At 38.8% G+C, this 72,089-nt stretch overlaps 1 protein-coding gene across 2 annotated transcripts; it reads left to right on the top strand.

The window, feature by feature from the left end:
- Positions 1–34,439: 34,439 nt before the first annotated feature.
- On the top strand, positions 34,440–51,067 carry C2H20orf96 (chromosome 2 C20orf96 homolog). 2 transcript variants are annotated; one of them, XM_051979452.1, is made up of 11 exons: positions 34,440–34,640; positions 35,244–35,289; positions 36,042–36,117; positions 37,334–37,461; positions 38,252–38,410; positions 45,502–45,601; positions 48,420–48,577; positions 48,663–48,764; positions 49,224–49,310; positions 49,919–50,037; positions 50,815–51,067. In XM_051979452.1, exons 1-11 carry the CDS (start codon positions 34,624–34,626, stop codon positions 50,873–50,875), a joined length of 1,053 nt encoding a protein of 350 aa, XP_051835412.1. In that variant the 5' UTR covers positions 34,440–34,623; the 3' UTR covers positions 50,876–51,067. The 2 variants fall into 2 exon arrangements, with proteins under 2 accessions (XP_051835412.1, XP_051835413.1); XM_051979453.1 differs by lacking the exons at positions 34,440–34,640; positions 36,042–36,117 and having other exon boundaries at positions 34,685–35,289.
- Positions 51,068–72,089: the final 21,022 nt, after the last annotated feature.

Genomic DNA, 72,089 nt, shown 5'->3' with positions numbered 1-72,089 from the left:
TATTCCCACGACATCTTGCTACTTTCAGAATCTGGACCTCACCCATATTGCTGTGAATTTCAGTGCTTGATTTCTCATTTTTCCTTTCCTTTCTGCCTCCTGTCTTTCTGCACCATCCACTCACCTCAGGCTCTATGACACCCTTTCTTTACTTTATCCTCCTTGTGGATTTTTGGGATCCTACTAAGAAATGCAAGTAAAATGAGAATGTCTTAACCTGGCATTTGAACTCTTTCATCATCTGCTCTAGTTTCTCTTTCTAGCCTTATCTCATGCATTGTATATTCAATTAAAAAAAGAAAGGATCACTCACACAATCCTCATCCTTGCCCTGCCCTTTTCTATCTTTCTGCCTTTCCTTGTGCCCAGAATGTCTTACCCTTCCCTTAAATCCAACCCCCAAGCATTAAAACCTTTAAAACCTTCCCTTTTTTATCCATAGAATATTTCCTGACTATCCCTGCCCCACCCTTTCATGTTGGAAATGTTCTCCTTCCTCAAATCTTTCACAAGGAACCCTTATTTGCATTTAGCATAATGTAGTTTGTATCACAATTTATTGTGTAAGTTTTATCTATTTAATTTCCATTAGTAGCCTCAGTGAAAGAAGGGAGAAGGTGCCACCTTGTAAAGAGATATATAAACAGCTTATTCTTAACATATTTCCTTTGTTTTCTGAAGAATCAATCTTCAGGCATTTATGGGTTAGCTAATTGGCACTGGCCCAGGATGAGACCCTATAGGCCTTCAAGAATAGCTAACCATCCTCTGAGAGGCAATATGGTGGTATAATGGAAAGATACTTTCTCTTCTCTCACTGAGCCTGCTAATATAAATAGATGAGTCATATACAATTAGTTGTGATACAAACCACATCATGCTTAATAGTCCAAGAGATTTAAGCATATCTCTTATTTCTAACATGGATGGTTGGAGCAGGAAAGATCAGGGAAGGTTACATGGAGGAAAAAGAAACTGAACTAAATGGAAGGGAAAGATTTCAAAGGTTTGATGTAAGGGGTAAAGCTATTCTGGGTACAATTCTTGGCTAGACTGTGAATGAGTCAGGAAAGAAAGATCTGGGGTTCAAACCCTGCTTCTAATAACCACCAATTGATTGACCTTATATAAGTCATTTAAAATCTGTTTTCTCATCTTTAATATAGTATGCTTATTTTACAAGGTTCTAGAGAAGATCATATCTTAAATCAAGATATGTGTGTATGTGTTTGTGTGCATTATTCTTATTAATTAGAGTTAGTGTACATCTCTTTAGTGAAAAGCTTTCTTCATTAGTTTGGCTAATATTTTAAAAATACCTATTGATTTCTCTTGTGCTTTTTCCTTTTTGTTCTGATTTTTCTTTCCCAACATGACTCATAAAGAAATATATATCAAAAAATTAATGTACAATGAAAAGATTATATGATGATCAATTCTGATAGATGTGGCTCTTTTCAACAACAAGATAACTGAGTCCAGTTCCCAATGATCTTGTGAACAATAGAGCTATCTATACCCAAAGAGAGGCCTGTGGGAACTAAATGTGGATTACAACATAGCATTTTCACTCTTTTTGTTGTTGTTTGCTTGCATTTTGTTTTTTTCCCCTCATTTTTTTCTTCTAATATTTCCTGTGTAGCAAGATAATTGTATAAATATGTATACATATATTGGACTTAACATATATATTTAACATGTTTAACTTATATTGGATTACTTGCCATCTAGGGGAGAGGGGGAGGGAAAAGGGAGGGAGAAATTTGGAACACAAGGTTTTGCAAGAGTCAGTGTTGAAAATGTTGAAAAATTATAAAAAACTATAATAAAAAATACAGAAAATAATGTACATGTATAACCAGAAAAAGAAAATAATAAAAAAAACTAAAATGAAAAAAAAGAAATGCTAGTGTATTAATAAATTATCTCTGAAAGATTTTGGCTTGAAAATACCTATTGTATACAGACATTGAGCTGGGTGATGAAGGAGAAACAAAGTTCATCCCTTTCTTCCTTAAATTTACAATAGCCTTTAGCATCCATATGTCAAAGATCCTGGATCAAGATTTAGCTTCCATTCTTCCAGGGACTCTATTGGCTAGAAAGTAGGTAGTTCTGCTCCTTTAGAAAGTACCCTCAATTCCTTAAGTTAGATCTAGGTGGCTGGAGAGGATTCTCACAGCAAAACAATAAGAATGTGTCAAGAGCAACATCCTGGAGGAAATGGAAATGAAGATAGATTTCAGGCAAAATGAAGAGAAAATGGTAAGGAACACAAATTAAAGCAGAAAAAAACAAGGGATATGCAGGGAGAAGATAGTTCTTGCTCAAAAAAAAAAAAAAGAGAGAGAGAAAGGGTAGGTCTGTCTCAGAAGAAACCGATTTGTCTGAGGATCCCATGAAGAGTTAACGAGGAAGAAGAAAAACATTTGGAGAAATGAAGGAAAGGAAAACATCAAGAGATTGAGCAACGTGTAATTTTATGACAAAAGCAGTAGATTTAGAATTGGAGCAAATGGGTTCAAAAGCCAGCTTTGCTACTTATTTTTTGAACCAGGTCAATTCATTTCTCTAAGCATAAAATTTCTAAGACCCTTACAATTCTTAAATACTGTATTTAGGCACCGGAACTGTCCAATTCAATATAACAAATATCAGTTGGTATCTAGTAAATGCAAGGCTCTGTCCATGGTTCTGAGAAGTTGAGTCTTGGGTGTGAGTGTTAGATTTGACATTAATGGACAAGATATATTCAGTCTTTCTGAAGCTCAGTTTCTTCCTTGGTAAAACGAAGATAAAGATATTTTCTCTATCTACATTACAAGGTTGGTGGAAAAAGCAGAGGCATGGTGCAATGGAAAGAACACAGTATTTGAGTGAGTTGACCTTTATAGAGAAATGAGGTATACAAGTGGATAGTGTCAGTTCTGGAGTCAGAAAGACTCACCTTTCTGAACACAAAACTAACTTCAGACATTTACTAGTTATGTGATTCAGGGGAAGACACTTAATTCTGTTTTCCTCAGTTTCCTCATCTGTAAAATGAACTAGAGAAAGAAAATTGAAGCAAGGTATAAAATAGGGAGAGATGCATATGTGCCAAAGCTATTCATCACTATTATGGAGTATGAGATATACATGGAGGAGGCATTTCTAATAATAATATCGCTCTTATTTAATTTTGTTTTGTTTTTATGAGATTTTAGACTTACTGTTTAAAAAAATCATATTGAGGCAGCTAGTTGGTATAGTGGATAGAGCATCAGCTCTGATATCAGGAGGACCCAAGTTTAAAGCTGGTCTCAAACACTTAACACTTCCTAGCTGTGTGACCCTGGGCAAATCACTTAACCCCAACTGCCTCAGAAAATAAATTGTATTCCAAAATCTTACTCTCTCTGAAGCCCCTTTCTTGCACATCATGGAGGCAAGCAACATGATGCCTATAAAACATGTGAAGATATGCAAAATAATTTTATATTAGCCCATTTTGTAAAAAAAAAAAAAAGGCAAGAAAAATAAAAGTAAAAAAAAACCAATGTTTCTATTTAAAATACTCTTGTTTTCAGTAGACATTGTGCTGACTGTATCATCCATCATAATGTAACAGGTATCTCCTTGATGATTATTCAAAAGAGTATTCACAAGACATTAGACTAACAATCCATACAAGAAAAACTAAGTGGATAAAACAGTCCTGTTACCATATTATGACACATAAATGGATGATCAATTCATTGAGTTAGCAACCAGTAAAACTATTTTGGACATTTCCTGAAGATAAACAATGTAACTGGCAAAGAATTGATTGGAGGAAGTGAATGCCTAGGAAAATGTATAATGTTATCTCTTGATCTCAATATGTTCCCTGGTGCAAAGCTTCATCTTTCTCAGCCCAAATGTTCTCCTGGTGATGAGAGTTTTTTATGGCTGAAAATCTTGGAAACATCACAACAAAGGAGAAATCAGAACTGCTGGTTGTTTAAATGACAATGAAGAGACAAAGTAACAGTCACAAATAAGTTTCAGGATATCATTTATTTCCATGAGATGAGACACGAATGAGAGATAATAGATGGCAAGGTTGAGTGCTCTGCTACTATCTTCAAAATATAAAAAGACCTAGAGAAGAAGGAAATAAGCATTTATGTATGTGCCAGGCACTATGCTAGGAGCTTTTATGAATGTTATCTTATTTGATCCTCCCCCAAATCTTGTGAGGTAGGTATTGTTTCCCCCATTTTTTGGTTGAAGAAACTGAGGCACAGAGCTCAAATATCTTGTCCAAGATCACATAGCTCATAAGAGTTTGAGGTCACATTTGAACTCAAGTCTTCTTGACCCCAGGCCCAGCATTCTATCCACTATGCCACTATGCCACCTAGCTGCCTGTAGAGGAAGGCATCTCATATGATCAGCAGATCTTTGGAGGAACTATGGAAGGAGGCAGACCAGTATTGCATAGATCAGGAAAGAAAGAATAGATGTTTTTGCACAGTACTTATAGAAGGAGTACTTATAATGAGGAGATCTCAAGTTCATTAATAATGGGTTCAGAGATTCTGGGAACTTTTCTACCAATTTTGATTTTCAAAAGAAATGTACAGAAGTAGAAGCAAGGTCAGTTAACAGAATGAACACAAGAGTATGGCATACATCTTATAAAAACAGTGTCAGGTCCATTGGATCTCTGAATGAATTGAGATTACTGAGACAAACTAAGGAAAACAAAGAGTTTTTTTTTTTTTTAAAAAAAAACCTATATTGACAGAAAAATGAAAATCAAAGAAAGGATAGGACCTTGGTTTGAAGCGAAGGGCATATTGACAACTGACACTTGAGAAAAAGGAGAGATGCTCAATCCTTTTTTTGGTTCTGTTTTCTCTGAAAGTAGGATAATCTTTATACTGGATATGACCAAATAGCATTGACTAACAGAGAGTAGGAGATAATATGAGGACACATATCTGCCATTGGGAAATTCAAATCACTTGGCTCAGATCCTTGGGTCCTGAAAGAACTGGCAGTTCGGATGGCTGAGACTGTCTGAAGGATTATAGAAAATAGGAGAACTGCCATGAAATTAGAAAAGGGTAAATGTTCTGAATTTCAAGAAAAAAGAAAAAAAAAACAGTCTTTGAATTGTAGACCAGTGAAGTTGGCTTAGCTATCTGGGAAAATTTTACAGCAGATACTTAAAGAGATAATTGTCAAACATCTACAAAAGGAAATGGTGATTCCAAAGAGCAGGAATGGCTTCCCCCAAAACAAGTCATACCAGGTTTAATTAGTAGATTAAGGGAAAACTGTGTATAAATCACCTAGATTTAGGGAAAGTTTCTGGCAAAGTATCTCATATTATTCACATGGAGGAGATATAGATTGGATGACAATACAGATTCAGAGAAAAAAGATTCTGGTTCAGTGGAAGAATGATAATAGTTCAATGGCAGAAAGTTTCCAGTGGAATGTTCCAGTGATCTGCACTTGATCCTGTGCTGTTTAAGATTTTAATCAATAACTTGGAAGAAGCATAGAGGGATGGTTGCCACATTTGCAGATGAAAAGCATAGGGAAGACAGTGAAGGAATTCAAAAGGCTCTTAACAAATGGAGCATTGAGCTGAATCTAATAAGATTAAATTCAAAAGGAATAAATGTAAAATCTTGCAGTTGGGTAAAAAAAATAAATTTAAAATGAAGGAAGCATACAAGACATTGCAATTGTCCTGAAAAAATTGTCTGGATGTATTAGTGGGTCACTGTTTCAATATAATGAATTGTAGTGGAATATGATTAAAAATTAATTCAATTTGGGCTTGTGTTAAAAAGAGCAGAGTTTTCAGGAGTAGGGAGGATCAGACTTTATCTGGAGTTTTCTGTTCTGTTTAGGACACCACAATTTAAAGACATTGAGAAACTGGTGAGTGTCCAAGGAACCACAATCAGGATAGTGGGAGGTGTTAAGTCCATGAGGATCTATTGAAAGAGAGGAAAATATTTAGCTTGAAGAAGATAAGATAGCTATTTTCATGTGGTACAGGGATTAGATTTGCTCTGATTTAGCCCAACAGGTTGAACCAAGAATGATGGGTAGAAGTCCAAAAGAGGAAAATTTAGGCTTGAGAGTAGGAAAGCCTTCCTGTCAATTAAAGCAATCTACAAGTAAAATGCCCTGGAAAGAGAAGTGGTAGACTCAGATTACATGATGATCAACTATGATAGATTTAGCTCTTCTCAGCAATACCTTGATCCAAAACAATTCTAATAGACTTGGGATAACCATCTTCATCTAAAGAGAGCACAGCAGAAACTGAATGCAGATGGAAGCATACAGTTTTCACCTTCCCCCTCCTTTGTTTGCTTTTTTTCTTGTGTTTTTTTCCTTTTGTTCTGATTTTTCTTTGACAATATGACTGATAGGGAAATGTGATTAAAATGATTGTTCATATACTGTAACATATCAGATTGCTTGTTGTCTTGGCGAAGGGGGAGGTTAGGGAGGGAGAAAAGAAAATTTGGGACGCAAAATCAAGCAAAAATGAATGTTGAAAGCTATCTTTATGTGAAATTTGAAAAATATAATATTATTGAATGAAAAACAAAGAAAGAAAACAAAAACTGGGTAAAAAGCGATGGTTGGTTCCTTTTCCTTGAAGAGCAGCAAAAAGATCTTGGATTTGTTAAGGTAGGGATTCCTTTTGTATGTGGGTTTTACCAGATAATCTTTTCCAACTCTCAAATCCTATAATTCCATGAAGAATTTCAGTATCAAATGCCAACTATTATTTTTATTGTATATTGTAAAGCACTAATATTAGAGTGAGCTAGAATAACTATGACCTTTCTCTCTTCTGAGTGTCATTTAAGACCTTCGAAACTGTCCCTGTGTAATTATAGGCTAAATTCTTTCCAAAATCTGTTAGTAAAAGAAAAAGCACTGGCTTTGGAGGCAGAAGATCTGGGTTCAAATCTGAATCCTGCTACTTAGTATCCATATGATTTTGGGCAAGTGTCTGTCCCTATCAAGGCCTCAGTTTCCTCACCTGTAAAAACGAGGTTCTTGGACTTTATCTGTGGTTCCCAATCCCTAACAAAAGACAAAAGGAGGATCACACATTTACTGCAAGAGTCTAACAATCCAAACATATACCAGACACTGTCATTTTTATTTTCATTTAGCTTCAACAAAATTTGCACCATGACTCAGCATAATAGATGCACAAATATGGACATTAAAAAGGAGTTGCCCATATTTGAAAAGGCAAGAGGGGAGGGGTGGGAAGGTCTAGAGTTTAGCTCACTGTGTATAATAGGTACTTAATAAATGTTTATTAACTAACCAAGAACTCTCAGATTAGATGATCTCCAAGATCCTGTCCAAGTCTAAATCTAGATCTATTCCAATCCCTTCATTTTACAAGTGAAAAAAAAAAGGTTCTGACTTTGTCTTTAAAACAGGCATATTATCTCTCTGTACCTGCCCTAGAATAGTGGATTTCTTAACCTGGAGAATGAGGTGAATAAGGGGTTCTGTGAATGAGGAAGAAAAATCTTTATTTTTTAAGAACCTCGAACTGGAATTTAACATTTTATTCAATTATGATTTTAAAACTGCCTTTTTGTGAGAAAGGATTCATTGGTATTACCAGATTGCCAAAGAGACACAAAAATGGGTTGAGGCCCTGTCCTAGAGAAAGGGGAAAGTGAGTGATTTTTTTCAGTCAAAGTAGTCTACCGATTCCATATGTCCAGTTCTTTCCATGTTGCTATTGGAAGGAGCTTTGAAGATTAGCTAAACTATCCCGCCCTCATTTTATATTTGGGAAGACTAGGAGCGAAGAACCACCACGCCGACAATAAAAGAGATCTGAGACTGGAACCCCTGGTGAGAAAAGTGCTTATAGTCAGTCAGGCAGGAGCCTTTCTTCTTTCTGGGGATCAGTTTATTCTTCAGTATGAGTATGTATGAGTCGGAGGGAATGGTGGAAAGAACTGTTATGATCTTCCGCCATCCGTAGTTAGTCCCCAGCTCGGTCTGGACTTCCGCTTATTCATATGCAAAAGGAGAGGATTTGGATCTCGAAGGCAGCGTGCAGCTCTAAGGCCTGTGATCCCTGCTCCATGTGAAGGCTCCCCAGTTCCGTGGCCGGAATTGATGAGCAGATGAGCAAAGCTCTAGGGGCTGGCGGCAGGATTTGCTGGGAGGTGATGTAACCATCACGTAGCGTCCTCTTTGCCTTTGTTGGAAGGTGGTGCTCAAGGCCGGGCTCTCTGTAAGAGATTTGCAACACGGACCGGGTTGGGTCGATTCCGAACCGGAAGTCCTTGCCCTCCCTCGGCCGGGGGCACAAGATTTTCCCCGGGAATCGCCCCGTAAACCCCACACACTCAGAAACGGGAGCGGGAGCAGGAGCAGGAACCCCTGTTTGGATCTTGCACAGCTGAGCGGAATAGGAGGCGTGGGCGTGGCAAGGAGAAGGGCAGGGCTGGGTACCGCGAGCCGCCTGGAGCCGGGCATTAGCCTGGTTGCTAACCAGAGGCATGAATATGGCCCTCTTCTGAGCTCAGTACGCTGCAAGGGACCGGGGAGGGAGTTTTCCGAATAGGTGCGTTGTGGGGAGTGCGTAAGCATCGGTTTGGTTCCAGAAAGTCCATGGTGCGACTTGAGTTCCAAGCCTCCTCTCACGGACTCTGCCCTCCACTTTTGAGTTTACTTTAGATACTAAACTACTCCCACCTGCAGAAATCATAATATGAGGCCCAGGTGTTAATTTATTTTTACCTCGGCATTGCTAGGAGGAAATCAGAGCTGAATGTACCCAATGCACAGATAGGAAAAGATAGGTGTTTACTTGGTGGGGAGAAAAGGAAAGCCTGGAATTCACATTTATATTCACATATGAATGTGAAAAAACCACCTTGTTTTTCATGTGTGGCAGGAAGCTGGGAAACGAGAGCCAACCTGGGTCAGAGGGATGGGACTTAGCCCCTTCATTTTTGTTGCTTTTTCCACTCAGATTTATGAGGTCATAAGATGGTAAGATTTAGAAGACCTTTGAGATCACCTAGTCTAATTTACCACAGTACAATCCCCCTATTTTTACAAAGAAGGAAGCTGAGATTTGGAAAACTGTTATCCCCATAGTCACAAAGGGTTACTGAATAATTCTCAAGCTTTTAAACTGGAGTCATAGAATCCCAGATTTTCAGAATTGGAAAAGATGTCAGAGAGCTTTTCATGAAATCATACCTTAAAAAAAGTGCAATTGTGGTTAAGTGACTTGCTCAGGCCCACACAACTAGTAAATGTCTGGCATACTCACTGGCATAGCCTTCAAGAACACAGGATCACCTCCACATTTGATAAAAACTCAAATAGGGATAATGGAGCCAACGATAGATCTCTGGAGTGCTCTAATAGAAAATCCCCTCCTAAGTTGTCATCACGCCAATTATTACTCTTTGGGTCTGGTCATCTAAACCTACACAATTATACTATCATGTAGGCCATGTTTCTCTAGCTTGTTCATGAAAATAGTATAAGAGGCTTTGTCAAATACTGTGCTAAAAATTTACACCATTTTCTTTATCTACAAGTCTGATAACCCTATCAAAAACAAAATGAGATTTTTTGAGGGCATTAAATCTGTTTTTTTTTAAAAATTTCAAAATATTTTATGAGTTAGTTAAATTTTATTTTTTCTAGCATTAAGTATTTTTTCTCCTTCCCACTGGAAAAAAAAAGAAAACTTTTGTAACAAATAATCATAGCCAACTAAAGAAATTCCCACATTATCCATGTCCAAAAGTGTGTGACTCATTCAGCATTTTAGTTCATCATCTTTCATTTGGGAAGTAGGTAGCATTCTTCATCATTGGTCCTCTGATTTCATTATTCATGATTGTGCTGATCAGTTCTCAAGTCTTTCAAAACTGTGCATTTTTACCATGTTAATGTTAGAGTATAAATTGTTCTTCTGGTTATGCTCACTTCACTCTGTAGCATGTAGTATTGTGTACAACACAATAGTATTCCATTACATTCATATACCATAATTTGTTCAGCTATTCTCCAATTGATGGGATCTCCCTCTCCCCAATTTCTCTTTCCTTTCCACTACAAGAAAAAGCTGCTATATTTTTGTACATGTAGGACCTTTTTCTCTTTCTTTGATCTCCTTGGGGCATGAATCTAGAAATTATATTCTTGGGTTAAATTTTTAGAGCATAGTTCTGAATTACTTTCCGGAATGACTATACCAATTCACAGGTCTACCAATATAGCAGTATGCCTGTTGTCTTATGGAGACACTTTCTTTTTTCATAAGCTTTGTCAACATGATGGGTATGAGGTAGAGTATCATAGTTGCTTTAATTTGTTTCTGTAATTTAGTAGTTTTCAAAGTGTTGTCTGGGGACCCTTGGAGACGTAAGACTCTTTCAAGAGTTATAAAGTCAGGGTTAGCTAGGTGATACAGTGGATAGAGGACCAGCCCTGAAGTCAGGAGGACAGACCTGAGTTCAAATCTAGTCTCAGACACTAAACACGTCCTAGCTGTGTGACCCTGGGCAAGTCACTTAACCCCAAATGCCTCAACAAAAAGCCAAAAAAAAAAAAAAAAAGAGCTATAAGGACAAAACTGTTTTCATAATAATACTAAGACATTTTAATTTCTGATATGGTAAATATTAATAGGTATAATCTACATAGGCAAAAATTCTTTGAAAGTCCTTAAAAATGTTTGAGTGTAAAGGTTTGAGAACTACAGCTATTATTAGTGATTTGGAGGATTTTTTCATATGGTTATAGTTAATTTGGGTTTCTTCCCATGAAAACTTTTTATTTATATTATTTGATCATTTAACAGCATGGGAATAGCTCTATAAATTTGAATCTGTTCATGAGTTGTTCTTGATGAAACCATATTGCTGCTATGTGATCACTGGATCCTTCTTAACAAAGGGGAGCCTTTGTAATAGCTTTTAGAACTTTTCCATCAATCAAAGACAGGCTCATTGGTTTTTGATTTATAAATCCCACGCCTTCCTTTCTCTTTTTTCCCTCCTTCCCCTCTTCTTTTGTTCTTTCTTCCCTCATTGCAATTGGAATTAAGTGACCTACCTAGGGTACATAGCTAGGAAGTAGCTAAAGTCACATTTGAATTCAGATCCTAATAACTCCAGGGTCAGCTGCCTGACTCTTTCCTTTAAAAAAAAATCAATTAATTAATTAAAAGAAAATCTGGACTGTGCTTTTCTCGTTCTTTTCTCCTCATTCTCTAGGATCTTTTAGAGATCACTGAGTGGTGAAATTGCTGAGCCCAGTCAGCTAAGTCTAACTCTAGAGTTTACTCTCTGAGATTTAGTATGGAGTAACATAATTTTGTTGGAGTTAAAAAGTTATTTTCCCCTTCCAAAAAAAAGGCTCTATTAATAGCTACATTTTGATTTGGAAGACACAATAATGCTACAAGTCAACTTGGCTACAAGTTTGCAGTGTTGTGGAGTATAACACTGTGGTGACATTGGAACAAGTAATTGGAAAAGAAAGCATTGAAACTGGTCAAGCCAATTTTAAAAAGTTATGAAAACACTGATTTCACTCCATCCTGGCTTTGCTATGAGCTGTCTATGTGATCATAGTAAAGTGAGTCTCTCTAAGCCTAATGTTCCTCCCTCCTACTCCACTTGTTTAAGAGACAGACTTCAAGGCCAATTCAGATCTCACCCTCAAGATGTAATTCCTGCTTCCCCCAGGTCAAAATTCATAAGATCATGAGAAAAGCTCTAGAATCAGAAATAATGAGTTCAAGTACTAATTTTTTAAGCAGCTTAAGTTTCCTTGTTTGTAAAAACACAAAAATCATAGATTTGTAGAGTTGGAGGAGACTCAAGTGTGCATCTATTACGATGAATACTTAAAGGTGTCCCCAAGTTAGCATCCCTTCCTTCCTTCCAAGGAAGATGAACCTTCCTAAAGCAACCCATTCTACTTTTAGACAATTTAAATTATTGGGAAATTTCCAATTTCCGGTCAATTTCCGTTGCAACAGAAGCCCTGATTTGGATTCTGTGCAGCTAAACCAAATTCTTTCACATGACAGCCCTTTTATTACATGGGTATATTTATCACATCTCCTAGAATCTTCTTTTCACCTTAAAAACGCTTCGTTCCTTTAACTCATCCTATAATATGGTCTCACTGCCCTTCACCATTGTTTCTGTTGCTGGCAAATTGCTCACTTTTTCCTGTTAATGGAGGTGGTCACTCTCCTCATGATACTCCAGCTTAGCAATGTCTTTCCTAGGAGTCCTGTTTTCTAGCTAGAACAAAATATAGAGAAACTAGCTTCTCATTCCTGGAAGCTGTGCCCCTTCTTCTTAAAAAATTATTTTTATAAATTTTTATTCATTTTAAACTTAAATATAAAACAAGAAAAGAACAAAAAAAATTTCCATGTGCCAGAGCAGAACATCAGAGAATTGAGTATAATACAATAAATTTTCATTTCAAGAAAACCTATATAATAAATACCATATGTTGTTTTCAAAGCTATCCAGCTTTTCTTTGCTTCCTTCTAGGCATTCTTTTGTTCTCTGCTATGTTCTTTTTATTTTATTTTTTTCTCTATCTCCTCATTCCCTAAGAAGGCTGCAATTAAATATGTATACATGCATATATACATAGATATCTATCAACATATATATATATATATACATATATTCACACACATTCATACACATATATGCAAGACTGTACTATGCATATTTTAATTTGTCATCTCTTTCTCTGGAGGTGGATAACAGCTTCCTTCATAGGTCCAAGTCTTTCTATGTTTTTTCTAAATTAACTAACTCATCATTTCCTACCCCATAGCAGTATTCTAATACAATCACATCCTATCTGAGAGATTTTCTATGAAAGTTTCCCCCCCAATTTTCTGCAGCTCAAGATCACATTGACTTTATGAGATTCCACAACATACTCTTGACTTATGTCAAATTTACAGTCCCCTAAAATGCCTAGAACGTTTCCAAACTGCTGTCTAACTATGTCTCCCCTATTTGTATTGGCTTCTATGCCTTTGTCCTACTTGTTGAGAAAAAATTTTTTTTAACATAGCAGCGCCTAAACTATTCCATTGTAGACTTTCTGCCATGTTGACATTGGACTATTAGCAACTAGTCTGAATTTGGTTATCAATGATTTTGAATTCATCTAATTTTTAAAATCTCTAATCTGTATAGCTATAAAACAGTAGTATGAGATATTGTGTCTAAAGTTTTGCTGAAAGCTAAATAAATTATTATGGTATTGCTTTCATCTTAGTAACTTTCAAAAAAAAAGGAAATTGGGTTTCCTAACTTTTCCTGTTTCTATTGCCAGCACAATTGCTCACTTTCTCCTGTCAATCAGATTTGAAACTTTGAAATCATCTTTGTTCTCTTCCTTCACCCCTTACATCAAATCATTTAGCAAATTCTGTTGATTCTTTTTGATAATATATCACTTTCTTTTTAACGCTTATGGTTATCACTTTAGATCATATCCTCTTGCTGGGATATAGAAGACTATAGGAGTCTTCAAAAGGGTCTCCCTGCCTCTATTCTTGCTCTTCTCTAATCCAACATGCAAACATTGTCTGCAAACATTTTGCAAACATTTTTTTTTGGCCCATGTCAGACTGTGTCCTTTCTTTGCTCATAAACCTTTAAAATCAAAACTTATTCTCTAGTATTTAAAGCCCTTCCCTAATCCAAATTCTATTTTCCAGTCTTATTATTTCCTCCCAGCCTTCATATTACTTCATGCATTTTAAATTTCAACCAAATTAATTAGACTCCATTTCCTAAACCTTCCATGTCCTATCATGTTTTTTGTTTTATTTTCTTTTTAATATTTTTTATTTCTTTTCAAAATATCTTCTAGTTTCTCTCTCATCCACCTCTTCATATTACCCTATCCCCATTGAGAAAGTATGAAAAACAAAACCCCTCCTATAAACTCAATTTTATTCTAGAATCTCTGAATTAGAAGGAACTTCAGAACATTCTGAAACTGAAAAAATGATCTCAATGATGATAATAATAATTATTTGCACTTACACATAAACAAACATTTATTAACTGTTCTACTATGTATGAGCACTGGTACATCCCCGGTAGAATGGAAAGGCAAGAAATAGTGTCTATTCTCAAGTATCTTACAATCTTTACAGGGGAGACAACATGTTAACAGCTATACAATAAGATATACACAGGATAAATAGCAGCTAATCTCTGAGGGAAGCACAAGTATTAAGAAGGTTTGAGAGATCCCAGTTTGCAAAATATTTAGATGTATTATCTCATTTGATCCTCCTAACAACCTTGTTGGGCAGGTACTATAATCTTCATTTTAAAGTTGAACCTATGACAGGGAAGTTAAATGATTTGCCCAAAGTCACACAGCTATCCAGTACTCTATTTACTGTACCTCAGGGCCTCTGCAACTTTGCTGAAATGTGATTATCCAGTCTCTCTCCAATGATGGGGAGCTCACTACTTATCAAGTCAACTTCTTTGGCCTAGTTCTAATTGTTAGGAATGTTTTTGGTTTGTTTGTTTTTGTCTACACTGGACCTTTGAAGTAGTATGGACACTCCCCTTCCCCCCCCTTCTCCTTTTCCTTTTTCCACAGCCCATGTTTTTGACAGATAAATATCCCTCATATCTTCACCTAAATTTGTGGAAAGAGCACTTGTGCTAGATTTAATTCTTAGCTTTACCACTTGTAATATGCTGGAAAAATCACTGATGTTCTCAGCATCAGTCTCAGTGTAAAATTTGGGTAGATCAATATTTGCATCATTTATTTTGCAAGGTTAAAAACTTTAGATGGCTAGTGAAATGCGAGTGGTTATTATTAGGAAGCTATCTTGACCCATCAGGAAAGGGAGACTGTCAGGAAGGTGATGAGAAGGGCCTGTCGTTGCCAAGGCAATCAGCAGCCCAAGGCAGTGGACTGAAGAGCTACCCAGCTGTCTGAGGAGTAAGCTGGGGGTTGGTGTTGTTATGGCAGGCAACGAGGAAAACGTCCTGCTGGTTATAACTAGAGCTGGCAGATGCCAGTATGTTCTCCCTAGCTGATACAGCATTCTGTGGTGCGGGCATCCAGGGCCCTTCACAATCTGGCATCAATCCACCTCGCCAGCCTTATTTCATATAATTCCCTGCCATGCTTGCTGTGCTTCAGCCAAGCTGAACTACAACTCACCATTTCCCTCAAATGTGCCTTGTACTCCCCCACCTCTGTGTCTTAGCTCATATGGCTCACTATGCCTGTTCTCCCTCCTCTTCTTTTCCCTGTAAATTTCTAACTCTTTTTTTAAAAGCAAAACTCAAATACTACCTCCTACACGAAGCTTTCTTTCATCTCATTTTCCTGTTCAGACTTTAGATAGAACTTTGCTCATACTTACATCACTCATGCATTAATTATAGTATACAAAATTGCCCACTCTCTGATCATGAGAAAATTATTTTATTCTTCTTGCTTAGACTGTGAAATCCATGAAGACAGGGACTAGTCTAAATATTATACTTTGTCCAGCCCAACACACATAGTAGGACATTTGTTTAATAAATGCTTATTAAATTATATTTGCAATAGCCCTAATTGGTAGAATATCTGAGATTGAGACACTGCACTATAAAATTTATATGTTCCATATTTATTATGGAACATAATATCCACCTTAATATAATATCCATATTATAGAATATTAAATCCACCCATAAGATTTATATGTTCTAAAGCATTGATTTCTAGCATCCTTGTGTAAATAGCAATCATTTCTGTTTTCACCAGAAACCCTAAGAGTCTTTCCCCTCCCAGACTTATTTACTTATTTTTGACTATGTGAAAAAGGTCATTCTTTGCCTCAATTGCTACCTAGCTTTAATGACTGAATGGGTGTGATCTCAGTCAAACTGAGACCTGTTAAAGACTTTAGTTTAAAAAGGTCAAGGTCTCTCCTTGCATGCACCATCTCCAGGAGTCCTGATCTATATCTGGTCACTAGAACCAGATGACTCTAGAGGGGAAAGTGAAGCAGGTAACCTTGTACTGCCTTCCCTCACTAAAATTCAATTTACTTGTATGTCATGGCCTCACATCCCTGATGCCATAGTCCTCTTCCAGAACGAAGGACAAACAACAACCTGATTTCAGTCTCAAACTTTGATTCAACAGATCCATATTGTGTCATTTATGTTTAATATATGTATATTATATATAAAATCTTTTTTTTCATAAAATTGTTTTGAAGATTTTTTTTAAATTTTTGAGTGAGAAGGATATACTTCTAGAACAATTTCTCAAGGACAATTAGGTCAAAAAGCATTCTTAAACACTCACATTAGCACTCTCACTTAAGCACTCACCAGGTGCTGTGCTAAATGCTAGATATGCCAAAAAAAAAAAAAAAGAAGCAAAAGCATGCCTCCTGTCCTCAAGGAGCTTACAGTCTAACAGCAGAAATAATACATAAAAAAGTTCCTATAAGCTATATACAGTATAAAATAACTGGCACTGGAGTGAGACCTGGGAAGGCTTCATGCAAAAAATGAGCTGAATCTTGAAGGAATCCTGGGAAGCAAGCAGTTGGAGGTGAGAGATGGAGAACATTCCAGGCATGTGACAATGAGCAGGAACAACACTAGCAACGTTGGAGCCTTAGCACAGATGCTCACATTCGTTCCTCTTATTAAGGTCAAGGTCATGTAGAGTAAAATAGCCAAGAAAGCAAAATCCTCTTACATGCAACATATCTGGGATTTGTTGTTTCTGAGTCACACTATTTCCATTCATCCTAGTTCACCAATCAAACCCTCCTATTCCCTGGGAGCCCCATTTTGGAGATAACAACACATATTTGTCTTTCTATAAGTCTTTAGTGAGGACCTGCCTATTTCTCCTGCAGCAGCTAGATAGGATTGTCCTTCACCTTCATTCAGGGGCCCAGGATTACAACTAAATTAGCTGAGAGATACCCTTTCTTCCAGGTAAATTTCCAGTCACCAGGAGATGTTCAGGAAGGACTAGCACCTCTGATATTAGGGCTTATTGAGCCTTTTTCAGGATTATCCATCTACTTTTGGTGTCCATCTTTCACCCTATTCTTACCTGTGGCTCTGAGAAGGTGTAAGCATGATCAGTAGCCACTGCTCCGTAAAACTGTCTCAGCAAACGGGCTAATCTGGGCTGAGGGTAACTGACAGGTCTCAAACCTATTAGTGAGTCAGGGGGATGTTTACTCTAAGCATGTAAAGACTTTTCCCAGAGAAATAGATGGATGAGAACCCTTTGTTCCAGTGGCCATGAAGGTGGCTAAAGCTGGTGCTGTGGAGTGTTTAGAGCTTGGTCAGACATTGAGAGGTCAAGATCATCTACTGCATCTTGGGCCATCTCTGGTCATCCTGACTTTTGTCTTGCTACTAGAAGCAAGTACTTTTATGATTCAGCAAGAGAGATGGAGGCTGATGACTGTGTTACTCTACATCACTTAAATCCAATTCATTTACTATGTATCAAGATACCATTAGTCCTCTTAGAAAATTTTATAGAGATGGTTTTACCTTTTTCATGTCATCTCCCAACAATTCTGCTCATAGTTTGTCAAACTCTTTCTGGGAAGGAGTTGTCTGAACCAAATTGGGGAAAGAGCTGTCATTTGAAGGGGACCTGAATAATTTTCCCAGAATATATCATGACTCAGGAGGGAGAGACTGTGAAGATATGATGACTTGAACAGAATAAGCAAGGACCAGAGTGGGTCAGCTAGGATTATATCTAAAAACAGACCATCTTTATCTGGTAGATCTTCTTGAGGGCCAAATCCAAGAAACTACTGGATCAGAGCCTTTTCCTTCCTAGACTGGCAACAATTTGTTGAGGACATGGCTTTGGGTGATGGAACACTCAGCTAAGATAGTCAAGGACATGAGAGTAAAATCATTGTTTCCCAAGAAAGTTCCAGAGTTCAACAGTTCCTGAAAGTGGTTTGGGAGGTAAAGAAGACATCACGTTAGGGCTGAAGTGGTATCTTGACTAGAGATAATGGGTCAGGGAAGGGTTAGGGATGTAGTATGAGAACTTTGATGGTGGCTGTTGTGACAGCAGACCTGTCTAGCAAAACAACATCATGTATGGAACAGGTAGCAGTAAGGACAACTTCTTGTCCTGAGAAGAGGGCCTTATAATTCACTTGCTGGGAGGCAGCTTGGACACCTCATAGGAGAATGCCATACTTGTCTTTCGGGAGCTGGGTGCTGTTGAAAGGAGAAATGCTGTTGAGGTCAAAGTAGCTGTGTTATCCTTAGGAGAATCACAGCACCTCACGCCTGTAACATCACAGCATTGTGGTCCCCATATCCAGGTTGATGAAAAATCTCTTACCCAGTCTCTGCTGCTTTCATAATGTTATCAGCTTGGCCATTCATTTCACTAAAGGGTGTGTGATGACTCTGATGGATCTTGACATGACCTACAAATAACTATTTGTAGCAAACCAGCAAAATTCTTCTCTTGGTCATGTGCTCAAAGGGAAAAGCCTTTGATTATCCATTCCTGTTTTTTTCCAGATTCCAGTCCACTAGGACTGCCAAGGCTACCATCCTCAAGGTATCTTTCCTACTAGACTTCTGTTCACTGAAGTCTAGTTATACATATCTCTCTCCTAGGGGACAGAGCCTTTGACAAACCCAGCAAAATGGCATTGTTTGGGAGCTGGTCCTTCTGGGTAATGGCCCTCTGGGCCAATGGGGAAGGTAGAGCATTAGGGCCTGGACTAAAGCCCCCAGTCTCTGGCAGAAACCTGCATCCCAAATGTTTCCTTTCCATTTAACCTGTATCTGTATCTTGTTAATAGGATTATCTGGCATCACCTCACTCTTGATAATCTTCTGTAATGGGAGCAGCTAAAAGGGGCAGTGGATAGAGTACCAGCCCTGGAATTGGAGGACCTGAATTCAAATCTGACCTCAGACACTTAACTCTTCCTAGCTGTGTGACCCTAGGCAAGCCACTTAACCCCAGTTGCCTCACAAAAGAAAAAAAAAAGCTTATATAATAGGAAGCCAGGAAAGTGGCCCCAAAAATAGAAAGCCAGGCCTGAAGTCAATAAGTCCTGATCTTAATTATGGCCTCTGACACTTAGTAGCTCTGTGATGTGAGCAAGGCACTTAATCCTGTTTGCCTCTATTGCCCCATCTGTAAAATGGAGGCAATGGTAACACTTACCTCCCAGGATAGTCCTAGGAATCAAATCAGATAACATTTGTTAAGCACTTAGCAGGGTGACTGGCACATAGTAAGTGCTCTATAAATATTAGCTGTTATTATTATTTTTATTATTGACACTAGGATGACTCTCAGTAGCAAATAAGGCCCAGTTAAGTAACTGCTTTTTAAAAATGGTATAACAATTGCCAAAGGGCAAGCTTTGTAGCTTGTGGCTCCAGAAGCCTAGTGTTTGTTTGTTCTGCCCACCCTAGGTGTCTGCCAATGGCTCCATTTATCTTGGTCTTTTTAGACAGAGACCTACAGAAATAGAAGCCTTATGAGATCATCAGGACCCAGGGAAAGAAACTGCTGGATGGCCTGCTTTACTTTTCCAGGGTTGTACTCTATTCTGGGCTCCATTCAAGATGTGGACTTGTGGCTAACTTGATAAATGAGAGCCATCAGGATATCCAGGTGGGGAATATGGATTCTACAAAACCCACAACCAGTAAGTCTCAGGGTTTCCTTAGTAGATTGTGGAGAAAGGACTGCCTGTAGTTTATTCTGGACCATTTGGGAATCATCTAAGAGCTCCCTAGAGACTGTCTTTTCTGAACATGACTGATTAAGCTGGATCCTGCCCTTTATTAAGGTTGGTTTCTCATTTCTACTCTCTCAAATGGGCTACTATCCAATCTAGGGGCTCTGCCACCAGGTCTTATCTGGCCTGTTCAACATTGTCATCATTATAGTGGTAGGCATCAATGTTCTTAGGTAGGGGAGACTTTTCGGGTCCCTGCCTCCCAGAAAGTTCATATAGTTCAGGGAAGTACAGTCAGAGTAGATTGGACTTCTTCCCAGTGAAATCAATCTGTTCCTGATTAGCTTCAGCCAAAGGTATAGAGAAGAAAACATTTGCCAGGTTGATAACCCCACACCACTCACTCTGGGTCTGGACTACCAGATTGGCCATGCTGATGAAATCAGAAATGGAAAGAAATGATAGTTTTGTTTATTTCTCTATATTAAGCCATCAGGCATCATCTGTCTTCCTCATGGACCACAGAGGGGTCAATGTTGTAAGGGAAGTTAGGTTAGCTAAGTATTCTATTCTTCATCTCCATTTCTAGGAAGGAAATATCTTTCATTCCAGTCCACATTGCCCTTCTCCTCCTTTGCCCTTTCATAATATTGTTTGCTTTTAACGACAGTAGATGGATTTGGGAAAGTTTAAGGATTTCTATTTCATCCTACCTGCAATAATCATCATAGAAGTTGCCAAAAAGTTCTTCAAACTGGGGATGAATGTTCTTTTGTCAGGTATCTTAAAGTGGGGGTTCCTTTTGTGAATCAGTTGAGCTATGAATGTGCCTTTGAGACTGTACAAAGGGCAAATATGTTCCTGAATTAAAATCCAGCCTCAGACACTAACTAGCTATGTGATTCTAGTCAAGTAACCTTGTTTGCCTCAACCTTTGTTTGCTGAATTTCCTGTAAAATGAATTGGAGATGAAAAAGACAAACCACTCCAGTGCCTTTGCCAAGAAAACCCTAAATGGGGGTCACAAAAATTTGGACACGATTGTAAAATAACTCAGCAACCGAAACATAAGAGGGAGGAATCAAAGATGACTGAAAGCTTTCTAATGTAGAGGACTGAGTTGGGGAAAGGTAGCATCATTAACAGAAGAGAATTAAAGCTGAGGGTAGAGTTTGGGAGGAGAGTTGAAGAGTTTGATAGTGGGCATTCTGAATGTGTGGTCTTTGAACATCTAGTTATGGATAAGAGCTTGAGCTGGTGGAAGAAATGCTGGATCTAGAATTAGAGGGCTTGGGTTTGAGTCCCAACTCTACTACTTGCTACCTAAGTGACTTGGGCAATCACTAAACCTCTCAGTTTCCTCATCTATAAGATAATATTATTTTTAAGGTCTTTTCCACCTTTAATCTTGTCCTGTGAACAGGTAAAGTGATTCAGCAGGTATCCCAAGTTTAGGAGAGAGATTTTGGATTGTAAGAAAGTTCAGTGGCTCCCTACTGTCTCCAAAATAAAATACAGATTCTTTTCTGTGTCACTGAAAGCTTTTTAGCAGTTTGGCTCTAGCCAAACTTTCTAGGTTGAGTATGTTGTACAGTACATTACTCCCCTCATACATTCGGTGTTCCAAACAAATTGGTGTGCCTCCAAGACTTTGAAAGATTTGACCCCCCATACTTAGTTTCTCCTCATTTCTACCTCTTGGAATCATTAGCTCCTTCCAAGGCTCAGTTAAATTGTTACCTTCTATTAGAGAATCCTTCTATTTCCCTGAGTTGCTAGTTTCCCTGAAATTATTTTAAATTTGTTTTGCATATACTTTGCACTTCTCTGTTAATATGTTGCAACCATAAGCTCTTGGAGGGCAGAGACTGTTTCATTTTGGCCTTTCTATCTTTACCACCCAGGACAGTGCCTGGCACATAGTTGTTGCTCGTCCTTTGTTTAAAAGAGAACCATTGACTTTATGGGGTGATGTCTTGACTTGTGAGTGAATTGGACTTAAGTGAGGCATAATTTTTTTAATTTTTAATTTAATTTTATTTAATAATAACTTTGTATTGACAGAATCCATGCCAGGGTAATTTTTTTTACAACATTATCCCTTGCATTTGCTTATGTTTCGATTTTTCCCCTCCCTCCCTCCACCCCCCCCCCCCCCGATGGCAAGCAGTCCTATATATGTTAAATATGTTGCAGTATGTCCTAGATACAATACATATTTGCAGAACCGAACAGTTCTCCTGTTGCACAGGGAGAGCTGGATTCAGAAGGTAAAAATAACTCGGGAAGAAAATCAAAAATGCAAATAGTTCACATTCGTTTCCCAGTGTTCCTTCTTTGGGTGTAGCTGTTTCTGTCCATCATTTATCCATTGAAACTCAGGTCTCTTTGTCATAGAAATCCACTTCCATCAGAATACACCCTCATACAATATCATTGTCGAAGTGTATAATGTTCTCCTGGTTCTGCTCATCTCTTAAGTGAGGCATAATTGCATAAAGTTGTCAGCTTCTTTCTTCCCGAGTGGCAAGACAAAAGTCAAGATGGGATGTAGTGGATGACCTTGGAGTCTTGTCCTCATCCACTCATTTCACTAAGAGAAATCTTCACATGCCCTGAGTAGACACCCTCCTAATTTCTCTATGGTTTTGAAGCCTATTAGTTACCCCCAACCGTTTTTAGCCCATTTGTCGGGATGATTTGCAGTGTCACTACTGTATGTGCTTCAGCTTTTTGGAGCCACATGTGAGAGTTGGGTAACAGTGGAGCCAAAGATGGATGAGCAATCCTGAAAGGGGCTCTACAGGTTCTCACTCCACAGGTGAATACCTCACACAGTCCACATATGCTTAAAGTCAGGGAGTTATCTGAATAAGAGGGAAATGGAATCAAAGGAGTAAATGAGATGGTGGGGCGAAGGGGTAGTACCTATTAAGAATAGTGCTGAAAACAGAGCTCATGGGAATGCCTTTTTTTAGGGAGTTGGAAGAAAAAGAAGAATCATGGAAGGAAACAGGAGGAGCAATCAGAGAAATCAGAGAGAGAAATACAAGAGTCCTGTCCACCCCATGTCAGAAGCCAAGGCAGTGCCAAAGAGGAGGGATTGGCCAGCAGGGTCTACCTTAAGAAAAATAAAGGTAAATGAAGGCTAGGAAAAGGGAAGGGAAGGGAAATAATGGAAGACTGGATCCTGATGTCATTACTCCCCCATTGCTGGAGACTGAAGCTTCACATGTAGAAAAGGGTGTGGCCATGGAGGGAGCTGTTCCCTCTTCTTTCCCTCTTAGTTTCTTCTTTTTTGATCAGTCAGGTAATAAGAATTTATGGAGTTCCCCACCATGTGCTTAGCTCTGGCTTGATTGTTGTTTATCCTTTGTTCTCAAGAAGACCATGACTTCAGGGAGATAGTGCCATGACATGCAAATAAGTTTGGTTTTAGTGAGGGAGAGCTGTGCAAGGTCACCTGCCTCACTTTCTCCTCCAGAGTCATTTGGGTTTAGTGCCAGAAATAGATCAGGAAAACTGGAGATGGCCCTGGATGCAGGGTGAGACTTTGGCCTTTTCAACAGGTCTCATTTTAATTCGGTATTTTGAGAGAAACATAATGTATATTCCTGTCTTCCAGAAGCTGACATGAAACAAATGTGATTAGCTTAAGATGCAAAGATAAATTGTGAACTATAGACTGAATTGTGCAAGTTCAAAAAAGAGAGAAGTCAGGAAGGCTCTTGGAGAAGGAAAAACTTGAAGACAGGGAGAATTGGGTTAGGCAGAGACCAGAGAAGATCATAAATGGGTTTGTGGCCAACTTCTTTTCCCTTTTCCTCTTTTCTTTATTCTTCAGGCTTTCTTACTCTTCACCCTTCATTTGTCAGTCCCAGCACTGTAGGGAAAGGCTCAAGAACGCAAAGGATTTTCTCTTATTACATAGGATTGGACTTATTTTGGTTTTACCTAAAGGGTTGCTTTGGCACAGGGGAGCTTTGGGGGATAAACTGAAGAGAGGAAAATCCTCCTAACAATTAGAGTTGACCCAGTTCCTGAAAGTCTTCACTTACATGTAGTTCATGACCACATGTATGAGATGCTGTAGAGGGGATCCCTGCTCAGATGGGACCTCGGATGACTCTCCCAGCTCTGAGATAGGCTTTTGGATATCTGAAGAGTTATTACCTAAAAGGGATGAGACATTATTTTTGCTATTTGAGGGCATGACTGGGATTAAGAGGGTTAAGTTTCAGCTCCTCAAAAGCCATCTTATTTTATAAAAAAGGACTCTGGGGCCCAGAGAGGTTCAGTGATTGTCCCAAGTTTACACAATAATAAGAAATATTTATACATGAGTACTATTAGGAGCTGCATTTGAACTCATGTCTACTACAGTAACACACTACCTCTCTCTCATTTCCAAACAGAAGCCAAATTTTGTTAATTTTACCCTGAATCCATCCCTTTTTCGCTACTTAGGGCCATCATCCTTAGTTCAGGCTATCACCTCTCCCCTGAGCTTGCAATAGTTCCCTATTTGGTCACCAGTTTCTCCCTTCTATCCACAGGGATATAGCTAGACACAGGTCTGATTATGTCACTCCACTGGTCATGAAAATACCAGTGTTTTCTATTATTTCTAGGATCATACACATGTCTAGCATTTAAAAACCTTCACAGTTCTCCTAAATGATGCCTTCCTGCCCTCTCCCAGCTGCTAATTGTCCCCCTCACTAAAAAAAAAAAGAAATGATCTTGTATTTGCTACGTATGTTTTCTGTATCTATTTAGATGTGTACATGCTATTTGTCTCGATAGAGTCAGTTCCTTGTGGGGGGCAACTGTTTTATTTGCCTTTGTCTCCCTAGCACTCAGCACAAGTCTGGCACATATTAAACATTTCATATATACTCAGAGATAGTGAGCTCTAATAAAAATATCTCGCAGATCTCTAGTGCTTTAAAATGAACAATCCAAATTCATGTAAGTACCTATTAACTGGCAGTGTGGCAGAGAGGGGCAGCTTTGGAGTCAGATTATTGCCTTTGGCAGACTTTTGAGGTGTAGGTAAGCTACATCAGTGGGGACAGCTTCCATACTGAGCGTTCCTGATATTGCTGTACCACCTCTCCCTTTCCTATTGCTATGTACAAAGGGCTTTATTAACATTGTGGGGTAGGCAGTAGAAGTGATTCCAATGTTATGTTAAATGCTTTTTTTTTGGTCTTATTTGAGGCAATTGGAGTTAAGTGACTTGCCCAGAGTGACACAGCTAGGAAATATTAAGTGCCTGAGGCCATATTTGAACTGAGGTTCTCAATATTGTGAATGAAGAAATTAGGGCTTTCTAAGGTAAAGTGACTTGCAAAGGTTCATATAACTAGTAAGAGCTGAGACTTGAGTCTAATGAGATTTTGTGACTCTATGGCTCATCTCTATGTGAGTGCTTCTTTTATATCCCTAGGATCATTCTTCAAGCTGTCATATGTCACATAGTGATGGGCACTTCATCACTGGCAGTGATGAGTGGCACAGAAATGCTGTGGGGAAGCTTAAGAGAATTCTTGGGGATATCACAGGAAGCTACTGTAGAGCAAAGATAACAGTTGTAATTTGTTTTCCAAAGAGAAGTATTGCTAACTCATTAAGGAAGTGATGGATGCCAAGGCAAAGCAGAGGAGTCTTCGATTATAAAAGGCTTAGCCAGATTTGATGTGATTGTCATAGAAGTTGATGAGAAGATGGCTGAGTCACTAAATGGAAAATCTTGAAATCCAGCTCTGTGTTGATATGGAAGAGCTAAGTTGACATTTTTCATGAGATATATCTCAGAATTAGGCATGGTGGGCATACTTGCATAGAAAGAGAATCACAACAGAAATACAAGAACATTTCAAGAAAAATGATTAGGTTTTACCTGACTCTTTGCAAACTTTGCACCATGACCAAAAAGAGCTTAGGACCAAAAATTTTTTAACGAATTTAATTTGAGGTGCCAAGCTGATTTAATTGACATACAATTAAATCTCAATGGGATATACAATTTTTATCTTGATTTTACAAGACCAACTTACAAGTTGTTGTTGTTGTTGTTGTTTACTGTCCATTTATCTCAGAACAGGTCCAGTAAGTGACACATATCTTATTGGATATCTTCACAGTTTTGGGGACATCCAGTGTTTTACAGTTCAATAATGGCAGAGACTTTTCCATCCAAAGAGTTAAAGAATTTACTCAGATATGACTGCAGTTGAAAATGATCCATGGCCAAAGACAGGGCTCTGTGAAAAGAGAGCTAACCAAGATGTCCACACTATGCTAATCACCTGCATGCAGACCAACAGCACTGGCTTGAAGGTTTACATTTCATCCAGATGATGAAAAATCAAATCCTTTGATGAAGACATCCAAAAAAGTCCCTATGAAGTTATGTTTGGTTGAAGCCAAAGTTGACTGGCTACCTCTAAGTTACCTAATGAAGTTGTTTCACTGAGAACAGAGGAAGATTTAGAAGGGGCTGAAAGGCAATTGGAGTATAGTCTTCAAGGTCAAGACAAAGACAGTGATGCTGGAGGGCACAGCTGGGAATCTTGGAGAGCATCTTGAGGCAAATCCTGAAGTGACTGGACAGATCATTCCCACAAGGGAAGACCTTCCAAATTGCTTGGTGTGTGAGAAAGAATGCCTGAATATTTCCCATTGCCTTGAGTATGACTGATACATCTATGAAAGCTGGTTATAGATCTTTCCCTCATCCTTAGCTATTATGCTTCTATTTGTGTACTGTCTGAAAAAACCACCCTCCAATTCTCTCCAGAAGCCTCCTCTTTTCAGGTTCCCCATTTTCTGCCCTTCCTTTAGCTCTCACTCCCAAATACATATCCTTATGTTGACTGGTAATTGGAATCAGGATTATGGGGTGAGAGTTGCTTGTACTCTTTGCCATAAAGCTAACACAATAAAGAAAAACTCATAGCAGCTTCTTAAGTCTTCCAAAATCATGAAATGGCCAAATTCAGGACATTGGTTACCCATTTGAGTAGAGACAAGGCCATACAAACCTAGCCCAGATTATGGTATGCTGAAGCAGTGTTTTGTGGGGAGCCAGTTAAAAATTTGTACCCCAAATCTGATGACTCCAAGTAGTGCTCTCTAAAAAGAATGGCATCTGGACAACCTCTATTGGAAGGAAGATATGCGGTAGTGCTTTTGCACTCAGAAGTATGACTCCAAAAGATACAAATTTAAAGGAGAGGCAATTTTGTGCAATTCTAGATGCCATAATAATTTTGATTGTTGTAACAAATGAGAAACAGATTAGTCTTTCTGTAGAATTAGATCCTAATTAATTAGGATTAATCAAATTACTCCAAATTAAAAATATAGTTTTTTTTGTTTTGTTTTAGGTTGTATGGTGTATTTTTTTTCCAGGGGGGAGCAGGAGATGGTGGGGGTACTGTGGGGTTAGGGATGCCTACTGAAAAGAGTAACAGAGAATTTGGGAGATTTTATTAGTTCTTCACTTGCATATTATGGAAAAGGAGGAGAGAGAATCTAGAAAGGATGATCTGGGCCCTAGAAGAATTTATAGTTTTAGCAGGATTTAGAGATATAGTGGAATATAAAAATAATCTAATCTAACTCCTGTGTGACCTTGGACAAGTGGCTTACTTAAATCTCCTAGCCTGAAGTTTCTTGTAAAATGAGGATGTTGGCCTAGATGACCTATGAGGTCCCTTCTAGCTCGGAATTAAGTTGAGCCAGGTCACCCATTAAGTAGCAAAGTCAGAATTTGATTCCAGTTATTCTTTATCCCCAATATTTCTTCCATAATATTCTGAATCTATCCCTGGGTTTCATTTGAAAGTTGAGACAAAAGAAGAATGATACAAAGGGTTGTTTAGGTGGAAGGGAGGAAGGAAAGATAAGATGAGATCCTTGCCCAAGATTGTTTTAAAGTGAAGCATGAATTAAAAATCATAGCAAACCACACAAATTTGGCAAATACCCAGTCAAATCTCAATTTGAACAGTTAAACGAGGTATTGTTTTTTTTTTTTTAAATCATAGTTCAAAACAAAGCAAATCAATTCAAATAAGCATCAAGTACAGATGCTTTCTAAAACCAATAAATAAGAAAATCATTTCCTAGTAACACCAGCTCCCATTCTTTTGGCATTTTAAGGCTTACAGAACATTTTTATCACAACAACCTGGTAAAGCAGGTAGTGCATTTTTTTTTTTTTTTTTTTTTTTTTTTTTTTTGGTGGGAGAGGATTGGGAGAGTGTGGGCCTAGCATTTCATCCAGAGAACTCCTCGGGTAGAAATTCTCTTCATTGAGGCAGATCAGCATCTTGTCTTTTATAGTTTAGACTCTAAGAGAGTTGCTAAGGGATCTGCCCAAGGTCATCTCAGAGATATGTGTCAAAGATGGGATTAAAGCCAGCCAGCCCTCTATCTATGTTACCATAAATAACTCCTATTTAGAGTATTATATCCATTAAAATTTTTTAAATAATGGTTTTTATTTTCAAAATATATGCAAAGATAGTTTCAACATTTATCCTTGCAAAACCTTGTGTTCCAAACTTTTCTCTCTCCCTTCCCCTCACTCTTTCCCCTAGACAGCAAGTAATCCAAAATATGTTAAATGTGAAATTCTTTTTTTAATTTTTAAAGCTTTTTATTTTCAAAAAATATGCACAGATAATTTTTCAACATCGACCTTTGCATAGCCTTGTTTCAGATTTCTCCTCCTTTCCTCTACCCCCCCAGATGACAAGCAATCCAATATATGTTATACATGTTAAATTATATGTTAAATCCAATATGTGTAAACATACTTAGACAATTCTTTTGCTGCACAAGAAAAATCAGATCAAAAAGGAAAGTAAATGAGTAAGAAAACAAAATACAAATGAACAACAAGAAAATGAGTGAGAATATGTTGTGATCCACATTTAGTTCCCACAGTCCTCTCTCTAGGTGTAGATGGCTCTCTTTGTCACAAGATCATTGGAACTGGCCACCATCATCTCATTGTTGAGAAGAGCCATCAGAATTGATCATCATATAATCTTCTTGTTGCCATGTATAATGATCTCCTGGTTCTGTCATTCCCTTAGCATTAGTTCATGTCTCTCCATGTCTCTCTAAAATCCTCCTGATCATTTCTTACAGAATAATAATGTTCCATAACTTTCATATACCATAACTTACTCAGCCATTCTCCAACTGATGGGCATCCATTCAGTTTCCAGTTTCTTGCCACTACAAAAGGGCTGTCACAAACATTTTTCATGCAATTCTTCTATATATATTTCCACAATTATCAGGCTACACAAGAAAAAATCACATCTAAGAGGAAAAAAGAATGAGAAAGAAAACAAAAAGCAAACAACAACAAAAAGATGAAAATATTGTGTTGTGTTCCTTATTCAGTACCCACAGTCTTCTCTCTGGATGCAGATGGCTCTCTCCATCACATCATCACATAATTTTGTTGTTTCTGTGTATAATATTCTCTTGGGTCTATTCACTTCACTCAGAATCAGTTCATGTAAGCCTCTCTAGGCCTTTCTGAAATCATCCTCCTGATCGTTTCTTATAGAACAATAATATTCCATAACATTCATATACCATAACTTATTCAGCCATTTTCCAACTGATGGGCCTCCACTCAGTTTCCAATTTCTTGCCGCTACAAAGAGGACTGCTTTTTGCCCCTGTGGTATATCCATTTTATAACTGAAGAAATAGGCAGAGAGAGAAGTAATAGGATTCTAGAGTTAGAAGAGAATTGAGAGATAATATAAGCTAGTCCTTTCACTTTGTGGATAAGGAAACTGAAGACCAATGAATGATTTACTTAGAAAATGTAGTTAGTAAGGGGTGGAGCAGATTTGAACCTACCTTCTCTAGTTCTTTTCCTTGTATTTAGATACCTCCTAATAGAAAGGATATGTTCTTTAGGCCCCTACTTTCCAAAGAGTCTTAGTTAAAATCTCCCTCATTCACTCAAAGGGTCATCTGGCCTTTTGGTCAAGATCTAGTGGTATTTGGTATTAGGCAGGGAAATTATTTTAGGAACCTGAGTAGCGAATAAAAGTAGCTTTTTTTGAGAGGGAGGGGAAGAATAAGAGATATATGTTTGAGGGGACACTGAACTAAAGGATATATTCCTCCATTGAGTGGAGGAATAAGGATATGTATTTGGGAGTGAGAGCTAAAGGAAAGGCAGAAAATGGGGAACCTGAAAAGAGGAGGCTTCTGGAGAGAATTGGAGGATGGTTTTTTCAGAGTACACAAATAGAAGCATAATAGCTAAGGATGAGGGAAAGATCTATAACCAGGTTGGAAAAGCAGAGCTTGGCTACAGAGTGTTATTGAATTTAGAGGGCATCAATTGATCACAATTGATCACATAATTTGTGTGTGAGATAGGGAGAGATATACATACTGAGGAGGGGTAAACACTATCAAGACTGGATTTTCAGTACTCACATCCTCTGGCAAATGTGATTGGTTTGCCTCTGAAGGTACCAGAGAGTCTGGGGTATTGGAGACAGCCATTATTTCTTTGCCAAGTAGGAGCCTCCCAACCAAATTAGTTAGACTAGGAGTGGATTTTGGGTAAGGGAGTTAATAGGCCAATAATCTTTAAATCTCTTATATGAAGGACAAGCTGGGTAACTGTGCATGGGGGTAGGGATAGATAGGGATGAATTTAGAGTTTTCCTGTCACTTTAGAAGGGCCTGGGCAGTTACCATACCCTCTCTGCCCTGAGCTGCTTATGTTAGTAATCCAGATTGGCCCAGGGACCAGGACCTGTTCTCAGTCATATAAGTAATATATTGCTCTATTTATTGGCAAAGTGGGAACATCCTATTGGTATATGGTGACAAGTGCGTTAAGCTCCTGCTCTATTGACTAAAAAGTCCTGTGTCCTTTCCTGCTCAGGGTCTCCCACAAAGACTGGATGAAGAAATGGGTTCTCAGCCTTTTGCCATCACTTCATTTCCCTGATCCTTCTCCTCCATTCCTAATCATTTAAGCATTTATCTACATGGCCTAAATCAGATCAACAAGTAGGCTCCTGATCCCATTGCCTTTGAACCTCCTGAGAAATTCCAGTGCTTTGTTGTTGCTGCTCATCCAGCAGCAGCAGCAAGCAGCATGTGTCCTGGCTTGAGCCTGACTGTAGACAAGAATGGTGATGATGGAGGGGAGAGGACTTATCTTTCAGATATCTCAGAATTTTTGCTTGGCCTTTTATAGCCTAAATAGCATCTCAAGTCAACATATCTTAATGAGAATTCCTAATCTTTCTCCTTGTGTGAATCAGAGAGAGAAAGTGAAGAACTTACAGGAATGTGTGAATTCCTTTTCTGTATTTTATTTCTTTTTAATTTCTGTTTTCCCCTCTGACCTGTATAATATGTGAAAGCCCATATGTATTTGAGCTTTGGCCAGCTATAGCTGAATCCTGAAATCAGGTTTCGGGGAAACAGAAACCTTCCATTCCAATCTCTCCACATAGCAACAGCCAATTAGATGCCTCCCTCCTCCCCTTCTCAATGTTCTCTTACTTGTGATGTAATCTCTTGTATAAAAGCTGTGTCTCTTTACTACTTCTTTAGCCCTCTCACCTAGCTTTCTCTTTATTTCATGATAGGATGGCTCATCCTCCAGAAGTTTTAATAAACAACCTTTCTGCTTTCTACTGAGTGATCTCTGAGTAGTCATTTTGGGTACGGTCTTCTATATCCTCACATCCTAAACCCACCTATCCTATAAACTTTCCTGTCTCTATTGAAGAAACTGCCATCCTTTCAGTCATATAGTTAACCATTTCAGTCATCTTTGACTTTTCACTTTCACTCAAACCCTACATCCAATTGGCTGTTAAGCCTTATTATTATTCTTCCTCAACATCTCCTGAATCGATTCCCTTATTTTCACTCTAATAACTACCACTCAACTTAGTTCCTATCACTTCATTCTTTTTTTCTTTTTAAATAGTATTTTTTCCCAACTATATGCAAAGATAGTTTTCAACATTTACCTTTGCAAAACTTTGTGTTCCAAAATTTTCCCCCTCTCCTTCCCCTTCCCCTTCAACTATAGATCTGATATAGGTTAAGCGTGCCAATCACTTCATTCTTGAACTACTGTAATAGTTTTTTTGGTCTTCTTGTTCCCAATCTTTCCTTTCTCTAATCTATTCTCGTAGCTATTCAAATAATTTTCCTGTCATCTCTCTTGTTTAAAACTCAGGAATACATTTCCCACCTATGCCCCTTCTTTCAAAGTTCAACTCAGGCACTTCCTTCTTGAACTCAAACTTCCTTCTCAAATCACCTTGAATTTAAATTTTTTATGTATATATTCTAGTTGAATATACTTTGGCTAAAGGCAGGGACTATTTTCTTTTGTCACAGTCAAATCTTGGCTAAAGTTTTACTGAAACCTCTGTCCCAAAGTCTATTGGTATGGGATTCCCTCTTTTTTGGTAGAATTGAATGTCCTTCTTTATCTCGCATGAAGTACAAAATGGATCAGTCAAGAGGTAAGAGAGTTCCTGTCTTGGCCAGTGCCCCTTTGGAGATTCATAATTCTAATTCAGTTTTGAGAAAGTTGGAAGAAGCCAATGTTGCTGAAGGAAAAGATTCTGGGAAGATGTGAAAGAAGCATGTAGTCTCCATCACGTCCCTATTCCCAAAGTACCACTTTAGAAACTTCGAGGAGTTTGCCTTTGTTAAGGGCCAAGCTCCTTTCTCTTGACTCCTAATGAGAGAGCTATGTATACATTTTCTGATTTCAGATTTGTGCAAATAGGTTTCTTTGTTATTTTTTGTTATTGTTCATTGTGGAAATAGTATTAGCTGGGAAAAGGTTCAAGCCTTGGATATTGAGTTTGGGGTCCCTCTTCCCATTGAAATAACAAAGTGATCAAAAGTTAAATGTAATTCAAACATACCCCCTAGATGAACAATATTTAAACAAATAGATATGCTTCTGTCCTGGTAGTCCCTCTTTCTGAGGAGAGCAGATTAGCCTACAGCCTTAATCTCCTGCTTCCCCTCTTGGCAGGAATAAAAGTCTTCCTTGGAAAAGGGTGAGAAGAGAAGAGGCTGGAGATGTCTCTTCTACCCCACTTTGAGTCACACAAGGACAAGCCCTTGTCACTGGTGGGCTTGTCTCTACATTTAAGGGTCTTCCCTAAACTAGCTTCTTCAAGAATTCTTTCTTCTTTAATCTCAGTGGCTCCCCTCAGAGATTATCACCACTTTGTCCTGGATATATTTTGGTTTGCACAGAGTTGTCTGCATGTGGGTTAGACTGAGCTCTTTTAGGGCAGGGATATCTTTCGTCTTTCTTTGTATCTCTGATGGCACATAGTAGGCATTTACTAAATATTAATAACATACAATACAGTGTTTAGCTAATACTTCGCACATAGTAAGAATACTTTTTGAATTTAATGTTCACACTAAGAATTGGACACATACAGGTACAATGACAATTCAGACACCTAACTCTTGATTCTGCCATTAACTTTATTTATTTGTATCACCTCTGGTCATACCTGCAGAGGACATGTTTTAGGCTGTTTAGGACCTTTATCCAAGTCTCTTGATTTTGACTCCAGCAAACCCGGGAGGGGCAATAATGAGTGGACCTGGGCTCAAACCTCAATTCCCCCATTTAGTACCATTATGACTTTGGGGTACACTTCATCTCTGTGGAACTTGGCTTTTTCATCTGTAAAATGACTAGATGAATTTCTAAGGCCCCTCTCAGTTCTAAATCTGTGATGAAGAATGAATATAAGGGAAATCTCAACTTTTTGCTCCAACCCCATTTGTACTACAGCCTCTCTTCATCCCATCCCTTACCTTTCCACACAGTTGGCAAAATAATCTTCTAAAAGCATGTCTGGCCCTGTCCTTCCCCTAGCTCAAGAATATTCAAGTTTCCTTCTGCGCCTAGGGTAAAGCAAAACTCCGCTTTACTTTTTTTTAGAACAATATTTCCCCCCAGTTACATGTAAAGACAATTTTAAATGTTCATTTAAAAAAAATTTTGAGTTCCAAATTTTTCTCCCTTGTTCTCCTTCCCTCTCCCTAAATCGGCAAGCAATTTGATAAAGGTTATATATGTGCAATGATTACCTTTGGAAAACTGTATTGCTGAGAAGGGCTATATTCAGGGTACAGGTTCTGTTCATTTCACCCTATTTTATTTTTAAAGCTGTTCCCATCCTGTCCACTTCTGCAGGCTCATTTCACCTTATTCCCTTTGTTACTCTACATTTTAACCTGCTGTTTCCCCAATTTGGTCCCCATCTCCCCTGTCCGTGTTTTTGCACAGCTTTGCATTTCTGACAGCCCCTAACTTCCTTCAGAGCTTCATCTAACCTGTCACCTTTCCTGATTCCCTTCCCCCTTTACATGTTGTATCCTCTTTGACAGCAGGAATGTTTTTAAAATTTTCCTTTCCAAGCCCAGCTGTGAGGACGCGGTTTTTCCCCAAGCAGGGGCTTGTTAAATGCTTAGAAACTACCAGATCATCCGTCCTGCATTTGTCTCTCTTCTCCCCCTATCTTCCTCCCTTCTTTTCTGGAGGCAGAAACTCCCCCTAATGGCCCCGGGGCGGCGGGGGTGGGGGACAGAACTCCAGGAGAATCTGGAGAACAAGGAACCTTTCCTACAATTGACGCTGCGTGGGGCGTTACACCCTTGGCGCTGCGAGAACCTTCCCGCCGCCCTTTACTTCGGTCCCGTCTCCTTGGGAACGCCAGTCATTGTAGGCAACGTTCGGCGCCATGCAGACACCTGAAGAGTGAGCAAATTGGCGTCCCTCTCTCCTCCACTTTTTTAGGCCTCCGGAGCTGCTGCAGCCGAAAGTACCACGGGCTACATGCAGCGCCTCATACACCAGGCAGCCTCTGCCTTCCCTCTCCCTCCCAGACTCCTGCTTCTTTCTAACCTAGGGAGAGGGTGGGGCGCTCGTGGGCGAGGGCGCGTGCGCGTGCGCGCGGATCCAGCTAGTCTCCTCCTTCCGCCCCCCAGGTCCCAGTACCCCTAGGTGCACCTCGGCAGCCCGGGTTCCGCCCAGGGGTAGAGCGCATGCTCCCGGCTGAGCCTCTTTCCCAGCCCCAATCCCCGGTGCGCAAACAAAGCCGAGTGTTTTCCCAAAGGACTGGGGAGAGGAGAAAAAGCGTGTTCTTGGCTTCATTCCTTCTCCCCCAACCCTTTCTCTCCCTTCTGCCACACGGTGGCGCGTGGCTCTTCAGTCTCCCTTGCCCGACGGTTCGAATCCCGGGTCCGCGCCGTAAACCTGAAAACTCCAGGCTTTGCCTGGGAAAAAAACAGTCATTTTCTGAGACTTGTCAGCTGCAGACGGCAGCCGATTGTCTCATAGGGGTTCCCTTGCTCTTTTCAGGAAGGAAGATCCTATCCCTCCTGAAATCCCCGGAATCAAGCCCTTGGTAAGTAGGGGTCTTGTTGCCGCGGTGGTCCTGACCAGGGAGTTTGTATTGTCCCAAATTCTGACATAGGGTCACACCTCGCTCCATTCCTACCTGCCACTCATTTCCACGTCTTCCTCACTCCCCTAAAGTCTATACCCACCTTATCCCCACTGCATCTTGCCTCTTCAGGAACTGCCCCCGCCCCCTGACATATACTCAGTCCGGAGCAGGATTCAGCCCCTGATTACTCTGTCGCATGAGTGGGAATGCATTGGTGCTATGGGAAGAACACTGGGTCTGCAGCCAGGAGGCGGTAGTTCAAGTCTTGCCTCCATTTTCCTAGCTGTGGACGCTGAACAAGTCTCAGCTTCCGGCTGAGGTCATCTTTGTGAAAAGAGGGAGATTGACTCTCTCTGTCACTCCCTGCGCCATTCTTTTCTCTCCCACTAGGCTGGATTCACAAAGGGAATGTATTATGTTCTCTGCTTCTTTGGATTCACCTGTTCAGCAAAATGTCTAGTTTCCAACTGCGCATGAGCATAATGTTTGATGGGATGCTTGACCCTTTTTTGAGACTTTTTTTTTTAAAGTATTTTTTTTAAACAAGTAAAGACAATTCTCAACAATTATTTTTTAGAAAAGATTTTGAATTCCAAATTTTTCTCCCTCCCTCTGTCCAGTCAGATGTAGGTTATACATGTGCAACATGTATATTTCCACATTGGTTTGACACCTTTTTTTGATTGCTTTCTTTTCTACCTGGAAATTAGGATTTTTGTCGATGGCATTTCAGGAAGAAGCACAGATTGGCTCTATCTCATATCAAAAACAAGGGCACCAGATCAGGTAGGCAGAGGTATAGGGCACATGTGAGAGACCCTAAAGGCCTTTTCTTTTCCTCCAATGAATGAGTCTGGGTGGGAGTGGGGAGGGAGCTCTTTTAAAGAGATGGGTTAACCAGAGCCCCATCCTTTGAGTGGCTCCTGAATGCCACAGAGACTAAGCTACAGATGTACATCATGAAAAAGTGACATGGGAGGGGAGGAGGTCTGGCAGGAAGATACCAGGGCATCACATAGAATATCAGGGCAGCTTGAGCACTCTGGAGCTGGCTTTGTGTTAGCTGTTGTCTGCACTCACTCTCACAGGTTCATCATGCTGCCCACAACTTAGTACTTGTCCACTTTCTATGAGATGGCATGGGAGACGTGGCACAGGCCAAGGGCTGAGCTCTCTGAGCAAAGCGGAACTGAATTAGCCCAAAAGAAATGTGCAGTGTGCTTAGAGAAGCCGCCAAATGTTCACTCGGGCTGTTTGTGTCCGACCTGCGGCCGAGCGTTCCCTGCTCGTCCAGTCAGACACACTGTAACATAGTGAGGTCATTTTGGTCCTCTTCGAAAAGGAAAGACAGCCATCTAGGAGGTGACTGAGAGGTACAGTGGGTAGGAGTGCGGGACTTGGAAAGCAGAAACATTTGACTTCAAATCCTACATCAGACAATTGTTAAAGCTGTCTGATCCTGGGGAGAGCACTTAGTTTCCTCGTGGTCAAAATGAGGATAATAATAGCACCTCCTGATGTAGGTGGATGGGTAAGGTGGCAGTAGGTAGGGTGCCAGGACTGGAGCCAGAAAGACTCATCTTTGTGAGTTCAAATCTAGCTTCAGACACATACCCTATTTGCCTCTGCTTCCTTCCCTGTAAAATGAGTGGAAGAAGGAAATAGCAAACATTCTGGTAAACCCCAAATGGGGTCACAAAGAATTGCACATGACTAAAAAATGATAGACAACATGAGAGTGTGAGGATCAAATGAGATAACACAACAAGGCACTTTGCAAACCTTTAAACCCTACCTAAATGTTAGCTGCTATGATGTATTTTCTGTTTTTATCCTATAGAATATTCTCCAGGTAATTTAGGAAGGGAAATATCTCCTGCCTACCATGAAACAAAAGGAAGGATGTGGGTGGCCAGCGTGGAGCCAATTAGTGAATTATTTTTTGCCTTAAGTTACCAAAGTATGGGGATTTAACTATTTTTGGTTAATCCTTTTCTCTCAGACTTTGCCAAAGGAAAAGCCGCGAAAGGTTCAGTCTCTGCCTCCATCATGGCAAGAAGACAGTCGCAGAACTTATTAGGGGATGAGAAAGAACCGGAGATGATCCAAATCAACACCCAAATACTCAAAGTAAGTGTGTTTGTGGATAGGAGAGGGCAAGGAAACCATCCAGCACAGTAAGATGTGCAATGGGTCACTGAACAAGAAGGAACAATATTGCGAATCTGTTGAGGGAAATGGCACTATGGAAGGCTTTGGAGAGGAACTCTGCACCATGGGATCTTCTTCAGGGTGGGGGAAACTTGGAAAAGCAGTCAAGGCCCGAGTTTCTCGCTTCAACTAGGGAAAATAGATCAGGGAGAACTATAGGCAAAGGACATTGGAGATAAGGAAGGGTAGTTATGAATGCATCTGAGAGCAAGGCAGGAGTGAGGAATCACGAGAAAGGTGAAATTTCAGGCTTGCCCAGTGGCCTTCTGTCCAATGGGACTTTGCAGACAGAGGAGTCTGTTTTCTTGTGCAGCAAGAAGAGAGCTTTCTCTATCAATATATAATTTCAGTCTAGGCCACTAGGGGGCAGGATAAGCACCAGATAATAATCACTCCCTGGCATCCTCTCGACCCTCCTCCTCAAAACAACAAAAACAGCACCAAGGGATGAATTTTAGTAGAGATTCTTAACCTTTTTTTTGTATCAATCTCCCGATCCCTTATCAGAATAATATTTTAAGTGCATAAACTAAAATATATAGAACAACAAAGGAAACCAATTCTATCAAAATATTTTAAAAAGAAAAATAATTCATGGATTGCAGCTTAAGAACCATTTGTCTAGGAGTCGGTCAGTAAACCTAGCAACTTCAGTGACACTGTCTAGGATTCAGATCACTCTGTTTTCTCTCCTTCCTGACTCCTGCAGGAAATTATGAAGTTCAGGAAGGACTCACTACAGGAACTTAAACAGAATGTTGATTCCCTCACTGTCAGCAACCAGGAGCTGGCAAAAAAAATCCAGGACATAGAAACCTTCACTGCAGAGAAAGTGCGGAAGCTTCTTCGGCAGCAGGATGTGTTTGGGGTGAGAATAAGTAACACTAAGAAACTTCTAGCCCTTTGGAACTACTCTCCAAGGTGTCTACCCTCTTCTCCCGTCTGCAGTTTGCTGTGTGACCTGTCATATTTCTGGACTTTTTTCCCCTCTGCAAAATAGTGATTCTCCTTCTTACTTTAAAATTATTCTGGGGCAAAATAATATAATCATCATGATCTCACTTGAAAGATTTCTGCTGTATTGCTTCTTACAGATAAAGCAACGGGTTAGCTAGACTGGGGCCAGGAGAAATCTGGGTTTGAGTCCTGTTTCTGATCCTCACTATCTTTGTGGACCCAGGCAAGTCACAATCTTCATGAGTAAAATGGGGATAATACTTGTGTCTCAGTTTGCCTCCTCATCAGGCATTTGAGTGATTGTTATGTAGCCTAACTCCTCAGTCTCAGGAGTTTACATCCTAATGGGATAGACACCATGTATACAACTAGATTGATTCCGGATATGTACAGAGGAGATGGGAGGCAGCTGAAGAGAGGAAGCCATTAGGAGACAGGAAGACTGAGAATGGCCTAGAATGGGAGAAATTTGTGCTGAGTCTAAAAGAAGTTAGCAAAAGTAAGTGATAATGGTGGTAAAGGGGTCAGAGCATTCCAGGCCAAGGAACACAGCCAATGAAGGCATGGGTGCAGGAATGGAAGATGAAGTGTTGTGTTCAAAGAATTGCAAGTTGACCATAGTTGCTGAATCGTAGAAGAAAATAAGATACTGTAAGAAGACTGGGGAGGTAGGAAGGGGACAAGTTAGGAAACACTTTAAATGCCAGTTAGAGGAGATGAAATTTCATTTTGCAGGTAATAGAGAGTCATTGGAGCTCATGAAAAGGGAGAAGGGTAGGGTGACAAATCTATACTTTAGAAAAATATCCCCTTGGCAGCTGAATGGGGATGGATTAGAGTGGAGAGAGATTTGAGGCTGGGAATCTAGTTAGAAGGCTGTTCAGGTGAGAGGAAGTAAGGTCCCAAGCTAGGATTGTTGTGAGAAGAAATAAGAGAATTTACATGAGAGATATTGTGAAGACTGAAACTGTACATTTTTTAATTAAAGCTTTTTATTTACAGAGCATATGCATGGGTAATTTTTCCAACATTGACCCTTGTATAACCTTTTTTTTTTTTTTTTTTTTTTTGCAAATTTTCCCCTCCGTCCCCTACCTCCTCTCCTATCTGGCACGTAGTCCAATATATGTTAAATATGTTGAAATACACGTTAGATCTAATATACATATACATATTTATACAGTTATCTGGTTGCACAAGAAAAATCAGATCAAGAAGAAAGAAAAAGAAAAACTGAGAAAACAAAAACAAAAAGCAAGCAAATAATAACAGAGTGAGTGAGAATGCTATGTTTTGCTCCACCCTCTGTTCCCATGGTTCTCTTTCTGGGTGTAGATGGCTCTCTTCATCACTGAACAAGTGGAACTGGTTTGAATCATCTCAATGTTGAAGAGAGACATGTCCATCAGAATTGATCATCATATAGTATTGTTGTTGAAGTATATGATGATGATCTCCTGCTTCTGCTCATTTCACTCAGCATCGCTTCATGTAAGTCTCTCCAGACCTTTCTGAAATCATCCTGTTGGTCTTTTCTTACAGAACAATAGTATTCCTAGCATTTATATACCATAACTTATTTAGCATTCTCCAATTGATGGGTATCCACTCAGTTTCCAGTTTCTGGCCACTACAAAAAGGGCTGCCACAAACATTTTTGCACATACAAATCCCTTTCCCTTCTTTAAAATCTCTGGGATATAAGCCCAGTAGTAGCCTTGCTGGATCAAAGGGTATGCACAGTTTGATAACTTTTTGAACATAGTTCTAAACTGCTCTCCAGAATGGTTGGATCTGTTCACAATTCCACCAACAATGTATCAGTGTTCCAGTTTTCCCACATTCCCTCCAACATTCAGCATTATCTTTCCCTGTCATTCTAGCCAGTCTGAGAGGTGTGTATGGTATCTCAGAGTTGTATTAATTTGTATTTCTCTGATCAATAGTGATTTGGAACATCCTTTTATATGAATAGAAATAGTTTCAATTTCATCATCTGAAAATTGTCTGTTCATATCCTTTGACCATTTATCAATTGAAGAATGGCTTGAACTATTATAAATTTGAGTCAATTTTCTATGTATTTTAGAAATGAGGCCTTTATCAGATCCTTTGGGTGTAAAAATGGTTTTCCCAGTTTATTGCTTCCCTTCTAATCTTGTCTGCATTAGAAACTGTAAAATTTAACAATGGCATAGATAGCAAAGTGAATGAGAATGAAGAATTAAGTTTGACAGTGAGGTTGTAAGCCTGGATGATTGGGAAACCATTAATGCTTATAGAAAAGTTGGGAAGAAGGTAGGGTTTGAATACAAAGATAGTAAGTTTTGTTTTGGATGTACTGAGTTTGAAATGTCTATGGGACATCCAATTCAAGATATCCAGATGGGAAAGGGAAAAAGAATAAGCACTTATATAATACTTACTATGCCAAACATTTGTTACAAATATCATCTCATTTGATATAACAATCCTGCAAGGTCACTATTATTATTATTTCTATTTTACAGTTGAGGAAATTGAGGCAGATGGAGGTTGTGTCTAAGATTTGATGTGAACTTAGATCTATCCTAAGTCCAGACAGTTGCCTCTCCAAAAGGCACTTGGTGATATGGAAACTAGAGACTCCCAGAGCTGTACCTATTATAGATCTAGGAATCATCTTCATAGAAATGATAATTTATCATGGGATCTGATGAGATCATCAAGCCAGATATTCTATAGACAAGAAGGCCCAGATCATAATTGTTGTTAGTAGGTACAGAGGACAGAGAAGTCAAGTACAGGTAGGAAGAGAACCAGGAGAGAACAGTGAGGAGAGTCAGGAAAGAATCATCACAAAGGGAAAGCGATCACTAATGCAACATAGGAGGTCAAAAAGAATGAGAATTGATAAATGGCCATTAAGTTTGGTTTTTAAGAATTCACTGATAACTTTGGAACAGGCAGTTTCAGTTTAATCTTGTCTATAGAACGTGAAGGCCAGACGTAGAAGATATATTAGGAGGAGGGGAAAATCTCTGTGAAGGTTGAGCAAGGCCAAGAAGGTTTGGAACAGCCCCTGTGGGAAGTAAGATGGTAAATCCATTAGAGAAGAGTAAAATATTTATCTCTTTGTGATGAGGGCCTAGTTGAGGTCAGATAACATAAACTGATTGTGAGATTCAAATCAGTGCAAATTCTTGATTTTGTCACCTCAGATTCACCAGCATCTGAATAGTAGTAAAGGAATTGAATGTTGGAAGTAATTCAGGGTTGGGTTTGCCAAGGCATGATCAGTGATAAGTCAAGGAGGCAAGAGATTTAAGAGTAGAGGCTAGTGTACAGCGGGGTTGATTTACCAAGAGTCAAGACAGGAAATAGAGGAAAGTATAGCCAATGCAAAGCCTAGGAAAGAACTTGGCTCAGGGAAAATGGACATCAAGTTGAAGTTGAAGAATGGAATTAAGGATTGTAAGACAGTGAAAAATGGAATGATCAGATGAAAGAAGGTTAGGACTGTGGACCAGGATGTAAAACATTGGAGGGTAATGATGGATCAAGAATATGAGCATCTCTGGGTGGAGCTGTGGTAGGGAGGAAGAGTGGGTTATGGAAGTGGAGGAGACTGAGGATCCGAAAGTTAGTGTGTGTGAGGAGGCATCAGTATGTAAATACCTTATTAGGAGAACAGGAGAGACCAGGCACTGAACCCATGGAGGAAGGGAAGAGAATATCTTGGCAGTTTAGATAGATAACAGTCACCAGAATATGTATTGGATGATAAATTTGTATAGCACAAACCTCAGGGGAGAATAGGGTGTTTAACGAAGGTGGTAGAGGCAGAATCTGGAGGTGACAATAGGAAAGCATCATATTCCATCTCTCCCACTACAACCTGTGTGTCTGGGAAAGAGTAGTCAGCGCTTGAAAGAATGGCTGGAGAAGCAGTATCATCATGAAGTAGTCAGGGATAGAAGATGGAATGATAAGAAAGGAAGAGATTTAAGATGAAAGAATATTTGATTAACATGGTTCAGAAATTCCAAATGGTGCTGTGAAAGAAGGGGTAGATTTAGAGAGCAGGACCTTGGAGGGGGTCAGGGTGGCCAGGGGTGAAGGATCAGCATGGTTTTGAGGATATGGAATTTGGGATCCTGGACTAGGGCAAGTATAAGGGGATGGCCTATGCTAACAATTGAAGAGTGAGTACAGGCAGGGTATAGGTGATTGGAGAAAAGTTCTGTGAGGGAGTCATGAAATTAGACTCTTTGGGTAGCAGATGGCAGTGTTTTGTCCTGTGAAACCCCAGACCTTTGTCAGAGCAGGCAGAGCCAATGGGAGCCTGGTTAGGAGGCTCTGGTGCTTTACTTGCACCAGTAGATATTGGGGCACAAGAGATAGAAGAGATTTTGTTCCTAGAGGTTGCTGGAGATGGTCCTGGGATCGATTCGGATTGAAGTGGAAGGTAGGCAGCAACCTTCTGGGTGCCAGGCTGGAGTTGGGGAAACCATGGGCACATGGGCAGAGAGCATGTATTTGTCCTGGAGTTCATCCTGGCATTGGAGAGAGGTTTCTGGCAGGAAGGGTTGTGAAGTTCAAATGACTTGTTTGTGAGACACCTTGCAAATCTTAAAAGTGCTATATAAATGTCATTATTATTGATTCTGTGTAAGAGCACTGTATATAGTGACTTTTATATCCATTGCATCTTTTGACCTCTGAACAGTCCTGAGTGATAGACAGGTTGTTATTGTTCAATCATGTCCAACTCTTTGAGATCCCATTGGAGTTTTTTTGGCAAAGATACCGGAGTGTTTATGCTTTGCTTTTCTATCTCATTTTACAGATGAGGAAACAGGGCAGAGGCTAACAGGCTTAATACTCAGGATCACACAGCCTCAATGTCAGCCCTCATATCTGGCCTATTCCAGGCTCAGCACTAAACCCACCTAACTGCCCTGTGGTAGACAGAACAGGGTCATATATTAGTGAGTTGCTGGGGGTCACCTAGGGAGTGGGTGATGAAGCTGGGGTTGGAAACAGTGGGGAGAGAGGGAGATAGACAGACAGACATAGAGAGAGACAGAAACACAGACACAGAGATAGAAACACAGACGAAAGAGACACAGAGATCTCATTCTTTTTAACTTTAGTGCTGTTGTTCCTCCTGAGTACCTGTGGTTTTTAAAAAATAGCTTTTTATTGACAAAACATATGCATGGGTAATTTTTACAACATTGACCCTTGCAAAACCTTCTATTCCAGTTTTTCCCCTCCTTTCCCTCATCTTGTCCCCTAGATGGCAGGTAGTCCTGGGTACCTTGTTGATTCCCCTTCAGCTGAACAAGTCATACCAACAACTCACATTTATACATAACAAAAATCCAGGTAGTGCAAGTGTTTCCTTAACCTTATAGTTCATTTAACTCTAGGGAGTTAAATGACCTTCCCAGTTTGTACAGCTTATTGTGTCAATAATGTCACCCAGCTGTGTCAAAGCTGGGGTTTTGAAACCATTCACACCTTTAGAGACCTGAGGGTCTGAGCTAGGCTTGGGATAGACTCAAGCCACCTACTCCCAAACCCACAGGGCCCTTTATAAAGAGTCTAATCCCTTTAGATTGGGAGTTTATTGAGGGCGGACACTGTCTTTTCCCTTTCTTTGTATCCCCAGCACCCAGTAGTGCCTGGCACAGAGTAGGTGCTTAATGTTTGTTGACTAACCTATGAGTAACTTCTACATTCCCACAATTATATTTATTTGTATTTCTATGTGTAGTGTCTGTAACAGGTAACTTTTTGTGGATAAGCGAGAAGGCCTCTTTGTCTCTTCTGGGAGAAATTTTGGTGACCCAGGGGTTAGATAAATACAAGGTCAAAGGGGAGAGAGGAATTTGAAGTAAAGAAAGGGAAGAAGTCAGAAAAAGCTGAACATTTAAGGCAAAGAAATGATTTGTTCTCCAATAACAATAGACATCCTGGGAAACTATGGGAGCAAGTTTAGCTGAGGGAAAAGCAGAAATATTAATTTGTTAGAAAATTAGGCATAAAAAACTTAAAGAGTATAGGATTAGGGTTAGACTGGGGACCAGGGCACCAGGAAGAACTAACCCTATGGATTCTCTGACTAGCCAGGGCAACCCCTCTGTAGCATTTCTGTCACTAATAGCCTTCTAAAGTTATGCCACCGATTAGGTCCGTTGTGAAGCCTCCCCCGCAGTCGGCCCCAGCAGCCAGAGCTTGAGGACAAGCTTCTGCTTGTCACAGTGTTCCTATGGAATGAACAATATCAATAATAGTTATAATCAGAGCTCATGTTGCCATAAGCACTTTTCTGACAACTTACTTTTCAGTTGTTGTTATGAGTTAGGGTTTTCAGAGGAGGAAACCAAGATGGTGAGGTGACTTGCCCATGGCTATGCAAGTGAACTGCAGTAAACCGGAGAGCCACAGAGGTGAAGCCCAGGGCTTCTGACCCCCAAGTTCGGACCTTTCCCCTCAGTCTCCAGAACTGGGGAGCATTTCTCCTCACAGTATTTGTTGTCCTTATTTCCCTGAGGCAGGTGGGGTTAAGTGACTTGCCCGGGGTCACACAGCCAGGAGGTGTTGAGTGTCTGAGGCCAGATTGGAACTCAGGTCCTCCTGACGTCAGGGCCGGTGCGCTCTCCTCTGTGCACCCAGCTGCCCCAGCAGCAGGGTTTTGTGGAACCAATGCGGGATGTGAAGTAAGGTGCACCCATTTCCATACCTAGATTAAGCCAGGTCCTGAAGCAGTCATTGTAGCTTCCCGGGTGGGCAGCCCAGACACTTGCCAGGTGACCATCTAGCCTCTTCTGAATCCTGTCCAGTGATCCCCTTACCTGTAAATTGTGTAAAACTACTGCCTGTGGAAAATTCAGGAGTGCTGACCACTCTAGTCACTCTCGGTGAGTGGGGAGGGGCAGGGCTGTGGCGATGACTGGCTGGGGGCCCAAGCCCAGAACCTCCTCGCCCACACCTGCTTCGTGTCTGTGCCCCCAGACTCTCATCGGCACTCTGGAGTATGCAAACCACAGACAAATGGAAGACATGAAGAGCAAGCTGGGGAAGTGGGAAGCAGAGACAAAGGTCAAAGTGAATGGTGAGTGCTGCCCGGCCGGGGGGAGACTCCTGGCCTTCCCGTCCGGGTGGTGGTCTCTGGTCATGGACTCGTGTGTTTTTAGGTGAGAAGGGGCATTAAAATCTAAACTGTCAAAACCAGAAGCATCTTAGAGCATAGAGTTTAACGAGGCAACAGGGTAATCACATGCCTGCTATGTGCAAAGCGGTGTGCTAACGCCTACATAATGGATAAGAGAACATAGGATTTAGAGCCAGAAAGAACCTTAGAACTTAGAACACAGTGTTAGCTGGAAGGGATGTTGGGCGTGACATGAGGAAACTCTAATGAGGAAAATGACTTGCCTGATTTTGTTTATGCTGCCTCAGATTATCTTACACGTCAAACCTCTGCAGTTAAACAATTCCTGAGAGCAGTTTGAAATTTCCATTTTTCTGATGTCTCAAGGACAAACTCCTTTCTTCCTTTCACCAGCATGTCCCGGAACTTGACTTTTTTTTTGTTGTTGTTGTTTGTTTGTTGTTGTTGTTGTTATTGTTTTTTTTTTTTTTAATAACTTTTTATTGATAGAACGCAGGCCAGGGTAATTTTTTACAGCATTATCCCTTGCATTCACTTCTGTTCCGATTTTTCCCCTCCCTCCCTCCACCCCCTCCCCCAGATGGCAAGCAATCCTTTACATGTTGAATGGGTTACAGTATATCCTAGATACAATATATGTGTGCAGAACCGAACAGTTTTCTTGTTGCACAGGGAGAATTGGATTCAGAAGGTAGAAATAACCCGGGAAGAAAAACAAAAATGCAAACATTTCCCAGTGTTCTTTCTCTGGGTGTAGCTGCTTCTGTCCATCTTTGATCAATTAAGGCTCTCTTTATCGAAGAGATCCACTTCCATCAGAATACATCCTCAAACAGTATCGTTGTTGAGGTATATAATGATCTCCTGGTTCTGCTCGTTTCACTCAGCATCAGTTCATGTAAGTCTCGCCAGTCCTCTCTGTATTCATCCTGCTGGTCATTCCTTACAGAAGAATAATATTCCATAACATTCATATACCACAATTTACTCAACCATTCTCCAGTTGATGGACATCCTTTCATTTTCCAGCTTCTAGCCACTACAAACATGGCTGCCACAAACATTTTGGCACATACAGGTCCCTTTCCTTTCTTTAGTATCTCTTTGGGGTATAAGCCCAGTAGAAACACTGCCGGATCAAAGGGTATGCACAGTTTGATAGCTTTTTTTTTTTTTTTAAAGTTTGATAGCTTTTTGAGCATAGTTCCAAATTGCTCTCCAGAATGGCTGGATGTGTTCACAATTCCACCAACAATGTATCAGTGTCCCTGTTTTCCCACATCCCCTCCAACATTCCCCATTATCTTACCCTTTCATTCTAGCCAATCTGACAGGTGTGTAGTGGTATCTCAGAGTTGTCTTAATTTGCATTTCTCTGATTAATAATGATTTGGAGCATCTTTTCATATGTCTATAAGTAGTTTCAATTTCTTCGTCTGAGAATTGTCTGTTCATATCCTTTGACCATTTTATCAATTGGAGAATGGTTTGATTTCTTATAGATTAGATTCAATTCTCTATATATTTTGGAAATGAGGCCTTTATCAGAACCTTTGATTGTAAAAATGTTTTCCCAGTTTATTGTGGGACTTGACTTGTTAATGTCACTTTCTTCTGGTTCATTGCTTCCCTATAAGTCCCACCAGCTTGGCTTGCAGAATTTTCCTTTTCCATGGAAGCTATATGGTCTGTGAGACCATTAGTCTTGTTCATCTTCCCTGAACAAGGGATTGGGTTCTCTAAGCCCCCATACTGCCTCTGTTTTCTAGACTGATGTTATTCTTATTTCTACCCAGTGCTTCCTGGGGATTCTCACCACAGTTCAGAGAGCAGCTTTCGGCTCATCAATGGGATGTATTAACCAACAAACACTGGAGCCATGACCTACTGGGTTCCTTTTTTTTGGCCTTTGTGCTTCATCTACTTGTCTCCCTATGTTCAAGTTGCCCTGACATCCATTGCTTAAGTTGTTGCATGTCCTCCTTCCCAGGAGAGTTGCTTAGTATAACTAATAATCCAAACATGTTTGTGTCAGATGGCAAATAAAATGGACACCTCTTAAGAGAACAGTAACATGGTACCATGTCTGGGGGCATAACTGTGTGTGCAGTAGGTGCTTGATAGATTTATGACAACTAAATGCAGTATTGCCTATTCCTCCCTAGGAAGAGAGCAGTAGAATAGACAGACAAATTGATTTGGATCTTCTTAGGACTAGAAGTTCAGAAGGATGCTCTCAGCAGAGTGAGTTAATTCAGACCTGACTATGGTAGGGCAGAGGGGAGGGAGAAAGGAAAGATCATCTACATTGAAGATCCTCTCTTTGCCATAATCCAGCTTCCCACTGCAGGAGGCACAAGGAAATAAAAATTATATTTTATTAGAATATAAGTTACTTAAGGACAAGGGCTACTTCACTTTTGGTGCATTCCTAGTGTCAAGCACAATGCCTACCACACAGAAGGAGATTAATAAACGTATCCTGAGATAAGCAATAGGCTAAAGAATAGAGCTCCTGGAGCTAAAGAGTAGAGTTGGTCCATAAAGTTAGGTCAAAACTCCTGCAAACTACCCTTCCTTGGGAAAGAGGGCTGGTGAGGATCATAGAGTCTATGTATTGTTGCAACAGAATCTACATTCTAGTTTAGTCGGCCACTCCTGAGCTGTGAGATCTTGGACAAGTGCACATAATGAGCTTTGGTGCTGCGAGCCTCACTTTTTCCTCACTCTCTCTCTCTCCTTCCCCCAACTTCACTAGACCTAGAGCAGCAGTTGACAAAATTAAAAGGGAAGATTAATAATGCCCAAGAAGAGCTGAATTTCCTGAGTACCTACATGGACCATGAATACCCGATTAAGTCTTTAGAGATTGCCGACCTCATGCGCCAGGTCCAGGGTGTGAAAGATAGCGGTCAGGTAAGGGCTCTGCTGCCTCTGTTCTAGGTGCCTCCTCAAAGGAGGACCCAGGGCCAGGATGTGACTGCCTTGTCTTGGCCACCAGAATGAACTGGACGAGTTGGAGGAGATAGGCAAGAATGTGCTTCAAACATTGTCGAAAAATCTGATGGTGAAGTCAGAGAAGGTCTTAAATGTCATGGCCAAGGTGAGCAGCAGGGCCACAACCAAGGTGAGCAGCAGGCTCACGGGCAAGGTGAGCAGGAGGGCCACGGGCAAGGTGACCAGCAGGCTCATAGCCAAAGTGAGAAGGAGGGCCACGGGCAAGGTGAGCAGGAGGCTCATAAGCCAAGGTGAGCTGGAGGGCCACGGCTAAGGTGAGCAGAGGGCCACGGCCAAGGTGAGCAGGAGGGCCATGGCTAAGGTGAGCAGAGGGCCATGGCCAAGGTGGGCAGGAGGGCCATGGCCAAGGTAAACAGGAGGATCTTGAATGGTAGGCCCATGACCAGGGTGAACAGTAAAAAACCCCACCTATTGGTGGGAATGTGACTGAGGCACAAAGGCCTCTTTTTCCTTCCCCACCATCTTGCATCAGAGACGTGCCTGCTGCTTGTAGGAGGGGCATTTAGTTGCCACCTACCTTTGCTGATGTCTTCTACCTTCACAGAGAACCATCCTTCCCTATCAAACTGCTCTTATGAAGAGGACCCTAAGCAACCAGCTACTCTTGAAGCAGATAGTTCAGTTCAGAGTGGTGAGTGAGACCCCAGAGAAATCAGGGATGAGCAGGGGAAAGGGCCAGATACAAAATCACTGAAGCACTGATTTACCCAATGCTGAGAACTATAGGAGAACAAATGAACATAGAAGGTCTACTGGAAATATTGTAGAAATGGAAGGATTCTGTTGACTAGGAATCCTCTTTTCATTAGAAGATTTGAAGGATCCAGGGCAATACTTAAGACTTCAGGAAACAATCCTGCCCTAGCCTTCTGATGATGTGGATTGACTAGCTGGGGCATTCCTCATTGCCCCACTTGTTTGGGGAATATATTGCAAGATTCAACATTAAAACTTACCATCCATCATTAACTTGCACTGCTCAGCATCTCCCTTCTCCGGTCACTTATCATGTGACCATCCATGACTAAGTAGAAATTCTTCTGCCTTCCTGTCCTAAGGTTACTCACTGTCAGGAATACAGACTAATAGTGACAGCCCATTTTTTAGAATTTTTTTGTTTCTAATTTTTTTAACTTCCTTTTTTTTCTGGGGCACCTGAATATCTCTTCTGGAAAGGAGACAATCAATTTTCTATTACTTTTCTGCCATCTCTTTCCTCCCACTTCTTTGCCCCTTCAGCATATTGACCGTATGAAGAAGGAACTTCCCAAGCTGAAGGCTCAGGTAAAAGATCTCCAGATGAAGAGAAAGGACCCACGGGAGGTGATCTTTGCCAATATCCTGCTTCGGAAACCCAAGTATGTAATCTATAATGGGTGGCCTAGGGTACACTTGCCCAGTTGTGAAGATTCCTTCACTATCCTGAGGGATGTAGTGGGGAATAGGGGAAAGACCACTAAAAAGGGAATCAAAAGTCTTGAAATTTATTCTAAACTCCTCCACTAATTGGTCAAATGATCTTGAGTAGAAGAAAGTGAGAAGCAGCAGGAGGAGAATGAGTAGATTGATTGTTCGTAGAAGAAGAGGAACCTCATCTGGGACTTGGAAGATGAAAAAGATTTTAGCATGTGGAATTGGAGAGAGAAGTTTATACTAAGCATAGGAGAAGCATAGTGAAGATCTAAGGACAGGAAAGGGGTAGGTTTAGATTGAAGGAAGTCCAGAGGCCCTTTCATGGGGACTCAGGAATTTGATAGTGTTCTAGTTATCATACTGACAACACCATGTTCCTCATGGCTTCATGGATATCATACCTAAATATTGTCCCTGTCCTGGGGAAACTTTGAAACCTAGCAAACCACTTTCCCCAAGATTTTAGATTTAGATTTTTTTAAAAAGCCATTGATCCATTTGTGAAATAATTTGGCATTTTTTTTGATAACTCTTGGAGTAGATGGAGCCTTTGGGGATGAGACTCTTCCATACATCCTTGGTACCAGTCTCCTTTGAAGGCAGGGATTCCTGAGGTTTCTATCTGTGGGAGCTTTGTTCTAGAGATAACCCCTGAACTTGCACGCTCCTCTCTCTGTAATGTGCTCAGTCTCTCATTCCTTCCTCCCTTGGCCTTCTACCAGGTGTACTCCAGACATGGATGTCATCCTCAATATCCCTCCGGAAGAAATTCTTCCCTTTTAGCTCTGCACAGGACAAGACTCCAGCTGGGCTGGCCATGTCCAAGATCTTGTCTTTCTTCCAGTCATCTTTGTAGGATATCTTAGTACATCTAGGGGAGTTTTCAGCAACTTCTTCATCTTGTTATTTTCATTTTTCACTGGATGCCATACTCTCATTTTAACTAATAAAATAAAATTTTCATTTTGTCAGCAAGTAATTTGCAGCTGTTGGTGGGGGGGGGGTATTCTGAAATGGCTAATGACCACATATGTGTCCAGTAATTGTTCTAAGTCTGCTTCTTTTCTGTTGGTGGTTGTGGACTCTGCCACTCCAAGACTCTTTTCTGGTCTTTGAGGTGAGGGATTAATGTCTAGGAATGAAGGGCCACCAAATGGCTAAAGATTATACAGTCCTCTCCCTATATGTCAGAGGATTTAGTAACTTTTTGATGAGGTACATTGCTCCATTTCTACTTGGACCACTTGGTGGAACAGAAAGTAGATTTGAAGTTAAGAGATCTGGGTTCAAAAAGCGGTTTTGCACTTTACCAACTATGTGATGTTGGCCAAATAAACTCATTTTAGGTTCTTCCTCATTTGTATATCTTCTCTAACACTGGATCTTCAGCCTCCTCCATGGCACAATCATGCACAAAACCAGTCCCTGTGTTGCCTATTGTCAGACCTACAAAGGAGAAGCTTAAAGAGACTGATGTTAGTGATCAGTTTGAGATTGTTATCTAAAGCTTGTGTTTCCCAACTCTTTTCGACCTGTAACTCATATGGGGTCATTCTGTGACATCTAAGGTCCTGACAGCCATCTGTCCGCCCACAGCCCTTGTTTCAATTCTATCCAAAGGGCTATCTACATGTAGCTGTATATGCAAATACAAACCCAGAGAACCACTAAAAAACATTCAAGTGTTAGAATCTTCATTACAGAGGATGTTTCAGAAACATACTTCTTTGTTAGAAACTTCATTACCAGTGGTAGATATAACTCAATTTGGAACCTTCCTAGATGCAAATTCTTTCTGTATATCCTTCAATTAAGATGATAACGTTTAAAATAATCCAGGAACCTGAGATTGGTTCAATTATTCCCTCAATACTTTAGTAAATAGTCTTGATGAGTAAGTGTGGCCACAAAAAATTTCATCCCTTTATGGACAAAATTTGATGATGAGCTTCAGACACACCTTTTTGGAACTTATGTTCTAATTCCCACCAGCCCAACTGAAATCCTCTGATCCTTCATCAGGGCAGAGCACAAGGTCTGCAATGTCCTCCTGGGATAGTAAAGAGCATTTATTCTCAGCATTATTGTTAACTTCTAAAGAGCACTTTAAAGTTCAGGAAATGCTTTCCCGAGCCTCCTTAACCTGCAGGAAGCAGGCTATTTCTGTGCCCTATGAGGCTAAGCATAGCACCAGCCTTGGCTATGGGACTTGTGCACACCTTGCTGGTTCCTTTTTTTGAGTCATGAGATTGATTCTTCTCAACTTTGGGATGCAGTTTCTACTGCCATTGACCCAACACTGACCTTGGAACTTTCCTTTATTCCCTTTCTCCCCTGACTAGCTTATTTTCCTTTGGGATTTATTAACCAAGGTAGAATGACACTTATACACAAAAATGCCTATGTACTCAGATACTCATACCCTTGAACTATCTAGCCTCTTCGACAAAAAGAGGATGGATATCTCTCATCATCTCTCGTGTATTTTATTCTCCTAGTTCCAGATTGAGAAAACCTGGCTGACATGACTGCCTTTCTTCCACCTCACCTCTTGCATCTTGCCAGTGCTTCAAATGTGCTGTTTGAGTAAAGCTACCAGTACCATGATTATATTATTTGTGGTATAAATATGCAGGTGAGGGGTAGGTAGTGTTTCATCCAGACCAATAGTTTCTTGGTTTTCAGTCTGCTTGGTTCTTGAGGCACTCAATTTCAAATCATTTGAGTGCCAAGTTCAGTAACCTCTGCTCAAATAACTTTAATTGACTACCATGAGTTGTGACAGTCCTTCTGGGACCAGCATCTATTTGGTCTTTTCAAATGTTATAACTTTATTCATTCCATTTATTAACTGTTCACATCAAGTCTTTGGAATATTCTTATTAAATAGCATTTAGTAGATCACTTGAATCAACTTCTAGTGATAGGTTCTAGTAGTTAGCTAGGGTGGGGGTTTTGGGAGGATTCCTCTGATTTGAGGATTACAAGCACAATAACAGCAAAAATGTTAGAAATTGAGTATATTATAAAATAGTTCACTTTATTTATTAAGGGATTTTAGGTAATAAATGAAATAATACCCTTATAGCATTATTTCCTGCATTTACTCCAGGGATGAAGAATGAAAAAGAAACACAATCCAATCCAACAAAGATTTGTTAAGTGTGTTCTATGTGCTAGATATTGTGCTACGGACTTTGGGATACAAAGACAACATTAAAAACAGTCCCTGTCCTTACTTTCAGAATGCAGCATGTAATCAAATAACAAAACATGATAATATAAGGTAGAGAGAATGCTGATGAGAGATCATGAAAGATTTCTATAAGAGGTGGCTTGTAAATGGAAATTTTAAAGGAAGTAAAGGATTCCAAGAGATGATAGAGATGAAGGAGAGCATTCTGGGCATGGGGGACAGCATAAAAGGCATTGGTGACTGGAGATGGTATATCAAATTTTGAGGGAATAGTAAGTAGTGGAATTTAGTAGAAATGTAGAGTCCCTGAAGAGGATTACAATGGAATAAAATTGTCAAGGTAGACTGGAATTAAGATTGTAAAGAACATTAAATATAAAATAGGAGTGCGTGTTTTACTCGAGGTAAAAGGGATCCCCTGAAGATTCTTGAGCAGAAAATGATACAATTAGATTGTTTTAAGATAATTTGGCAGGGGTGGGAGGTGAGGGATGGATGGATGGATGGATGGATGTGGAAGATGGATTGAAGAGGCAAGATACTAAAATTCTGCAGTATAATTAAAAATTGATTTCAGCAGTCTAGGAGAAAAGTGACACGGATTGAACTAGATTACTGGCTGTGTGAGTAAAGATTAGGAGATGGATATGGACAAGACTTGGTACCTCATTAGATCGAAGGGAAACAGAAAAGTCAAGAATGATTCAAAGATACAAATGTGGGTGACTGGAAAGATGGTTGTGTCCCCAATAGAAATAAGAAAGTTTGGAAGAAGGGAGGATTTAGGGAAAAAAGAATGAGTTCTGCATTCTGAAATCCTATAGTACATGCAGGAGATTTGGTGATTCACTTGCAATTGATGATATAGTACTGGAGTTCAGGAAGGAGATTTAGGACTTGATAAACCATTGTCAAGGGAAAATAATTGAACCTGAGAGAGCTATTGATATTACTGGGCTTGTAGAGAGAAAAAGATCTATATTAGTGTCTCATATAACATCCACAGTTAATGGTACATGTGTCTAGGAAAACAGTTGAGAAGGAGCAGTCAGACTGGTACAGAGAAGAACCAGCAGAAAAAAGTGTCACGAAAAACAGGGAAAGTGAGATTAGCCATCACTTGAAGGTAATCTGTAAAGTCAGATTTTGCAGAGCAGGTCAAGATGGATAATGACTGAGGAAAAACCATTGGATTTAGTCATTAAGAGATGATTAGTATTCTTGGAGGAAATAGTTTGTTGATGAATGAGTTTAGAAAGCAGTTTATAAATCATTGAAAAAGGGAGTGAGACAAAAGAAATGTAGTGAGCACAGATTCTTTTTCTTGCAATTTGATGTCATAAAGGAAAAAGGCTATAGAACAGTACTTTGAGAGAATGACAGACTAGGAGGAAGAGATCTGAGCTGTTTTAGACATCTGGAAAGGAACCAGTAGATAGGAAGAGTTTGAAGATTAGAGAGGGGATGATAGAAGGGGCAAACTTTGGAGGTTACAGGACAGGATGGGATCAAGGGCATAAAGAATAATTTGGGTTGGCAATGAGAACACCATCTTTTCATTAAATTCTGGAGCAAAGTAGGAAAGAATTTAGGACAATTTCTAAGGGTTTCCTCCTTGTAAAATAGGGGAAAAGAATAAGCTTACAAATGATATGCTATGTTTTCTAAGGAGAGCAGGTAGGTGTCACACAAGGGAGAATTCCAGATCTGGAGAACCATGTTTTGAGTTCAAATCAGGCCTCAGACACACTCTGTATAACCCTGTGTAACCATGTTTGCCTCAGTTTCCTCATCTGTAAAATAAGTTGTAGAAGGAAATGCTATCCATACCAATATCTGTGCTAAGAAAATCCTAAATAGGGTTTACTAAATAGGGTTACAAAGTGTTGGATATGACTGAAAACTAAATGACTGTTTTTTCAGAAAATTATTTAAAGAAATGAGAGGATGATGTAGGAAGCTTGAGAGGAGATTCAATTTGCAACAGCTCCAGTGGAAAAGCATCAATTAGGGAATATTAAAACAACTGCTGTATAGTAGAGTGCCCATTTCAGATTAGAAAACAAATTTGTATTGGACCAAGTGCCAAGATAATATTCAATGAAGAAACAGTAAAGGTACTCCCCCTTAGAATAGGTATGAAGCAAAGACACTTACCTTTATCATTTTTATTTGGTACACTATTAGAAATTCCATCAATTGCAATAAGGAAAAAAAGATCAGCTTCAAAAATAGAGAAGTCAAATGATCACTATCTGTAAATAATGTGATACTGAATCTAGAAAATTCAACCACTTCAGCCAAAAATCAATAAAGGCAATAAATATGAGTACAGCAAAGTTATAGGATCAAAAATTATTTTTTGATTATCCACAAAAATAATTTATTTACTTACGATGATGATCAAGAAAACCTAATAAAACCTCTTTGACGATGACAAAAACTATCAAGTATCTGGATTTTAACATATCTAAAAATACAGGACTGCATAAGAATAATTATAAAACTATAATGAAGAAAAATAAAGGTGGACCTAAATAATCGTTGATATAAGAATTTGTGAACAAACTTCACGGTGGTTCATTGAACATTCTTAGGTGCTTACAGTAAAAATGACAATACTTCTCAAAATTAATTTATATACTAAATATAATATTTCTAGGGATATCTTTGATAGAATTGAATAAAATAATGAAATTAATATGGAAAAATAAGAAGGCAAGAATGTTGAAGATGAATGTTGGTAAAGATGTCCATGTATTCTCAGGCTTCAAAACATTATAAAGTGCTTAACATAAAAGCTGGATAGTACCAAAAAACCACCAGAACAAAATAAAGAGATCAATGCAACAAAATCAACATACAATGAACTGTATATGCTCAAGATTAATGTTTGTTAAACCTATAGAAAATCTAGAGAAAAGATTTCTTATTTAACAAGTGTAGATAGGGAATGTTGGTTGATAGTTTGGTGGGAAGGGTATTTGAAACCTATACTTTATGCTATATCCTCTAGTGCATTCTTCCTAGATAAGACACTTAAACAGAAAGGAACTAATTATAAAAATTGTGAAGAGGAGATGAATTCTTTTTTCAACTAGTAGAAGTAACTAGGAATAATATAGGAAATTTACATGAAAAAATTAACTCTACAACAATTAAAGGAATTACAGGTTGGAAAAAAAATGATAAAAATGATAAATGAAAACAACATATAAAAATTTTTATTAAGGTAAGAACTGGGCCTGTGATTCCATTGGTATATAGAACTTGGGTGAAGGAATTGCCTCTACTAAGAAAGCCAACACTTTCTAGAAATGCAACATAGAATTGAATAAAATCATGAAATTAATATAGAAAAATAAGAAGGCAAAAATGTCAAGGATCATCAAGACTGACTAATATTGAGAGGAGGTTAGTTATGACTTCTAGTGTCTAGAGACTCATATATCTAGTATGTGTTGGGAGGTGGGCCTTGAGCTCTAGTTTTCCTAGCCTTTTGAGGGCAGCTCTCTATTCATTATGCCATAAAGCTCCACAAAAATATATTTGAACCTGTTAAAAAAAAAACTCCCAGTGGGGAAACTAGATGGAACACTAGCTGTGTGACCCTGGGCAAGCCAGCCACTTAATCCCAACTGCCTAGCCAAAAAAAATTTTTTTAAATCACAGTGGTAGTAAAGGATAAAGGTAATTGTCAAGAGGAAATAGAAATTAATGACTTTTTAAAAGTTCAACCTCAATCACAAGAATTGAAGTAAAACTTTGAAATGTGAATAATTCAAAGTGCTATCCATCAAAAGACCAAAAATAAACTAGGCAAGATTGTGCAAAATGAGTATAATCTTTTGCTAGTAGATTTGCAAAGTTAAGGAATCTTTTTGAAGACCAATATAATAAAAGTTACATAAATATTACTACCTTTTGGCATAATTTGATTGTTGAGAATATACCATGAAAATTTTTGGCAGAAACAAAAATGAATCTTATCTGTACAATTATTTTCATAGTAACACAATCAAGATAGGAACAATTAAATTGTGATACACTAATGTAATGGAATAGTATTATTCAATCAAGGCAAGCATATAAAGCTATCTGGAAAGATCTGAAAAAATTTTGCAGATCTTAGAATATTATGAGTTTGCAGTAGAATAGCTAAAAACACTAATGTGATACAAAAAAGCATCAAAAGAGGCAATTCTTCCAGGTATACAGGAGAGAGTCCTGTATTCTACTGTAATCAGAACACATCTGGAGTATTGTGTTCAATACTAGATACAACAGTTTAAGAACATTGAGAAGCTGGAGAGCACCCAGGGCTAATAAGAAACACGTGAGTTTGTATCATCAAAGGAATGAGTGAAGGAATTGAGGGGGTTCCATCAGAAGATAAGATTCCAGGGGAACATGTATTAGGAATATGGATTAGATTTCTTCTCTTTGGTCCCAAAGGACAAAACGAGAAACAGTGAGTGGCAGTTGCAAAGGAGGAACTTTAGGCTTGGCATCAGGAAAATTCCCTAACAATTAAGACCTATACTTAAGTGGGCTGAGTTAGTTGGGGGAGGTGTTAATTCTTCATTGAGAATTTGGGGAATCCTTCCAGGTGTGTGTTCTTCTAAATGTCTCCTGAGCTCCCTTTCAACTGAAAATTTGATTTATATGAAATAAAAAGTTACAAAAGCAAGTCCAGGAGAATGCAGGACACACAACTACCATAGATGAGGAAAAAGTGAAGGAGAATGAGCAGAGAAACTTGACTAATGACTGAAAAACTCATCTTTGTGCTGAAATTTAAATGTAAAAAGAAAGCAATTTAATTGGTTGCATTATTGATGTTAATCTAACATTTTTAGAAATTGTAAACTAGTCAGCTCTGTTGTATGACATTCAATACTTGTGAGTAGGACAAATGGCAAAGACAGATTAGTCCTGCTAAACTGGGCTGGAATTGATAAGGCAGGAATGGCAATAGAACAAAAAAATGAGAGTGGAAGACCATATAGTTGAGTAGGTCAGTTATCAAACAAGCATTGATTAAACATCGACTATGCCTTGGGGTATAAATCCAGATGCCAGAAGTATAAATATAAAAAAAACCCCCTGAGCTTGAAGAGTTACATTCTACTAGGAATACGTTCTACAAGAACATGTGTGTTATGTATGGAGTATATTGTCATGCTCTTTCTAGGATAACATTGATTTGGTTATTGTTGCCTGAGCAAGATATGAAAAATGGATTTGGGGAGAGATGGAGAAGTGGCAGGGCTGATGGCAAGAGACCAGGATTAGATAGTGAATGGCTGAATGATATTAAACACGGCTGGGGTTTCCTTCTTTGAAAGATAGAAAATGAAATCAGAGCAGGGCTGATGCTCTGGGATAGGGTGTTGGGGATGGCATAGAATGACTAGTGGTCAGGGTAAATGGGTTTAGAAAACAGAAGTAAAATGAAAGGATAGGAGGTTGTGATTAGAGAAGGGGAGATCAATGCCCAGGTTCATGGGGATAATGAAAATGATGGGTGATGGCGAGATCGAGGTTGTATGGTGCTCATCCCCATGAAGAGAGGGAGAAGGGATTTGAGGATGATGAATTGGGATGCCAGGGTTTGAAGGAGTTAATTGGTATATGTGAAGTCCCTACATAAAAGAGCAAGAATTGGGATGGAAAGAAAGCCTGTCTGTGTCTTAATCGTAAACGAAACCAAAATCTATATGGAGTACTGTAGCTGGATGGAATTAACTTCAAATGAGAAGTTGCTAAGTGATGATACAGGGAAGGTCTGGAAATGGCCAGCAAGTCACTTATTACATCTAAACTAGCAGGTCAGCGAGCATGAGGAATAGAGGGTAGCTAGGGATATAGTGTTTTTAGGTGAAAGCCAGCCAAATTTCTGTGAATGTAGTAATATAACAAAGAATGGGAAAGGAAGAGGTCTAAGATGAAGACAGAAAGGGATGGGAATGAGGGAATTCTCGAAGGCATAATGGAAGGAGAGGATAGATCAGGAGAGGGACTTGGAAGAAAAGGGCTAAAGAAGCAGGGAGTAGTAACAGCTAAGGGGCATTTTCATATAGGCAAGTAGAATTAGGGCAACATGTGGTAATATCTCTGATTCAGTTTCATTATCTGTAAAATAAGAGACTTGGACTAGATAATTTCCAAGATTCCTGTAAGACCTAAATTCTATAATCCCATGATCTGAAGGATTCATCCCTAATTGAAAGGATCTCTTTTGGTTGCTTGAATTCAGATTTAGAGTCACTCCTTTGTGTTAAAGCAGGACCAAAAGAGCATCTAGGACCATGTGAAAAGGTATCACTTTCCATATCCTTTATAGAGAGTTTAACTCATTAGCTCCCATTAATATCTGTCTCTGGGTTTGCGAATTACTTACCAGTTTCTTAAAGTGAGAAAATAAGAATTAGGAAATTAAATTTTTTCCAAGTACATTAACAATTTTTACATGTATACATTTTTATTTACATATCATTCATGTATTTAAATTTATTCATTTTAGAAAAAAATTTGAGTTCCAATTCTCTCACCCTCCCTCTCCTCACTCCTCTTTGAGAAAGCAAGCAATTTGATATAATTCGTAGTGTGGAGTGATGCAAAATATATTTCTATATTAGTCATGTTGCAAAAAATAAAACTTCTCCTTCTCTTCCTCCTCTTTCTCCTCCTCTTCCTCCCCCTTTTCCTTCTCCTCCTCACTTTCCTTCTCCTCTTTTTCCTTCTTCCTCTCCTCCTCACTCTCCTCACTCTCCTCCTCCTTTTCCTCCTCCTCCTCTTTCCCTTTTTCTCTTCTTCCTCCTCCTTCTCCCTCTCCTCTTCCTCCCTTTCCTCCTTCTTCTCCTCCTTCTCCTCCCTCTTCTCACTCTCTTCCTTCTTCTTCTCCTCCTTCTTCTCTTTTTCCTCCTTCCTCTCCTCCTCCTTTTCTTCTTCTTCTTCCTCTTTTTCCTCTTCCTCCTCTTTCTTGTTGTTGTTGTTGTTGTTCTTCTTCTTCTTCTTCTCCTCTCTCCTCCTCTCTCTTTCTCTACTGTGTCCCTTCTGAAAAGTGTTTTGTCAAAATTTGAACCCTACATAGTTCAGTAGATAAAGTACAATAACTACTAGTAGTATAGAAGAAGATTTGGATTCAAATCTGGACTCAAGACACTAGTTATGTAACCCTGAGCAAGTTAATTTCTATTTGCCCCTATTTGCTCAGCTGTAAAATGAGGATAATTATTGCACTTACCTCCCAGGGTTGTTATAAGTATTAAATGAGATGATTTTGTAAGGCATTTAGTATAGTGTCTGGCACACTGTAGGGGTTTAGTAAATGCTTATTTCCTTCCTGATGAATTATCTAAAGTAAGCCTCTTTTTCCATTCATGATCCCTTTTAGCTTGAGAAGTTTTTATATGACTCCAGGTATATAAGTATATAAAATTGGTATACAAATCAAGCATTTACTGATAAATTATAATTTCATGACAGCCACATTCAATTATGAGATCCCATATGGGGTCAAAAATTATAGTTTAAGAAGCTAGGCTCTAGATGCTGTTTTATGAGGGAAGCACCCAATCTTCCCCCCAAATTCAGCTCAAAGTATATTTCTTGACCCTTTTAGAACCATTTTGACAAGGACTGGGTTAATATCCTTGAAATTCTCAGATTTCTTAGATAGCACTTCAAAGAGAGAAACAGAGAAGCAATGTGCTGGAGTGAAGGAAGAGAATCCCAGGTGAAGAATCAGACCTAGTATCATGTTTGGTACTAGTGCTAGTGATGTAGGGAAAATCAGTTCCCTTTTCTGGGCCCAACTTCCCTGTAACATAATCCAAGGCCCAGATTCCATTTTTGCTGGCCAAACATCAAGTCTCATGCAAATGGGCTTTGTGCCTTGGTTTAACAATAAAATGTTTACAATAAAAAAGAGAGATGCTCTCTCTCAGGTACCTTCTAGGTGAACACTAGAGTTGCCAACCAAGATCCCCGATCCCTTCTCTGCCACATTCCTAGACTCCCTCCACCCTGCCAGGTACGGGTACTTTGTCTTCCCATTTCATGTGCCTTTGAAGGGAAGGATCTTCCTCAGGTTCAGGGTCTGTACCTGACTTTCAATTTGACTTATTGGGCATTTGCTCCACTTGCTCAGTGGTGAATGTCCCACCCTGGCTTTAGCCACTAGATGGCCACAAATACCAGATTCTGCAAGGAAGAATCTGCAGAAATAGAATGAGAAGAGGAATAGTTTTTGGAGCAACACCAGAATGCACAATTGAAGCCTTGAAATGAATTCCCAGTCCTCATGATATCACATTTGACAAGGGGTCATCCTGCCTTGATGCTTGAAGACCGCTGGTGAAGGAATCCATTACATCTTTAAGCAGTTTGTTCCAATTCTGAATAGCTCTGTTAGAAAGTTGTTTTTGTTTGTTTTTCTTGTCAACAAGCCCAAATTCCCTTTGTAGCCTTTGACCATTGTATCTAATTCTACTGTCTGTAGGACAGTGGTCTCAGGACCACCTTTCAAATTTTGAAGACTGCTATCCTTCCCACCCGTCTCCTCCCCATCCCTTTCTCTTTTCTAGGTGAAATCTCTATCAAAGAAATTTGGCATAGAACTAGAAACTTATTAGTGGAGATGAATGACCGGTTTTGTGTAAGGGATAGAATAGAATTGGCCAATAGTCAAGAGAGCTTCAGTTCTCAGCTAGTTCCCTTCGGGACTCTTCAAGCTTTGAGTCTTCAAAGGGATTATTCAAGTCATTTTGGGCACTTCTGGTTTGCAGCTTCAAGAGAAAAGATGGAATAAGCTAACCTGAAGTTGCTGAAGGAAAAGACTTCTGGGACATGAAAAGAGTCAACAATTCTCCATTATGTCCCTATCTCCAGCTTTCTACTTTAGGAGCTTCTGGCGAATCACCCTTTTTCTTCATGCATTTTTAAAATTTCATTTTTTTTCATAATTATAACTTTTTATTGACAGAACCCATGCCTGGGTAATTTTTTACAACATTATCCCTTACACTCACTTCTTTTCTGACTTTTCCCCACCCTCCCCCAGATGGCAAGCAGTCCTATATATGTTAAATATGGCACAGTGTATCCTAGATACAATATATGTGTGTAGAACCAAACAGTTCTCTTGTTGCACAGGAAGAATTGAAATCACTCTTTCAAATGACAACGCTTAAAATTTTGAAGATAGCTAGCATATCTTCTTCCAGGCTAAGCATTCTCAGTTCCTTCAACCAATCTTTGTGTGGCACATTTCCCATTCTCTTCCCGATCTTGCCTCCTTTGAACATATTCCACCTTATCTGTGTTTTGTTTTGCTTTTTAAAAATATGATGCACACAAAATTCCAGATATGTTCTGATCAAGTCTCTTTCCCCTCCCTCCAGTTTGCACACACACACACTCTATCTCTTTAGATCAAGAGATAATTTTAGCTTTCTTTGAAGGTTGAGATTGAGAATTTTACTTGTTTCATTTGGCCCCAGGGGGCAAAGCCAGAGTCAGTGAGTGAAAGTTGTAAAGAGGGCATTTTAGGCTTGTTATTAGGCAAATCTTCCTAACAATTAGTATCAGGAGAAAGTAGAAGTATTTGCCTGATGATATGGTTGTTTCCTGTTCATTGGAAGTCCTCAGACAGTGTATCCACTGATGACTATTTGTCAGATATGCTACAGGGAGAATTTCTAATATAGATTGGACTATTAAACTATTGAGGGCCTTTCCAATTCTCAGATTCTGTGATACTAAAAACTTGAAATCTGTTAAAAATCCTCTCTTCTTCACAATGATTGCTTTCTAACTACACATCTTGTATTATTGAAACTGATTTTTAGTACTCAGGTGTAGCTTTCTACACTTATCCTTTATTAAATTTTATCTTCTCCAATTCATGTATCAAAGTGACTTCTCTGTCATCCTTCTCCCCATTTTTCACTCATCCCTACACAGCTAAGGTGAAGGGCTCACATAGTCAAGATTTAATACTAGTACCTGTCCCCAAGGGATAAATTTCTCTCTGGTTTTAACCCCTGCTCTGAAAATTCTAGGATGATTTACTGAACAAAGTTCAAATATGGCTTGTATTCAGGTTTCTTTAAAAATAAGTAACAGGGCCCCCACCTCCAACATGGCAGTTCAGTTGTTTATCAGGTTTGGTATCAAGCATGCTTCTCGTTCATCATCTTAGGAAATGCCTATGATGCAAAGGACTCTTAGGAACCTATCTTCAACAGTCCTCCCAAAATACAGAAAACTCAAATGATCCATTAGATTCACTAGATTTCCCATGGAAAGCAGACACTTAGGGGACACTACTGAATAAGTATTTTCTAATTACTTTGGAACTGGCTTGTCTGAGCTTTGTCTTGTGACAAAAACAAACTTGGCCAGATCTAGATCTCTTTTTCTCCTGTAGCATAACTTTGGTCTCTTAGTTTCATGGTGGTCCTTTGCTGAGGACCCTTTTTTCCCCTCTAGAAAGCCAGTGCTGGAACTTCAACTCAGGAACTCTTGATCTTTTGAGACCTCTCAAACCTGTATGGAAAGAACATTCCTAGGAAAAAAGGAAACAAGAAGGCAGAAAGCTGCCAGGAATTGAAAATCCATGAACTGCCCTCTCAGATCATTTGGGCAATAATGGACTTTGCCAATTGATGCTCCTGTTAGTCACCATCTTCTGCATCTGAGAGAAGAAGAAGAAATCCCATCTCCCACCCACCTGCACTTGCTGCACTTGCATCTGGAAATTCAAAGGAACAGGATATCAAAAGACCAAACCAATCACTCAGTTTACCTTTATAAACCATAGATAAAAGGTCCCAGAAGCATGCTGGCTCTCAAGCATCAATCATCTAAGGATGCTCAGTCAATAGTAAACAATCACTAAGACATGTCTGATCAACTCCTGTTACATGTATTTGACTCATTTCTTTCTAACCTATTGAGACTTAACTGCTTTGAAACTCTGTCATCCTGTGTGATGGCTTTCTCCTTTAAGCTTTGTGTCACTTACAAATAGACCAGCCATCTATGCCTTCACACGAGTCATTGATAAAAAGGTTGAACAACATAAAAGATCTGGGAGTGAGTATTGGGCATGATGCAGAACAAATGCAGAAAAATAGAAATATTAAGCACACCTTTTCCAGCCCATAATGCAAAAAAAAAATTACATTGAAATTATATTGGGCATAGATAAAATTAATTGAAAAATAATTTAATTTTAAAAATTAATGAGTCAAAGTACAAAGCATAGAAACAATAAATAATTTCATTAAAAATGTCAAGATTAAGACAACATATTAAAAATTGGGAGATGCAGCCAAAGAAATACTTAAAAGAAAATTTCTATCAATTCTTATATCACTTAAAACAAAACAAAAAAAAAACCTTGAAAATATTTAATTAAAATGCTGAATTAAACATCAAAATTGAAATCCTTAAAAAAAAATCAAAGGAGTGATTAATAAAATAGAAAAAAACCTATTGAGCCAAAATAAAAATAAAAGCTTGTGTTATGGAAAAAGTCCAACAAAATAAAGAAACCATTAGTTAGTTTGACTAAAAGAAGAAAATCAAATTTTCAGGATCAAAAATGAAATTTAAAAATGTACCACCAATGAAGGTGAAATTATATTCTTAGTAATTATTTTGCTCAATTATATGCCAATAAAACAATATAAGTGAAATGGACAAATATTTACAAAAATATAAATTGTACAGATTAACAGAAGAAATAGAATACTTAATTCCATCTTAGGAAAAGAAACTGAACAAAATATAAATTAGCTCCTGAAAATGGAAATGCAAGTGAATTTTACCAAACGTTTAAAGAATAATTATTGAAAAAGAAAAGGTAAAAAAGGAATCATACCAAATTCTATGACACAAATGTGGTTTTTGATATCTAAACCAGGGAGAGCAAAAATAGGGAAAAACTGTAAAGATAATTCACTATACCCAGGTGGGATTTATACCAGGAATACAAGACTAGCCCAATATTGGGAAAATTTATAATTGATCATATCAACAGCAAAAGCAACACAAATCTTATATCAATAGATACTGAAGATGCTTTTTAACAAAATGACACATTCCTAATTTAGTCACTAGAAATCAGAATAAATGGAGCTTTGCCTAAAATAGTATCTGACTAAAACCAAGGACAAGTATTATTTGTAATAGGGATAAAACAGAAGTCTTCCTAAAATATCAAAGGTGAAGCATTAAATATTCATCTTCACTATTACTATTAAATATTGAATGAGAAATGCCATCTATAGCAATTAGATGAGAAAAAAATTGAAGGAATAAGAATAGACAAAAAACAAAACTGTCATTCTTTGCAAATGACATGATGATATACTTAGAAAATTCTAGAGAATCAGCTAAAACCAGTTAAAATAACGAACATCTTTAGCAGATTTGCAGCATAGAAAATAAACTAGTTCAAATCATCAGCATTTGTGTACTACCAATAAAATTCAGAAGGAAGAGGAATTCCATTTAAAATAATTAAAAATAGTAAGAACAATTTAAGGGTCTACCTGCCAAAACATATGTAGACATTTGAATACAATCACAAAACACTTTTTTATACAAATAAAGACATCTAAACAAATGGAAAAATCAAGCCAATATAATGATAATTTTACTTAATATATTCAGCATCATGCCAATTAAGCTACCAAGTAATTATTTTATGGAGCTAAAAATAATAGCATTCATCTAGTGAAACAGAAAAATGAACATCAAGAGAATCAATGAAAAAAAGTAAAGACAATATAGTAGTACCAGATTTCAACTATATTGCAAAGTGGTAATCATCAAAACAATCTAACATTAAAAAACAGAGTGGTTCATTAGTGGAATAGATAGATTGAATACAAACTATATTCTAGGCAAATGGCCATAGTAGTCTGCTGTCTGATAAATCCAAAGATTCAAGCTTTTGGCACAAGAACTCACTATTCAATTAAAAACTGCTGAGAAAATTGAAAAACAATCTGGAAGAAATTAGGTTTAAACCAGAATTTCATACTGCATAATGAAATCAAAATGGGTACATGAATTAAAAATAAGGAGTACTATAATAAATTACAGTAGTATATATATATATAAAATTAATTTTATCCCCTGTGATCCTTTCTAATTTAAAAGTTTTTGCACAAACAAAAATCAATGCAGCCCAAATTAGAAAGCAAGAAACTATTGGAAAATTTTTAATAGCAATTATCTCTAATAAAGACCTCATTAAAAAAAAAAGCTTTTTATTTTCAAAACATATTCATGGCTAAACCTTGCAAAACCTTGGGTTCCAAATTTTTTCCCTTCCCCCTATCCCTCCTCCAGACAAAAAGTAATCCAATATATATTAAAGATGCACAATTCTTCTATACATATTTCCACAAATATCATGCTGCACAGGAAAAATCAGATCAAAAAGGAAAAAATGAAAAAGAAAACAAAATGCAAGCAAACAACAAAAAGAATGAAAATACTATGTTGTGATCCACACTCAGTTCCCACAGTTCTCTCTCTGGGTACAGATGACCCTATTCATCACAAGATCATTGGAACTGGCCTGAATCATCTCATTATTGAAGAGAGTCACCTGAATTGATCACCATATAATCTTGCTGTTGCTGAGTACAATGATCTCTTGGTTCTGCTCATTTCACTTAACATCAGTTCATGTAAATTTCTCCAGGCCTCTCTGAAATCCTAATTATTTCTAATAGAACAATAATACTCCATTACAGTCATATACTATAACAAATTTAGCTATTCTCCATCTAACGGGCATCCATTCAGTTTCCAGCTTCTTGCCACTACAAAAAGGGCTACTATAAAATTTTTGCATATGTGGGTCCTTTTCCTTTATGATCTGTTTGGAATGCAGGCCCAATAAAGACTCTGCTGAATCAAAGGGTATGCATAGTTTGATATCCCTTTGGCAATAATTCCAAACTGCTCTCCAGAATGGCTGGATGTATTCACAATTCCACCAACAATATATCAATGTCTCTGTTTTCCCATATCCCCTCCAACATTCTTCATTATCTTTTCCTGTCATCTTAGCCAATCTGAGAGGTGTGTAGTGGTACCTCAGAGTTGTCTTAATTTGCATTTCTCTGATCAATGATTTAGAGCATCTTTTCATTGACTAGAAATGATGTTAATTTCTTTGTCTGAAAATTGTAAAGACTTCATTTTTGACAAAAGTAGGGAACTGAGCCAAATTTATAAAAATTAGAACCATTCTCCAATTGATAAATGGTTTAAATATATAAATAAGCAGTTCTCAGAAGAAGAAATCAAAGTTATCAATAGACTAAAAAATGCTCTCAAACTATTAATTGAAGAAATTCAAATTAAATCTCACATGACTGACTAACATAATAGAAAAAAAATGACAAATGCTATAAAGGATGTAGAAAAACACATACACTAATATACTGATGGAGTTATGAACTAATCCAACCATTCTAGAGAGTAATTTAGAATTATGCTCAAAGAGCTATAAAATCCTTTGACACAGCAATATCATGTCTAAGTCTGTATTCCAAAGAAATCAAAGAAAAGGAAAAAGAGACACATGTACAAAGCTGTATGTTAGAATTTCTTTTGTGGCAGCAAAGAACTGGAAATTGAGGGGATGAATATCAATTGAGAAATAACTGGACAAGTTGTAGTATATGATTGTGATGGAATATTATTGAGGTGTAGAAATGAGGACAAAGATGATTTCAGAAAAACCTAGAAAGACTTTGAATGCAAAGAGAAGTGAGCAGAACCAGGAGAACGTTTTACACAGTAATAATAGTATTGTAATGATCATCAATTGTGAAATGATCCACAACAGTTCTCATGAAAAATGGTAGCCATTTCCAGAGAGAGAATTGATGAATTCTGAATGCAAATTGAAGAATTTTTTAGTTTATTTTTTTGCCTTTTTTATGCAGCATAGCTAATATACTATATATATGTGTGTATGTGTGTATACACACACACACACACACATATATATAACTAAGAAATGTTTTGCATGACTTCACATATATGAATGGCTTCTTAATGGCAAGAGCAGACAGAAGAGAGGGAGAGAATTTGAAATTCAAAATAAAAAATGAATATAAAAATGTTTTATTGATCACTTCATTGATCAATGTCTTAAAATCTTTAAATGTCATTTTTCCTTTATGCTATTGGTGTTATAATGTATCCATGGATATTTCTAGATTATCTGGGGAAATGATATCCAGAAAGACTAAAGCAAATCTGTCTGCCTTTTGTATTATGCCATTAGTAGCTCTGATGTAGGTCCCTAAGTGAGGATCACTCTGGGAGATGTTCTGGGGCAGAGATCAAAGCCCTTTGGGCACAGGGGAGACACTACAATGAGTTCCATGGGATCTTTGCTGCCTTCTTGTGATCCGAGGAGAGAGGGGAGTGATATATAATACATTGTGCCCTTCTTCCCTTTTCTCTAAACCCTCAAAACAACTTTCCCATGGGTTCTATCCAGATTAGCTTGGACTACTCATGACTTGCAAGATCAGAACTTTCTTCTGCACTGATTTATTTCTCAGGGTTATATCTCTCTGTAGAGTCTATTGAAAGGGTCTTTTCGGTGACTACTCCCTAAGCCCCCTTTCCTTGTTTAAGTTTTTTACAGTGATTGGGTCAATGACCTGCTGTTAGTCAGATGTGAATTTTGGTCTGCATTCTACTATTTGAGATAATTCCCCCAGAACTTTCCTAACTCCCTGATTCTCCTCATTTTAACTCTAATGTGTAGATGACATGTATATTGGAGAGTTATGAAATTGAGCATTGATCCTGTTTCCAGGGCGGGGCCTGGATTTTGTGTAGATAGCATCTTCCTTGATACAACTTCACAAAATCATAGGCACATGAGGATTAACACCACTAGGGAATGATTTATGATGATTCTGGGGCAGTGATCAAAGGCATACTTCAGGAGGGCATAGATTAGAAAGTACACAGCATGCTACTATATCCTTTGTAACTCCCTATGATCAGAGAAGATAAAGATATAGAATACTTGGGGTCCCTCCATGCTCAGTTTATTCAGCAAAGCCTGTATTCACCTTGTTGTTGTCCACTCTCTGCCTTTCCAAATGTGCTGCAGAATTTTAGAGGCTTTCAGATCTCTTCCAATTCTTCAGTGTCTCTCCTTTGATTTTATTAGAAGGCTGCCTCATTGAATTCCCTTCCTATCCATTTACCTTTAACTAAAGTGTGGATAATTCATAGGTCAGTCAGTTTTTTGCTTTGTTTTGTGTTTTCCAGTTAGTTGGCTCCTATGGAATCACCTTTACTCTCCTATGGGGTCATCTTTACTTCCTGATCTTGTTCACTTGGTCTCGAGTATTGGGTGGATTGTCTAGTGGAGGATATAAAATGATGGATAACAAGTGCAGAGTACTGCCATTTTAGGCAAGAATTGTATCCTGGGGGATGGATTAGCAGAGCGGATAATCTCTTCTATGCCTCTATGGAAGGCATGGGGAAAACCTGCTCCTCCATTTCTCTGTTCTCCAGTAAAATCTCTTCCCTTCTTACTCACTGAGGTCTAAAATTGCTTTAGTAGGAGAAGTTGAGGAGGATAGTTTCAGTAGGAGAGGGAGCAAGGTACTCATATCTGCACTGATTCAGGGTGGGACCTGATGTGAAATTTTCCTCTGATTATAGAAGAGTTGGAGACTAGGAAAGGACAGGAATGCAAAGTATACCTAAAATGGGGGAGATGATTGTTCATCATCAATGGGAAACTTTGATAAGGGCTGATCATGATACTGGGACAAAGTCTATCTTATTAGTGGAGCCAAGATAATAGAATAGAGGGAACATTCCAGCCAAATTTTTCCAAAATTCCCCTCCTAAGAACTTTAAAATAAAACATCAAATTGAATTCTGAAATAGCATAGCCAACAAATGGTTTTTCCAGCTCAAGACAATTGAGGAAGTTGGAAAGAACACTAGGGTGGAGGATGACTAGAGCACAGCCTGGAGGGGGGAATGAGGGGGCAGAAGAGCAGCCATAATAGTTCCAGGAGCTCTCATTGCCTGGAGCCAGTAAGGGATCAGACAATTAGATGGAAATAGATTAGAGAGGACTTCTGTGAGAGCACTGAATGCAGGACCAGGTACTACTTTGCAACCCCATTGCCCATTATCCAATTCTGAATTGCATTTCCAGGGTGGAAAGAAGTGCTTGGGGTCATGAAAATCAGGGGCCCAGTTCCAGGGAAAAGAGAAAGTAAGGGCCTTAATTTCTGGGAGCAGTGTCAGAGTGGAGGAAGAGCATTAACTCTTGTGTTTGGAAGTGGGAGGGAGCCTAAAGGGGCCTTTCTAAGTATCACAATGCAGACCAAGAGAGCAATGAATACATCTGTCCCCTCCGTCTTGGAAGCACCAAAAACTTAACAAGTACTGGGAAGTAATTGTAAAAACAATAGAACAAGCCTGAAGCTTGAGACAGTGACACTCCTCCATCCCTACCCCAGAAATGCACACAGCTCAAGTAAACATAAAGTTTAAAGTCAAGAAATAGACTAGAAAAATGAGCAATTTTAAAAAATCTGAATATAGAATGATACAATGGAGATAGGGAAGCTCAAGACAAACTCCGAAGAAGTAAAATATGTGAAAATAATTACAAGCAAAGTTTCAAAGAAAAATTTAGATTGGACATAAGTCTAGTAAGACTTTATAGAAGAACAAAAGAAAAAGATAAAAACAGTAAAAATGATTTTTCAAAATCAAATCAGAGTAGTAGAAGAAAAATTGGGAAAAGAAATGCAAGAAAATCATGGTGGGGAGCTGGGGAAGAATTAACAAGTTGGTAAGCAAGGCACAAAAATACTATTGATAATAAGAATTAAGAAAAAGAATTGGCCAAATGGACAAAGAGGTACAACACCTCAATGAAGAAAATAATTTCTTAAAAATTAAAATTGGCCAGGTGGAAGCTAATGATGTCATGAGACACTAAGAAACAATAAAACAGTCAGGAGAATTTTAAAAACAGAAAAATATGTGAAATATGTCATCAAAAAACAATTGGCCTGAAAAGCAGATCAAGGAGAGATAATTTAAGAATTTAAGAAATACCTTAAAATCATGATCAAAAAAGGAGTTTAGAGCTTATTTCAGGAAATTTATAAAGGAAATCTGTTTAGATATTTTAGAAACAGAGGGCAAAAGAAAAAGGAAAAAAATCTATTAATCATCTTCTGAAAGACATCCCAAAATGAAAACTCCCAAAAATATTATAGTCAAATTCCAGAGCTGCCAAGTCAAGGAGATAATATTGTAAGTAACTAGAAATACTGCAATTCAAATATCTTGGAGCCATAATCAGGATAACACAATATTTTGCAGTTACCTTGATAAAGGACTGGAAGACTTGGAATATGATAATCTGGAAGGCAAAGGAGCCAGGATTACAAACAACAATTACCTACTAAGCAAAGCTAAGCAAAATCCTTCAGAGGAAAAAAGGATATTTAATAAAATAGAGAACTTTCACCCATTTCTGATGAAAAGACCAGAGTGCAATAAAAAAAAAAATTGACAGTCAAATACAAGATTCAAGAGAAGCATAAAAAGGTAAACAAGAAAGAATAATCACAAGACACTTTTATAAAGTTAAACTATTCATATTATTGTATAGAAAGATGATACATGTAACTCCTAAGAACTTTATCATTATTAAGGCAAATAGAAGGAATCCTCATACACAGAGGGTATGAG

This window comes from Antechinus flavipes, chromosome 2 (genome assembly GCF_016432865.1).
Source record: "Antechinus flavipes isolate AdamAnt ecotype Samford, QLD, Australia chromosome 2, AdamAnt_v2, whole genome shotgun sequence".
NCBI classification, from domain to species: domain Eukaryota; kingdom Metazoa; phylum Chordata; class Mammalia; order Dasyuromorphia; family Dasyuridae; genus Antechinus; species Antechinus flavipes.
This window is presented reverse-complemented; position numbering and strand designations above follow the sequence as displayed.

Coding starts and splice junctions, on each gene's coding strand:
- C2H20orf96 (XM_051979452.1), top strand. Junction 37,462..38,251: donor TCAACACCCAAATACTCAAA/GTAAGTGTGTTT, acceptor TGACTCCTGCAG/GAAATTATGAAGTTCAGGAA. Junction 38,411..45,501: donor GGCAGCAGGATGTGTTTGGG/GTGAGAATAAGT, acceptor CTGTGCCCCCAG/ACTCTCATCGGCACTCTGGA.